This window comes from Bidens hawaiensis, unplaced genomic scaffold (genome assembly GCF_021521415.1).
Source record: "Bidens hawaiensis isolate Kalapana, Puna unplaced genomic scaffold, B.hawaiensis_p1.1 tig00002977_1, whole genome shotgun sequence".
NCBI classification, from domain to species: Eukaryota; Viridiplantae; Streptophyta; class Magnoliopsida; order Asterales; family Asteraceae; genus Bidens; species Bidens hawaiensis.
In genome coordinates this window covers 1,448,938-1,521,026 of record NW_027491160.1, presented here as the reverse complement: position 1 = coordinate 1,521,026, position 72,089 = coordinate 1,448,938, and the positions used below count along the sequence as shown (strand labels likewise).

The 72,089-nt window shown below is 39.5% G+C and overlaps 3 protein-coding genes across 3 annotated transcripts; 2 read left to right on the top strand and 1 right to left on the bottom strand.

The window, feature by feature from the left end:
• Nucleotides 1–15,582: 15,582 nt before the first annotated feature.
• Nucleotides 15,583–29,379, top strand: LOC143621822 (8-hydroxygeraniol dehydrogenase-like). Its single transcript, XM_077093131.1, has 8 exons — nucleotides 15,583–15,680; nucleotides 15,787–15,900; nucleotides 16,257–16,734; nucleotide 17,024; nucleotides 28,751–28,776; nucleotides 28,868–29,021; nucleotides 29,130–29,204; nucleotides 29,252–29,379. Exons 1-8 carry the CDS (start codon nucleotides 15,583–15,585, stop codon nucleotides 29,377–29,379), a joined length of 1,074 nt encoding a protein of 357 aa, XP_076949246.1.
• Nucleotides 29,380–35,854: 6,475 nt separating this feature from the next.
• Nucleotides 35,855–37,041, bottom strand: LOC143621895 (uncharacterized). Its single transcript, XM_077093182.1, has 3 exons — nucleotides 36,851–37,041; nucleotides 36,136–36,733; nucleotides 35,855–35,983 (listed from the first exon to the last, which is right to left on the bottom strand). The coding sequence occupies exons 1-3, from the start codon at nucleotides 37,039–37,041 to the stop codon at nucleotides 35,855–35,857; spliced, it is 918 nt and encodes a 305-aa protein (XP_076949297.1).
• Nucleotides 37,042–58,762: 21,721 nt separating this feature from the next.
• On the top strand, nucleotides 58,763–63,816 carry LOC143621821 (ATP sulfurylase 2-like). Its single transcript, XM_077093130.1, has 5 exons — nucleotides 58,763–59,321; nucleotides 59,952–60,357; nucleotides 61,107–61,367; nucleotides 62,447–62,533; nucleotides 63,453–63,816. Exons 1-5 carry the CDS (start codon nucleotides 58,792–58,794, stop codon nucleotides 63,582–63,584), a joined length of 1,416 nt encoding a protein of 471 aa, XP_076949245.1. The 5' UTR covers nucleotides 58,763–58,791; the 3' UTR covers nucleotides 63,585–63,816.
• The last annotated feature ends 8,273 nt before the right edge of the window (nucleotides 63,817–72,089 follow it).

Genomic DNA, 72,089 nt, shown 5'->3' with positions numbered 1-72,089 from the left:
TTTGGGTTCTTCGGGTCGGGTTAGTTCGGGTTCGGGTACGGGTTTTTTCGGGTCGGGTTTCGGGTAAAAGCGACAGCCCTACTATCATGACTAGAGGTGCACAAATCGGTTTAAAACTCAAAACCGGTTTGGGTTAAAACTGGTTCGGTTTGGTCAACAAAAATCAAAACCGGTTTATGATCGGTTTCGGTTCGGGTTGAAACCGGTTTCTTGCAATGTTACGATCGGTTTCGATTCAGGTGTTGATCGGTTTCGGTTCGGGTTTTGACCGGTTTCGGTTCGTTTAACCGGTTTGGAACTGGTTTTGGTGGAGAAAATTACAAACAGGTTCTGAACCTACGATTTCAATCGGTTCCAAACAGGTTTGTACATAATTGGTTTAAATATTTTATGCCTTTAGTGCATTTAATTAGGGATAAGCTTGGTAACGTACCGGTACCGACCAGTACCGGTACCGAAAATCCCGATCCCGAAAAATTACAAATTCTTGATACCGGTACCGGTACCGAAAATCTCGATCCCGAAAATAGTAAATTCTTGGTACTCGTAACGGTACCGAAATATTCGGTTCGGTGCTCGTACCGGTATTGAAGGTAAAAATTCAAGAAATACTGGTACCGCACCGATCCCGAACTCAAAACTTTGGTAGCGATTTGGTACCGACAGTACCAAATCGGTACTGACGATACCAAATCCGTACTGATTTCAACCGGTACCGATACCAATCGATACGAATACCAAATTTGCTCACCCCTAATTTAAATCAAGTCCGGGGACTTGGTCTGCCACATTCCAAACATCAAATACCCTTTCCCGCAGATGACCTTGTCAACTGTGGTAGACGGGTGTCACTCGCACATTACGAGGGAAAGCTCTTCCACGACATGCGGAGAAGCCTTCCGCTGGGTTTTTGTGTTAAAAATTGGTTTAACACATCTTTACTCCATTTCAAACGATTTTGAACATTTGTCAACTTATTTTATTGATAATAAGCATGTTCCCCAACTCTCAAAACTTCGTTTCTACCCAATTAATTGAGTCAATTGGTCAATTAAAATGATTAAGGATTTATGAACTCGTTTACACTCCTAACCAAATTCAAATTGCTTTGTAAGCTTCATAGCCATGCTTACCTATAAATAGGCCTTCAATCTCCTGCATATAACTTTGTCACACCACAATTCACGAAAATCTTCGTGTTTCTATTGCTAATTTGCATTATTTTCAAGTTTGACTTTCCAAAGTCAAACCGTAAAGTTCAAGACTTATTTTTTTATTTTCTTGTTCAACTTCCGGGTGTGTCAAGTTTATATTTTTCTGCGTGTTTGGGTCGTTTGGAACATGATGCTATGTTAAAATTCATTTAGCATTAGTATTAGTTCATGAAAAATGAACTTTACTCGCTTATGCTTTTATTCAGTTTCGACTTAATTATTTTCTTATCCAACTAAAAACTAATTCTTTCTTCTCTTCAGCTGAAAAATAATATTTTTACCAAGTCAGAAACGAATCCGACAGAAAAGTTGAGTTCAGGCCCGACCGAAAACGAACCACTCGCTTAAACTCATTTTTGGCCCTGTTTCGGATTTGTCTCGAAACAAGTGCACCTTCTTATTAATTATGAAATATTATAACCCAACTTTTTTAAATAACTAAAATTAGCCTACTATTAGATTTTAACGACGGAGAGGCTAAAAATACAAATATAGAGAGAAATATATATTTTTGCTCTCAAAGGTTTAAAACACTGAACCATGAACCGAATTGTTTAAGCCTTATGTTTTCATTTATTTTCTTGAATTATACACTGAACCTAAAAATACTTTATGATTTTTAGGATCCCGTGTTTAACCGAACCAAATCGATTCCCTCACTTAAAACACTTTGTGTCGTTTTTTACTCAGTTAAGCTTAACATGTTGGGTATGAGTTTAAACCCATGTGTATGTAGACTATTAATAAAAAAAACAAACAAAATTAATAAATATCTTTTTAAGTTAGTCTAAAGCTTAAGTTTAAAAAATAAATAATTATTGATTTTTTATTAAATTACAGTTTAAGAAAAACTTAAGTAACCCTATGGTTTTTGTATAGGTCTTAGTCATTGAACCGGTGAATCTCATTATAAAGCATGTCAATCAAATCAATGTATCGTTCTGACGACAACTATTCGACATTTGTCATTTGAAATGACAATTCTCAAGTTTAAATTAAATTATTACTTATTTTCTATTATTACTAATAATAAATAAAAGTTTTTAAAATATTCTTACACTTTTTATTATTTTGTAATAATATTAACCTATGATGGGTTTTCTGCTGATAGTGGTCTACGGTAATTAGGAAATGAAGATGAGAAGATGGGCAAGTGGTCTGTCAATGATCCAAAATAGTCGTTAAAGAACATTACAAATTAATATGATTCTTAATATTGATAATAAAAAAGGTTTGCAAAATATATATTATATTTGTATATTTTTAGTTAGGGGAAAGTGCATATGGGGGTGTTAGGCATCTAAGCTTAGATGCGAACCAATCAAAACTACATTGTTTTGATTAATTTGTCAAAAAAGAATTAGTTTTATTAAACTTGTTCCTATTTATGGATTCCGAGTTCCTTAAATATCTCCAATTTACCTTGAAGGAGCTTCGACACATTTCACAAAAAATATCTCCAATTTATCTCGTTATTGTGTTCATAAACTTTAGAAATTCTCATTTTACCAACCAAAACTTTAATTCGCTAAATAGCATTTTCCAAATGATGACTAATGGCTATCAAACAATAGATAATTGTAAAGACTTTCATTTAGAAATGAAATAGAACGTTTTAATATGCTATTTTTCATTCTTGGTCTGAACACATTTTAAATATAGACAATGTTTATGTTCTTTTTTTTTCATATTCAAAGAAAAGAAGTGAAAAATAATTCTAATCAAGACAACTAAAGGGGCTTTTTTTATAAATTAAAGAAATATTATTAATTCTTTGTAGTCTGGACAAGGGAACATTTTGGGTTTTACATTGCTTTCGTTCATTTGCTCAAGTCCTCTTATGGTGAAATTTGTGATACCCGGCAAAATAAAAGTACTGTTATATTCCATAAACGAGATTAAGACATGTTTAGACTGGGTTAAGTGAGAATTAAGACCCTTAAGTTAAATATAGTATTTTATGCTAAGAATGAAGGGAATATATATATATATATATATATATATATATATATATATATATATATATATATATTTTAAAACGCGCAAGGAGTCAGACGGAATAAAGAAATTTTGGTGATAAGTTAAGAGGACACGAACATTTTCGGTTAAGCGTGTAAATATTCAACCCAACATTCGATAAAATTTGCATGGTTGAATCCATTTGAATAATGTAGAGGATTGAAAAGCAAGAACTCCGGCGAAAACGTGACTCAATTCTAAGTTATAACGAAGCCTGAAAATGCAAATTAGTGTTTCAACAACGGTCATAATATCACTCGTATAGATGAGATAGTAAAATATATACTATTATTATATTCAAGAATTATTATTTGGATAAGATAAATCGAATAGACACCATAAGTTTGGATGGGTTGTTTTTGAGAAAAACAACTAAACTAGTTTTATTAATTTTGGAGTAACACTGAACCGACACCGACACCGACACCGGGAAACGATCGACAATAACTTATTAGCGGAAATAATAAGTTAACGAGACAAATTTAAGTCAGGACAGAATAAATATTTTGATGAGATGTATTTGGAAAATACAACGCCATTTGAAGTAGCGGGATTGTTAAAGCGAGAGACCGAAACGCGATCGTAAAACTCGTTTAAAACCGCACCTATATAAGGTGGGTCACCCCACTTTTCACTCATTATTTATCATAATCTACATTTTAGAGTGAGAGAGGGTAGAGAGAGGTTATAGGATTCCGGCAAGGTGGCCGGAGGCCAGCTGCAGTCCGGTGGTGGTGCGCGGTGGCTGGTGGTGGTCCGGCGAGGCGGTCAGGTGGCGGCCGAAGCCCCAAATCTACCCGGAACCATTTTTCAACATCCCAAACGCGATGGTAAAGTCTGATTGTCTTGATTTTGAGCTTAAGTTCATTAAAAACATCTTTTAAAAATCAGGACGGATTTCTTTCGGTTTGCATGTTCTCAAAGAGCGGCCTCGTACGCGAGATTCAACCGTCTGAACATAGTTATTTCTTTACCGAGGGTTCCTAACCCATATATAACCATTTTGAATCGGTAAAGATAAGATTTGAAGTTGTTTAAGTATGGTTTTGATAGCCATTTTCGCAACATTTTCCAGGTTCGGATTTGAAAACACAGCTATAAAGAAATGCATATTCCTGGAGATCTGGCCGTCGGATCGAGCTGAAATTTTCGGTGACCTTTCCTAACACCTAAATATTTGATTCCACCAAAGGGATCAATGATCAGATGTCTGGATGGTGAGTTATATGCTACGTAATTTACTGGTCAGATTTTAGAACGAAAATGGTTCTTTAAAATGGTTTGCATGAAGGTTTTGATGTGTCGTATGGACGATCCGAGACCGGAGAAATGTTTGAGAGGCAAAAACGAACGCGCTGGAATATCCGGGTCGCGTTGCATGTCGGATATGAGTAGATTTTTAGACGTGAACCGCACGCGAGTGGGTAAACTTTTATCTCTTAAAAGTTTGATAAAGTTAGATTTTGATAGATTGGTTTAAACAGTGTTACTGCGTATAGTTGGGACTGTTAAAATATGGTAGATGATTATTTTAACTATAGTAAGTTTACGAATGAGCGTTAAAAATATAGTATAAAAGTGAATAATTAACATAAAGTAATGACCACTTGTGCTAAAAATTGTACAATCGAGACTTGAACGATTTCGTGTGTGTGTGTGTATATATGCACGATATTTGGACTGAAATAGTTTATCTGGATAATGACCACCATTAATATAAATAAATATACTTTTAGAAAATATAAATTTTTATATAAAATATGAAAACAAAATTTTATTAAGTATATTAATATAACGCGTTTCGGTATAAATATTAATAACGGTTATATTATGTTTTGTAAAAATAATAGTATATAATATATTTGTCAGAATTCAAGCACGTGTCTCTATGACATATAATATGTTAATAAAAGAATATTATATTTTAAAATAAAAATATATATACGTTTTATTAAATAACGTCCAAGTTAAGTTTTGAAAACATATATTAGTTTTACAACGATTATTTGAAACTTAATTATAGGATATTTCGAAACGTTAGATTAAAATATGATTTTTTTAACAATAAAAGTTTGTAATTTAATTATTAGAATTATCATAAATAAGAAACGTGGGGATAAATAAATTTAGGATAATATTCTATTTGTATGTATGTTTATGTGTTAATATAATTGGTATTAAACATAGGAATCCGGTTATTATTTGGATGAATGCTAATAAGATCTAGACGTTGATTGGCATATTATCACACTTGAGTGTTATTTGAACCGAGGCAAAGGTGAGTTTTCTCGTAAATCCCCACGTTTTAATGATTTATAAATGTTTTTGGGGGAAAACTATGTAAACTAAGGGCTTTATATTTTACAAATTGTGTTAAATGGAATGAGTCATTATGAAAGGAAAAACCGTTAACCTAGAGAGAAATGGCCTAAAAATATTGGTAGATCTATCGGGGCGACGCCCCCCACTCTTCCAGTGGCTCTAGTTGAAAATGTGGGAATATTTTGATTTTGGCATGCATCAGGTTTATCATAGTGATAGTCATACATGTGTTGTACTCTTTGCTCGTTTACAACTAACACATTTTGTTTAAGAAATATATTGCAATGTTTGGAAAACGTTGGAAAATAAATTCCCATTGAAAAGAATGGTGAATGATGGAAACTTATCATTGATAAGAATGATGAACAAATGGATGTAAAGTTGAGAGTTGTTACATCCCGGTTTTTAATTGAGAAACTCACCAACATTCGTGTTGACAAAATTGTTTTAACATACTTTTTCAGGTAAATGAAGAAAATGGATGCTTTGTGAAGGATTTGGGAAAATGGTGTTGTGCGTTTGAATGAATGATAGTTGGACTTGTAATTTAAAATAGAACCGTGCATGTTTGACACATGTAAAACTCAGATATTTAATAAAGTCCAACTTATGATTCATTATATTTAAATATGATTGGCTGAAAAACGTCTGTCACCGCCTAAATTAGCATAATTAAGTCTTCCGCGGCTAAGTTAACGATTTGGGGTGTGACAAAATTGAAGATGATTTGGAGTACGAAATAGATTATCATTGCATTCAAAATTAAGTGAAAACCGGAAAAAGAACAATTGATTTAATATTTTTGGTAGATTTAATCAAAACGATGTAGTTTTGATTGGTTTAGCATCTAAGCTTAGATGCATAACAGCCTCATATTCACTTTACCCTTTTAGTTAATATGATTTATTACAAAAACAATAAAAATTTAAAAAGTATTCTTAACACTTACCATTTGAAATGGTAACAGTGAATAGTGTGGTAAAAAATGTGAAAGATATATCAGCAATCAAATCAGTCAGTCAAGGTCACTGTTTACTCATGCCATTTTAAATGACGGATGGCTGCCAACGGTTTTACAAGATTATAGAGCTAAGCTACGTTGGCTTTCGAGATTCGCAATAGAGGCCATCGGACTCGATCCACCATTACAAATGGCGGATCACAAGATAAATGTACAAGTTCCGTCATTTCAAATGTCGAAACACGTGATAACACTAAAGCTTACCAGACACAATCTGAAATCAAGCTCCATGGCCTAGAGATATCGCAAGCTGGGTGACGTACCCGCCACCCATCAAGGACCCTCGTCCCTGTCTGAACTGGTAGCCGACAAAATAGTTTGCAAACCCCCTAGCGAGGTTGCAGTGCCAGTGAGTCAGCAGACACCTAAAAAAAAACAGGTCGCGCAGGCTACAGTGCTCCACGCTCTGATTGCGACCCGCGATGGACATCGCAATCAGCCTGTGAAGGTACCCGTGTAATATAAGATAATATAATTTATTAACAACAATATAATATAATATAATATAATATAATATAATATAATATAATATAATATAATATAATATAATATAATATAATATAATATAATATAATATAATATAATATAATATAATATTACGTTATACTCAACAATAGAATACAATTTAAGAACGTACCTGTGCAGCGGGTCCCTAATAGCCGAGACCTTGGAACTGGTGTCCAAGGTCCTATCCCCGAAGTCGTGATCGCTGATGGCCCGCCACCATACCCGCAGGTCGTCCTCCGGCATCTGGTGGATGCTCTCCGTGTATATCGGGCTGCGTACCTCCTGCGCGGTGTATAAACCAGAGCAACCGCGAACTCCTCCATCGAGAGATGGACGTCATGCCCGAACATGCGGAAGTAAACCTCCGACTGTGTCGTATCAGCGCCTGACACCTTCATCTGCGTCTCTGACGTACCAGGCGCGCGGGGCCTGCAATAATATAATATAATATAATATAATATAATATAATATAATATAATATAATATAATATAATATAATATAATATAATATAATATAATATAATATAATATAATATAATATAATATAATATAATATAATATAATATAACAATGTGGAGTAAACTTACGTAACGCGTATCGTGCTGTAAACCTCCAGTGTCAGCTTCTGGTGGGCTGATAATGGCATACTGAAGCATCGGCTCCAGGGCGTATCCTGTCCAATGTACTTAGCCGCCCGCTGGTGCGCGTCACAAGACTCCAAAAACGACTAGGATATAATCGTGCTGGGTAACGGGTGCATCTGGCGTAGGCGAATGTATCGTGTGTGGGCGGGAGAACCCTCATCAAACTGCACATGAGGGTAGGTGAGCAACACGTCGTTGCCCTCGGGGGGTCCGCGGCCCCGCCCCTGGCCCTGGCCCAGGCCCCGGCCACGGACATAGCCCTGGCCCCGCCCCACCTGCTCGAGCTCGACCTCAATCTCGTCGTCCACAAACTATAATAATAACAAATAATAATAATAATTATTATTATTTGTTATTATTATAGCAATAACAACAATAATAATAATAATAAATACTAATAATAAATATTAATAATAATATTTATAATAATATTAATAATAATATTTATAATAAAACAGAAAATAAAAAAAATTATATCAGATGCCGCGTATAGGATATACGCCGCGTCTGATAGTCCCTGTAAACCGACGGCCGGACTCCGGCTATTTTACGACCGGACTCCGGCCGACGGTTTTATCCATCCAAACAACAGGATCATCATCATCACATCGTCAATAATACATCATCATCGTCATGTTAACATAATCATCATCATCATCAACATAATATTAAAAAATTACCTCCATGTCGTGTCGGTGTTGGGTGAAATCTCGTCGGCTTGTTTGGTATTCTGGTCGGTGTCCGTCTGATATAGGCTCGTGTGTGGATGCTCGGTTGATTTGGTGGGAGTTTGAAATTTGAAATGTGGTTGTTGAGCTGCCGGCGACTGATATAAGGGGCCAATACGTCGCGTATAGGCCTATTTTTTTATTTAATTTTCATTATTTATTAGCATTTATTATTTATTAGTTTTTAATATTAATAATAATTTGTTATTTAGTTATTATTATTTATTATAAAAATTAGTTTTTAATATTAATAATAATTTGTTATTTAGTTATTATTATTTATTATTTATTATTATTATTATTAATAATAATAGTTTTATTATTTTTATTTTTATTATTTATTTATTAATATTAATAGTAATTTATTATTTAATTATTGCTATTTATTATTATTAAAATTATTTATTATTTAATATTTATTATTATTATAGACTTTTTGTCCATTGATACAATGTCTTCTATAAGCTGTCTAGATCTACGTTAGAGGATTCCCTTCGCCAACCCTAGCGTATGTGAACCGTGTTTTCCATTCGAGCGTCGCCGGTACGGCGCTTCTTTCCCAATTAAGGTTTGGCGTAGGTATTGGGAAATCCCCTACCAGGTTGATATATATCAGTGATCACCTCCCCAGTTAGCGATGCCTATAACCTGTGGATCCGGAACCAAGTCAGGACCGATTCTCAATGGGAAGTAAGATTCGGTCTGATTGCCATCTAGGTTGACTAACACACACGCGTGTGTCTGAGTAGCCACGTGCCCGTGACTGGGTAAGCTGAACCAACGACTCGGCGGCGCCGGTTTGACCGTGTTGGAGTACAGAATGCTGGAATGAACCCAGCCGTACAATCTGTCATCCTCTTTGTTGAACATCGCCCTCCACCACCCTTCGTTCATTTCCAGCTCGTTCTGCATCGCCCGCCTAATATCCAGCCAAACTTTCTCATGTATCCCCAAACCCATTGCGATTGATCGAAAACCGTAGTTACCGTCTGGGCGTACGTTTTTTATGTCTACGACGAACGGCTGGGCCCAGCTAGGAATGACGCTCCTAAACGTTTCTTTCGCCGGTACTTGCGCTGGCGAAACCTTCAAAGGAAACCTGAGGTGAGCTCCTGTAGGTTTCGATGTCTTAGGTCGTCCACGAGGAGTTTTAAACCGCGACGCTGACTGGGACAACGAGCGAGTCAGCGAGGATGGGGTGGGGGTTTCTTGGTTGGGCCCCTGTGACGAGGATGGGTTGTAGGAGCTGTGTCTGGGGAGATCTGGAGCGGGGGTGTATGCGCTATGCCTAGGGGGATCTGGTTTTTTGGGACTCCCCTGAGGATCCTCTCTTTTTTCTGGCTCCTTCTGTTTAGATCTCCTTGAAATAGCAAACAAGAGCTTGGCAAAAGAACTTTTCTTTTGATTATGGTCATCTATGGACGATAGCGTATTTGTGATGTCCCGTAGACCTGCTGCGTAGTCTGGCTCTTCGTTCGGCGGATAGGCTGGATCAAAATTAAGCCTCCTCAAGAACGGGTCAACATCCTCTATTGGGATACACGTGTCGTTAACTATGTATCCCTTAATCCGACAAGCACATGGCAGCTCTGAAGACGAATACAAATGTTGGTCGTATGAAGCGCTGCCGTCACGCATCTTGTGTATCAACCCTTACTCGTTCACAAGTAGACCCAGAGCGTGAATCGACACCCTGTTTATTAGATTCTTCAACCAGACGTGCTGTCGATGTTCTTCCATGACCTTCGAATGGGAGGCTTCAAAAGATTTACCGATTTCTTTCATCTGCGAGTTGACCATTTTAAGGATTTGCCTGGCAATTGTGTCGAGTGATTTGTTGCTTCCATTGAGGTACCTTTTCAGATTTTCGTGCTAGCTCTCAACTCGGTTCGTTGTAGTTTCGGAGTTCGTCGATCCAGTAGGCTACAAACTAGTGTTTGTATGGATCCAGCCAGCTCTTGCGAATGTATTGCCAGACCTTTGAAAAATAAAAGGAAACGTTCTTAAGACGTATGTTTAGGCTATTAAAAACTGTCAGGTGATACGAAGGACTCACCGGCTTTATCGTCCCGTATCAAATGACGCTCCATGTTGAGGCGACGGTGGTCGTACTCCTGCACCTTCGACGACTGATACTGGACCTTCCACCAGTACGCAAAGTCCGTCCCCATTTCCATATAGGCCCTTAAATTTTCTCCTTATATTCTCGGATATGTGCCACCTGCATAAATTTTTGGTGGCATTAGGGAAGACCGCGTCGCATGCGTTCATGAGGGCCTGGTCCGCGTCAATCAGGATCACGCGTGGCTCCATGCAGTCGTCGAGCATTTGTTTAAGTTTCTTAAGAGCCCAACTGAAGTTCCTCTACCGTTCCCTGATCACAAATGCGGCGGCGATACAAAACGACTGTGATGTCGAGGTCACACCGATAAACTGAACCAACAGCTAGTCGTACATGTTGGTGTTGTACGTCGTGTCAATCATCAGCACCTCGGGGAACGCACGCCACATGTTATGCGACTTACTATGACAGAAGAAAATTTCCTCCATCCTGTCGTCGGTATCACTCTCCCTGGTATAGAACGTGAAACTGTTGCCTGCGAGAAAGTTTTCCAGCGCCTGCATTGGATTAAATAAAACTTTGGTAAATATTACAAGCACGACAAGTACACATTAAAACTACAAGTGTTTTGAACTACCTTCATAGGGGTGTCACCTAGTAGCCCATCCCTCCTAATCTTGGTGGTGTGGTTGTATATATCTTTTATTACAGGTTGCACACCGGGAAACTTTTCGCGGAGAGCTGCTCCGATTTCTTGCGGCTTCACGCCGGCCTTATGTAAACTCTCAACCATATCCAGCTGGTCAGTGTTCATTTTTCTAAAAGACGCACACCCCTCCTCGAATTCAACGGGATCGTGGTTATGAGTCTCGTTTACCACTTTAATCCTCCAACATGTACCCCTCGAGTAGTACCTGCCCAGGATCTTAAACGGACAACATTTTTTGATGCTGCCGGTACGTCTCACCGTCACCTTTATTTTGGGTTTGCCTCCACGATTGCATGCAAGGTCCACGGCGTTTTTCCTTGACCGCTGGACCACAACAACAAACCCATGCTCCCGTCCTCTAATTTTTACCCACTTCTCCAGCTCCTCGCGACTCTCAAAAATCTGAAACATTTTACGATAATTCTTAAGCCGTTTATTGAATAATATACAAACAAACAATATTAACTTAAACAAAACACATGGTGTCTTACAGCATCTGTTTTATACGAAACCTTCACCTCGCGTATATAGTCGTCATCGTACCCATATTCGTTATTTGGGTTTGGCCCGGCTTGATCATTTCGCCCGTGGTGCAATGAAGACTCGGTTCCATAAAACGGATCATTTGCTACCGGTGGCTGGTACGATGACGTTGGCTGACCTCCATAATCCGACCAGGCGACAGATGATGGGTACGACAGCTGACTACTGTAATCCGACACGAAGTACTCCTACCATACATAAATTAGAAATTCAAACAACAGTGCTAGTGATAATAATAAATAACAATAATACCTATAAAAAATAAAATATAATATTTTAATAATAAATAAGAATATTAAAATAATAATAACATAAACATATATTTACAATAAGACTATATAACAAAACCTGGTTCAAGTTTGGCAATCCCGGCGAGCCAGTGTTACCATAAAACTGTTCGGGCTGACAGTAAGGTTGTTGGGGCTGGGTATCATACCCGACATACTCCTAACAAAACGTAATGCAGCATGTGTTAGTAAAAAAAAACTACCAAATTCATACTAAATAAATATATAACGAAACCTGGTTCAAGTCGGGTAACCACGACGTGCCAAGCTGATCGTTAGCGGCGTAACCCGGCTCCTCCTCTGGAAATAAATGGTTAAACCAAGACATTCTGGGTATATATAGTACAAATGTTGTGTTGCTTTTTTGTTGAACGTTGAGAGATACAACGTCTCCATTTATAATAAAGAAAGGTAAGGAGGGAAGGGAGGGGAGTCGGGCTCCAATAATTCAGTAAAAGCAATACGCCGCGTATAGGCCTATACGCGGTGTATAAGGTATGAGTTGACAACCTTGCCCAGCTTTTGTAGCGCATGTTGGAATCAAACTAATACGCCGCATATAGGCCTATACGCGGCGTATAGAGGAGCTTTTCTAGAAAACCAACCAGCTTGTCTTGTTATGTTTTTTGGTTTTTTTTTCTTTTCTTTTTTTTTGTTATTTATTGTTATTTATAATTATTATTATTAATATTATTTTATTTATGAATAATATATTATTATTCACAATTCGGCAAAGCGTGTTCGGTAAGCAGGGCTTCTATGGGAAAATTGACATTGCAGAATGACCCTTCAATTTATTGGCTGATATCGTTATAGACATCTTGAATCAGTTACGGTGATTACCTTGGGAAAAACTGGCAGTGCCAAACGAACCGTTTCTTGGATGCTCTCGGTATCGGCATCTCAAATCCGCCTCTTCGATATCTTCAAACTCCAACGGTCTTGACCTTCGGCCAACACCGGCAACCATAGTTGTGTTCACTCAAACACATATCAGTCGTCACTAAGCTTAAGCTGAGGCTTGTTATTAGTTTTATTTTTAATTGTGGGTATTCTAAGTTGGTCATTTTGCGTATATTAAAGAATTATCGGCGTATATATATATACACGTATACATATATGGTAGATGTGCCTTATAAGAATTCATTGCGCCTACATAACCAGCAGCAGATCGAGACGCTAGTTTGATGAGTTTGAATCTCTCGGATCTGCAGTATCCGGTAACGGTAGCGAGAACGTGAGCCCATACTTTGGACAGAAAAGTGGAAATTCGGTCATTGCTCCAGCTCAACGAGCACCAGACTTAGATATTAGCCCGAACTTACCTGAACCGATTGACACGTATACTGACGTGGATTTAGGGTTGGTGCTGACGCTGATATTATCACGTTTGCATAATACACAATGAAAGCACAAACTCAAACAACAATCTATACAATAGCAGTTCTCTTAAAGGACCAGTCAAACAAGAAGAAGAGAAAAATAACAAAGACAATTGCTATTGTATGGATTGTTGTTTGAGTTTGTGCTTTCATTTTGTATTATGCAAACCTGTCAACCAATGCTGTAAACAACCGTGTTAATATCCGCGTCAACACCGAATCCTAAATCCACATCTGCATACGCGTCAACCGGTTCAGCTAAATCCGAACTAATATCTCAATCTGGTGCTCGTTATGTTGGAGCAACGATCGAATTTCCACCTATCTCTCCAAAGTAGAGGTTCCCGTTCTCGCTGCCGTTAGCGGATACCGCGGATCCGAGAGATTCAAACTCATCAAACTAGTATCTCGATTTGCTGCTGGTTATGTCGGCGCAATGAATTTTTATACCGCACATCTACTATATATATATATGTATATATATATATATATAAGCTGATAATTCTCTTAATATACGTAAGATGATCAACTTAGAATACCCCCAACTAAAAATAAAACTAATAACAAGCCTAAAATTAAGCTTAGTGATGACTCATATGTGTTTGAGTGAACACAACCACGGATGTCGGGGGTGACCGACGGTCAAGACCATTGGAGTTCCAAGAAATCGAAACGCCAGATTTGAGAAGTCGATGACGAAAGCGGCCAAGAAATTGAAAGTTCGTTTGGAAATGCCAGTTTTCCCAGGTAAGCCACTGTAACTGATTCAAGATGTCCATAACGGAACCAGCCAATAAATTATAAGTTCATCTCGCACAGTCAATTTTCTCAAATAAATCCTGCTACTGAACGTCCGTTATCGAATTTCGAATAATAATATGTTATTGATAAGTAAATAATATTAATATTAATAATATTCATAAATAACATTAAAAATAACAAAAGAAAAGAAAAGAAATAAAAAAAGGAAAAACAAAACCATAATAAGACAACACTGGTGGGCTTTTCTAGAAAAACTCACTAACATAATACATTATAACATAATATAATATAACATAATATAATATAATAATATTATTATATTATATTATATTATACAATACGCTATACAAACGTACCTTCGAAAGTTTTGCGTCGCCGCCTAACCCCGGCATCTGACTCTCTGACGTACATCATGTACCTAATAATAATAATATTTTAGTACTAATAATAATAGAAAAATTAATGCTTTAATACTAATAATTATATGTTTAGAATAAAAATAATAATAATATAATAATTAATATTTTAATAGTATTTTACTATAATTATTTTAATAATAATAATAAAAATATGATAATTTATATTCAAATAGTATTTAAATATTATTATTTTAATAATATTAATACTATTTTAATAAATACAATAATAGTATTTTATTTTACTAACAATAATATTTTCATAACAACAATATCTTAATAATAATATTAATATTTTAGTAGTAATAATATAATAAAAAATTTAGCGCTAACGGTAACAATACGGGAAATCTATTTTAAGTTTAGGAGGCCCGACGAACTAGGGTTACCATCAAACGGTCGGTGCCTAGACAAATTTCTAAAGCAAACCGTTCACCAAATCTCTGTCCTAACATCTACAACTATGCCCTAACATGTAAAAAATAAAGATAAAACGAAACCTGGTTTAACTCCGACTGATCGTTAGCGCTGTTCGGCGCTCCTCGTCCGACTGCGGAAACATACATGGTTTAACTCCGACTGACCGATACCCGTTCGGCATCTCCTCGTCCGACTCCGGAAACATATATGGTTGTTGGTGTTGGTTGAATGAAGAGGGTGAGGGTTAAGAAAAAAAATAAAGGAAAGAAATGGTGGAGAGGGAGGGGAGGGAGCCGGGCTCCAATAATATAGAAAAGACAATACGCCGCGTATAGCTCGTACGATCCGACATCCCTATGACAGAGCCAGGCTAGGACGTCAAATCGTACCCTAATACGCCGCGTATAGATCTATACGCGGCGTATAGGATGATGGTGGGGCGGTGTCCCTAACAGGACCCTTTATATATACCTCCACAAACACTTTCTCCTGAAATAATAATAATAATAATAATAATAATAATAATAATAATAATAATATTCATCAATGGCGAACTCACCTGAATCCGAGGATCCAGTCAAGGCCTATGGTTATGCAGCTCGAGACTCTTCCGGAGTTCTTACTCCTCTCACCTTCTCCCGAAGGTACACGTTTGTTAAATCATATTCATATATACGTACAACTTGAAACAATTTTTTTGCTTTTGAATATATTTTTAATAATATATAGGAACTTGTTGTTAATGTGCAGGTCTACAGCTGATAAAGACGTGAGGTTTAAAGTTTTGTATTGCGGGATTTGTCATTCCGATCTCCATTTTGCCAAGAACGAATGGGGCATGTCTACTTATCCCATTCTGCCCGGGTATATATATATATATATGTAATTATTTGCCAAGAATATTGCAATATATAACAGCTTTGATACCATGTTATGTTGGAAATAGGCCCTTGATCGAGTACGCAAGCATAAGATTGAGCAAACTCCTTCGACTCTTTTTATTGTTAATCAACGAAAGCACATAAATTACAATACCCATAACCATCTATTTACACTAAAACTACAACTTACAAAACAAGAAAACTTATTCTAGAAAACTAAATAACCCGTAATATTCTTATAGTGCTAAAATACGCATATTAAAACACTTTCACTTAGCCCCTTCAACTTTCTCGATAACTCAACTTCCAATGTGCTATTATTAATTATGTTACCCGCAGGCACGAAATCGTGGGTGTGGTGACAGAAGTAGGCAGCAAAGTAGAGAAATTCAAAGTTGGGGACGTTGTGGGGGTCGGATGCCTGGTGGGATCATGCGGGTCTTGTCAAAACTGTACTAACGATCTTGAAAGCTACTGTCCAAAGCAGATTCTAACTTACGGTTTCCCGTACCATGATGGCATACGGTGGCTACTCGACCACATGGTGGCCGATGAGCATTTCGTGTTGCGTTGGCCAGAGAACTTGCCCCTTGATTCCGGTGCGCCATTGTTATGTGCCGGCATCACGACTTACAGGCCACTCAGACACTTTGGGTTAGACAAGTCGGGTGTGATGGTGGGCGTTGTTGGTCTTGGTGGGCTCGGTCATGTTGCGGTTAAGTTTGCCAAGGCTTTGGGAGCCGAGGTTACCGTGTTCAGCACCACGCCGGCAAAGAAGCAAGAAGCACTTGAAGGGCTTAAAGCCGACCATTTCATAGTTGAAGAAACGTGGATCGGCTCACTAGTAGACGATCAACTTTTCTCGGGTATGAGTATGCTATATCACCGATGGTTCTCCGGAGTATGAATTCTTCCACCTACAAAATGAGCAGCACCGTGAACTTACCCCTCAGAAAGGGACAGAATGGTCCTCTTTGGGGTAACCCTCCGGTGTGAGAATAAGAGATTGTTAGAGAATAATAATAATCTGAAAGTGAGTAAGGATTTAGAGTGTATTTTCTTGCTTACCTTCCCTTGTGGAGGTGGTGTGGTATTTATAGTGTTAGGGTTTCCAATGATTGGGCTCAGATCCCATTAGGGCCTTTTTGGCCTCCTCCTATTGCTTCGCGCCACGTGTCCTTAGGACACCTGGTGCTTTTTCATTGATTATTCTCTGACCAAGGTATTTCACCTGACCCATGTGCAATCACGTGGTAGCACATGAGTTTTGCTGAGTTGTCCACCTTTCATTGGCAGCTGTCAACATCAGCATATTCTTTATTCCTTAAAGGATACCTTCTGGAAGGTTGTCTGATGAGCACAATCAGGGTTGTCCTTATCCTGATTTGGATAAGGACGAGGTTGATTATGTGCATGTGTGATGCGCCTATCTTGAGGATGCGCGAGGTCTTCTCTTTATTCTCACGCGCAGATGTTTCATGCGTGAGCATATGTGATATGCGCCACGCGTAGATGTGATATGCGTGAGCATATATGATGCGTGAGCATATGTGATATGCGCCACGCGCAGATGTGATATGCGTGAGCATATATGGTGCGTGAGCATGTGATACGCGTGAGCATATGTGATGCGTGAGCATATGTGATATGCGTGAGCATATGTGATATGCATGAGCATATGTGATATGCGCCATGCGCATAGGTTTTGGCTTTGTGCCTTCATGACATCTTGATTTCAAGCCTCTTGTCTATATCTTGTGGGTTGACCCACCCCGCTCGATGTTAAGGCGGGTGCATACCTCTTCAAGCCCCCCCAGTCTAATGTGTGTCTTGTCTCGCGCGAGCGAGGTAAGATAGATATTAGACTTAATAGTTTGCTCTTTTAATAGGGTTTGTCTTTTCTTTTTTATTTCTCATCGTTGCGCGAAATTCTATCCTTTTGGTTGAAATGAATCGTCCATGTACGTGGTTGGTTGGTGCTGACATGCATCAGAGATGGAGACATGTGTCAGACTTTTCGTGTGCTCGAGGTGCTACAGTTGCCTTTCATGTCTCCTCACACAGTGTCAGGAACACGTGTCGCGCTCATGTTGGCCTGCACCTGCGAGTGGGGGCGCGTGAACTCTAATCAGTACCTGTTTCTTTCTCTCTCCTGGGCCTATAAAAGCAAGCCTTTTGAGTTGTTATTCTTCATCTTCATTGTTATTTCAGAGCTTTTTCTTTCCTTCCATTTTCATTCCGATTAAGAGCCTGTCTTTTGCTTCCAGATTTCCGTTCTTGAAGTAACCGCTGTTTGATTCACAGTTGTATGTCTGATAACCCAGACACCACAATCTCTCCCAGCAAACGCCGTGTAAAATCATTAGTCATGTCCACTTTGAAGAAGACCGGCAAGGGAAAACGGGCTGCTGAGGCCTCGTCGGAGGAGGTGGGGAAAAGCAAAACGGTGAAGAGATGGGATGAGATTCCCTGCAAACTGAAACAGTCTGATTTCGACAACCTCGTCACCTCTCAGGGTTTTCTCCCTGAGTACGGCTGTATGCTCCCGGCGGCCGGGCAAACGGCGGCAGATCCGCCCACCGGCTATATCTCCTGGTACTGTCATTTTTTCACTCACTGTAACCTTCGTCTCCCGATGACAAGGTTTATGGGTGCGCTGCTTCAGTTTCATGGGATTCACATATCCCAAGTCCATCCTTGTGGACTAGTGCGCATGACCCATTTTGAGTTCATGTGCAAAGCTCAGCGCGAGGAGCCCACCCCTCGGCGCTTTCAATAATTTTACAAGCCAAAAATCCAAGATTCTTGGTTTTCATTCATACCTCGCAGTCAGAAGGTTAAGTGTTGCACTGTTTCCTTCAAAAGCCTTCATGACTGGTCTGAGAAATTTTTTTATATTAAGGCTGGTGTGATTCCCATCCGCATGACCATGCGCGCGATCACTTCTGCGCCCGCGGATGAAAATGTTCTTAAAAACCCAACTGGCGCATGGGTTAATAAGTTGACTGCTGAACCATCCCCCGCCAAGAATATTTTCGAGGAGGCGCTGGTGGGGGTTGGTATGAGCAAGAGGTGGACCGACAGCGCGACTGAGCCTATCATTCAGGTTGATGGCTTAGGTGAGTTATTAGCTCATTATTTCTGCGCGAATATAATTCGTTTTACTGATATCATTTGTCTTGTATTATGCAGTCAGCAAGGAATACGTCCACGCCGCCTATGATGAGCATATGGAGGGTGGCTCTGTCGCGCTTGGCACTGGGGAAGTTGCTTTCCCCGATCGCTTCGAAGATATGTTCATCCCTGTTGATTTGGGATTTTGCTTTGACAGCGATGCGCCTGGTAAGCCTTTGCACTTATGCTTATGCCTTTAGAATACCAAATCTGGTTAACATTTCTGTTGCACGTATTGTAGATGCGCTCGAGAACTATGAGCTGGAGCTCGCGGAAGAAGAGGTGGAGGAAGAAGCTGAGGCGCCACAACTCAAGCGCAAAGCTAAAGGCAAAACTGGCGCAGGGGCCAGTAAAAAACAGAAGAAAAATGATGCCCCTGTTGCTCAGGATCCTCCTACTCAGGCAAAGGGACTTGAGAAAACCAAGGGGTTTACCTTCAAGTTTTCCTCGTCTTCCTTGCCTCGAGGTGTGGGCAGTCCTCCTGTCCACACGAGGTATGGTGCCGCCACCTCATCTCTTCGCGCGGCGGACAAGGGAAGCGGCGCAGCGCCTGCTGTTTCCTCTCATCCAACAGGTATACTTTGTTTATATTTTGTGGTTTTTTGAGCGTGATTCCGATAGAGTTATTAATGAATCTTTGCTCGCTCAAATGTTTGTAGAGCCGGCGACTCTGGTGGCTCAACCTCAGGCGCAGCAAGTTACCGAGGCTGCGCCGAAGGTTGCTTTGAAGTCCCCTTTTTTACCCTCGAAAAGGGGGAAAATGGACTTCATGGCGATGCTCAATTCACGGACGGCGGTGCGCCAAGGTATATATTGCGCTTTGATTTTCTGACTTTTTTCTTTAGATCAAGTCATGAATCATTTCTCTTTGGTTTTTTCATAGGAATTATAGCTGGCACACAAGCTGCTGGTGGCACTGCTGGCGCCGGCGCCGGCGCCGTTAGTTCTGCTCCTGCTCCTACAAGCACTGAATCTCCTCTCATTGGGATTACTAAGGAGCAAGAGACTATTTTACGCGCTGATCTAGCGGCGTCGAGACCTCCCTCACCTCCTCCTGCGCGCAGCCCTCCTCGCGAGACTGGTTTTGATTTTTCCAAGTCGCAGGAGAAAAGACCTGTTACAGAGGATGATGAGGAGGTCAATTTTGAAGACTCCGATGGCGGCAGCGCAAGCCCTGTAGCGCCACGAGATTTCGTGGCGCAGCCTTCTCGTGGGGCTGGCGCTGACTTTTCTGCTTGCTCTCCGCAGGTATAAGTTCGTTTTGCTCCGCTGTGCGGACTTCCATATTAGTGTTTAGATGACTAAAACGTTGCTTTCGCGTTGCTTTGTGTTTGCAGGATGCCGATCACATATACCGCCCGAGATGGAATATTACTGAGGATAGCTCATTTCAATCCATGGGCGTGTGTGAAGACTTCTGGGCTCACTCTGTGCCTCCGGCTGAAAGGAGGTTTCAGAAGGACCGCGCCCGCGTGGACTTGCTCAACGACCATCTTTTTGCTGGGTCTGCGTTCTTTGCTGCCTCCCAAGAGCTTCGCTATGATTATATAAAAGTGCGTGATGCTCTTGTGGAGGCCAAGCAAGAGGCTAAGGTTTCTGCTTTGAATCTTTCTGATGCTCGAGAGAGAGCTGAGAAACTCCAAGCAGAACTCAGCGAGAACCGAGCAAGTGCCAACGCTGCCTTCGTGAAGCGCGGGCATGAACTGCAGGCTGCGCGGGAGAAGCTGCAGGCGGCAGAGGCGGATGCGGCCAGGTACGCGCGGCGAGCGCGTGATTTGGAGTTAGAGGCAGAGGCGCGTGATCAAACTCTTGTGCAGGCTATCACTGACAAATCTTTATTAGAGAGTGAGGTTGCGCGCCTGAAGAAAGAGCTCGAAGCTGCGCGGGCAGAAAAGGATGAAGCCCTGGCGGCAGCAGCGTCTAACAGCGAAGAGCTCGATGCTGCGCGAGCGGAAAGGAACGAGGCCTTGGCGGCAGCAGCGTCCGACAGAGAAGAGCTAAAACAGACCAAGGAAACTGTTGAGTTGTTAAACTCTCAGATTCCTGCTCTTGAGACGTCTGTTTCTTCCCTCGCGCAGGATCGCCAATGGCTAGTTTAACAGGGTGTGACTCGTTGCGCTTACGCGATGAAATACTCAGACGAGTTTCAGACCCTTGTGATGGATTACAACGCTGCGTCGCGCTTGGTGGGTCAAGCTGAAGGGTTTAAGGATGGCTATGAATATAGCATGCTGAAGAAGAACCCATCCGACTACCCTTATCAGCTCGACGTTGTCTGCGCTGACATGGCCGAGGTGGGGGAGAAGTATTTGAATACTCCGATTCCCATCCTTGAGCAGGTATTTTAACCTTAATGAGTTTACCTTGACTTATTTTCCTAGTCTTTTGTACTCATACTTTTCCTTGTGACTTGCAGATAGCCGCGCTTGCTGACCAGCCCGATCTCGGCGCGCTGAAGAAATTACTTGACGAGTGTGAAGGGGCTGGTGGCAGCGATGATGGCGCGGGCAATGCTGCCTCTGCTAGCGGCTCTGGCGTGGACAAAGGACCCGCTCCTGACACTATCGTGATAGAAGACGACTCCATTCAAGACGAACAGCTTGACTATGGTAAGTTTGGAGATGACGAGGAGCGGGCTGCGCCAGATGCTGAGGGAGGTAATGATGAGGGCGATGAAGAGGCTGATGTTGATATAGAAACTTGAGAAGCCCTTCATGTTTTTTTTTATTTGTAGTTTGTATCTCATCATTTTGTAAATTTGTAAACTTCTATGTTTTGGAATGAAATTTTGTTTTTCCCTTATTCGCATCTTGCGCATTCCCAATTCATCTCTTTATATTGCATGTGTTTGCTTGTTGAATATAAGATATGCTTGAACATTGAAACTTGAACAAGGTTGTAAGGAAATTATTTTACTTAATCCTTGTCATATTTCAAGTTATTTTGCAATATTCTGGATATGCTGACACGTGCCTTGGCACTTCATTATTCCTCTTTTGCGCGACGTTATTGCGCATTTATTATAGGGAATTATGAATGAGTTTTTTAGCCTTTACGTGTCAGTATGTGCTACTCTGATATCCATTACAACCCCATGCGCGACCTCGACCTGAGACCTTAACAACTATGTTTTGTCATGTGCTTTGCCTTAGCTGTGCTTAGGTATTTTATGGTTTAGCTGCGCAACATGTAGGATGGATGTTGTGAGTGATTTGAGCTAAGGCTCGTATTAATGGGCTAAGGCCCTGAGCTAAGGCTCATATTATTGGGCTAAGGCCCTGACGTTTTAGAGTTAAAACTCGTTAACGCGTTTGAGCTTGAGGCTCGCGCATGTATGTTTTACTCCGTTTTATTTTTTGTTTTGATGTCAATACAATGTTGTCATATTGCTCAAAATTAATAAAGGGAAGTGTGAAACATGTATGCAAAAGGTAATAGAACACACATTAAGAGAAAATAGCGCGTATTGTTATTCATAATGGCTTAAAAAGCCTTGATTACAAACTTGACAATTTTTACATGAAACATTTTCTAAGCTGTGCTGCGTTCCATGCACGCGGGATCTTCTTTCCATTCAAATCTTTTAAAGCGTATGCGCCTTTTCCCAATTCTTCCGAGACTTGATAAGGTCCCTCCCAGTTGGGGGACATTTTTCCCGGAGGTATTGCGCGGCTAGCTTCATTGTTCCGAAGGATAAAATCGCTCTTCTTGAAGTGGCATTCTTTCACGCGCTGATTGTAATATTTTTCTAGTTTTTTCTTGTATTTGGCTTCACTGATGATAGCTGCCTCTCTGCGCCCTTCAAGTAAGTTGAGATCCAACCTCCTTTCGCGCTCGTTATCCATCTTACTCATCATGAGCACTCTATGGGATGGGCATCCAATTTCTGCTTGAATCATAGCCTCCGTTCCATAGGTTAGGCTGAACGGGGATTCGCCATTGCTGGTTTTGCTTAATGTCCTGTGCGCCCACAGGACATTAGGTAGCTCCTCGACCCATGAATGGGATTCTCCCTCCAACCGTTTTTTCAGCCCATTCAGCAAGCTTTGGTTCGCGCGCTCCACTTGGCCATTCCCTTGAGGGTGGTATACTGAAGTGAAGACTTGGTTGATGCGCAATTCTTTGAGCCAACTGGATATCTTCCTGTCAGTGAATTGTTTGCCATTGTCGCTCACAATTTCCATTGGCAGGCCAAAACGGCATATGATGTGGCTCCAGATAAATTGCTTCATTGCCTCGGCTGTGATTTTTGCTAGTGGCTTGGCTTCAACCCATTTTGTGAAATAGTCTACTGCCACTACAAAAAACTTTACTCGCCCTTGTGCTTGTGGTAAGGGACCCACAATATCGATTGCCCATTTGTGGAAAGGCCATGCGGAGGTCACTGGAATCAAGTTGTTCTTTGGTCGCATGGTGTTTGGCGCATAGCTCTGACACGCTTTGCATTTTTGGATTTCTTTTAATGCGTCCAAGTACATGCCTGGCCAATAGTAACCAGCGCTCATTGCCTTGGCAACCACCATGCGCGGGCCAGCATGTATTCCACAGATTCCTTCGTGTATCTCTCTGATCACATAGCTTGCTTCCTCGGCATCCAGGCATTTCATGAGCGGTCCAAGATAAGAGCGTCGATATAACGTACCATCAAGCAGTTCGTAGTTCTGCGACTTGTGTCTTATCTTCCTCGCCTGTGCGCGATCGTCCGGTACCTTTCCCTCCTTCAAGAATTCCATTAATGGAGTTATCCATGATGAAGGTGTTGTATGAATTACAAGGACAGACTTCGCTCCCACCGATGGGTTGCTCATTACTTCCACCCTGACATCTTTGCCAAAGTGATCGAAGCTGGTTGATGCCATCTTGCTCAGCACGTCGGCGGACTTGTTTTCACTGCGCGGAATATGTATGATTTTGAAGAAGTCAAATTGCTCGGTGAGCTTCTTTGCCTGCTCTAAATACAGAGGCATAGTGTTCTCCTTGGCATCATAAAGGCCATTGACCTGTGCTGCTACCAAGTATGAATCGACATGAGCCTCTAGCTTTTTAACTCCGAACTTGTGCGCGATGCGCAGACCAGCCAGCAGGGCTTCATACTCAGCTTCATTGTTGGTGCTCTTGAAATACAACCTGATTGCATAAGTATACTCATGACTTTCTGGATCCACCAGTTTGAGGCCTGCGCCGGACCCTTCGTTGTTTGAAGCTCCATCAGTGAATAATCTCCAAACATTTTCTTCATTATTGGCTTGCGGAGGGTCTACCTCGCGCTGAGCCTCTTCAATTTTTCCTTCAGGGATTTCTGCGATGAAATCAGCTAAGACTTGTCCCTTGATTGCTGAACGAGGCTTATAGGCGATCGTGTGCTCTCCTAATTCCAGCGCCCATTTTGTCAGCCTTCCTGAGAGCGCGGGACGTCGCAAGACTTGCTGGATGTTGTAATCAGTCAGGACTTCAATGGGATGACCATTGAAATATCTATGAAGCTTGCGCGACGCGTGTGTTAGTGATAAAACTAACTTTTCTATGATGGTGTAGCGCGTCTCAGGATCTGTCAGCACCCGACTTACATAATAGATTGGTGTTTGGACTCCCTTGCGATCCACCAACAACACTGCGCCAATGGCGCGCTCTCCTGCTGACAGGTACAACGTTAGAGTTTCGCCAGGTAGTGGAGCTGTGAGCGCAGGCAGATTTATCAGACATTCTTTTATCTCACTGAAAGCTTGCTCGGCCTCGGGCGTCCACTTGAATTGGCTTTTCTTTAAGCAATTTCTCAATGTGTTGACGAATGGGGTAGATTTGCTTGCGTGGTTCGCTAGGAACTTGTTAATTGATACCAATCTACCATTCAACTTTTGAACTTCCTTCATGGTGGATGGTGAGGGCATGTCAAGGATAGTCTCCACCTTCTCTGGGTTTACCTTGAAACCATCCTTGGTGACCATTACACCGAGAAATTTCCCTTCTTCTACGCCGAATGTGCATTTGCTCGGGTTGAGTTTCATGTTTACTTCCTTTAGGCGCCAAAGGGTTTCTTCGATTTCTTTGAGCATTTGTATTTCCTTCCTGCTATTAATCACCAAATCATCCACGTAGACTTCTAAGTTTCTTCCAATTTGCTCATTGAAAACCGCATCCATGAGTCTTTGGTAAGTGGCTCCTGCATTCTTCAAACCAAAGGGCATTTTTGTATAACAGAAAACACCCTTGTCGGTTCTGAAGGCAGTCTTGTCCTCATCTTGTGGTGCCATTTGAATTTGGTGATAACCCTTATAGGCGTCCAAGAAACATTTGAGCTTAAATGGCGCCACAGAGTCCACCTTCGCGTCAATGTTTGGGAGGGGGTAACAATCTTTTGGACATGCTTTGTTGAGGTCCTTGAAGTCAATGCACAACCTCCATGACCCGTTGCTCTTCTTTACCATCACAGGATTGGCTACCCATGTTTGGTATCGTATTGGGCGGATGATATTTGCGCGCAGTAGATCTTCTACCTGCTCATTCATGGCCTTTGCCTTCTCATCCCCCATGACTCTCTTCTTTTGAGCAATTGGCTCTACAGACTTGAACGTGTTGAGAGAATGTTGCGCCAGGTCTCGCGGAACCCCAGTCATATCAGAATGTTGCCACGCGAAGACCGACATATACGTTGTGAGCAATCTTTTCATTCTCAACCTTGTGTCGTCTGATATCGTAGCTCCAATTGTGATTGTTTGCTCTGGGAATTTTGGGTTGAGAATCCATTCCTCCGGCGCGTTGTTTGCCATTGGAAGTCTCATTCTTCCCTCTCGCGGTATACTTGTCACTGCGCACAAATGATCTCGGTATACAAATGTTACACCTGTTGGTGTTGGGAACCCCAACGCGCCGTGCGCTGGTGACGGTATGGCGTTGAATTGGGCAATCGTTCCTCTACCCAAGATCATATTATGGCATGAAGTGGTGGGCAAGACCAAGAAGTTGACAATTTCAGCTCGCTTGTGTTTCTCATCCCCCATAGTTAGTTCGAATTGTATCTGACCTAGGGGTGAATAATTTCATTTGAGACACCCGAGATTGGTGCATTCACAATTTCGAGCCTTGCTTGGTCTGTTGGATCCAACTTCCTGAAACATTGCTCATACATGATGTCTGATTCACTGCCGGTGTCCACCAGGACTTTTGACACCTCATAATGAGCAATGTGTGTAGTGATGACTAGAGGACTGCTGATAGACGGGCCTCCTCTGATTCTTGGGAAGATTACTTGTTGTTCGCGCCAATCTCCTTGGACTTGCGCGCTTCTCTTTCTCGATCTTTGCCCTTGCCTTCCTCCCTCGGCTACACAGATTCTTTTGAATTTTTTACTGGCTGGGGCTCCATCTGGCTGTTCATTCTCTGGTCTTGGGTTTTTCACCAGGTGAGCCAACTTGCCTGATTTCACATCTCTTTCAATCGCATCCTTCAAATGGTGGCATGCATCGGTGTTGTGCCCTGTGGACTTGTGAAATTCACAATACTTGCCACTGTTTGGTGGTCCCTTATGGAGTAATGGCTTGGGGTTTTTAAACTGGATATTCTCTGTGCTTAACACTTGTGAAGGCATTTTAGTGAGGGGAGTCCATATTCTTGGTAGAGGTCTGTTGGGCTCTCTGCCGCCTTCCCTCTTGTCACTTTCTCCGCGATTACGAATGTCTTTTTGGGGCTGGGGTGAACTTGGTTGCGCCTGCTTTTCTGCGGGAGAAAGACTAGTTTGTTGCAACCTGGACCATACAGAGTTTTGTTTGCTCCTTCTTTCATTGTTGCGTGGTGCTTCTGTTTGATGCCCTCTATCTCTTGCTCTATCTTAGGCAATTTGTTTTTCATTTCGCGCGAAGACTCGCGATGCTTCCATTAGCTTAGCCCAGGTGGTTGGCATGCCATCTCTGCTCACGAGAGCTCTGCGGAGTTGATCACTGCGCGCACCTTGTATAAAGGCCACGCGCAAGAGTTGCTCAGTGATACCTCCAATTGCAAGAGATTCCTGATTGAAACGGGTTATGTAGTCTTCAATGGTTTCATCATTCCTGCGCACGCAGTGCATGATGTCATCGGGGTCGCGCGTGTGTCTGCGCTGCTGTACAAAGTGAGCCTGGAACTTCTCCAATAGCTCTTCGAACCCATCGATTTGTCCAGTCGGCAAGCTTTCGAACCAGACACGCGCTGCGCCCGTAAGGCAGCGAGCAAACATGTGACACCATGTTGGCATCGTCCAGCTTTCTAGGTTTCCAGTGTTGTAAAAACCTTGCAAGAAATCGTCTGGATCTGTTGTGCCATCGTACTTGCCCAAACCACTTGGCATCGTGGTTTTGTGTTGAATGGGAGCCTTCGCGATGCGCTCAGTGAATTTTGAATGCTTCACCAAGATGGCTGGCCTATATGGTGTGGTTACGTCCACTTGCCCTCTCGCTGGTGGGTTGTACGGTGTGTATAGATCCATATCGGCTTTGGCTCCAGGCGCTATGTTCATGTGCGCGCGGAGCTGTGAGCCTCCTGCATGAGTATCTCGCGTCTTCCTCATGCTGTGCACTTCTTCATCACTAAAATCAGCATGTTCGGTGTGAACAGAGTGACCATCTTCCTCGGGTATGACCATGTTCGGTCCCACGGATGGCGCCAATGAAGAAACGTGGATCGGGTCACTAGTAGACGATCAACTTTCCTCGGGTATGAGTATGCTATATCACCGATGGTTCTCCGGAGTATGAATTCTTCCACCTACAAAATGAGCAGCACCGTGAACTTACCCCTCAGAAAGGGACAGAAGGGTCCTCTTTGGGGTAACTCTCCGGTGTGAGAATAAGAGATTGTAGGAGAATAATAATAATCTGAAAGTGAGTAAGGATTTAGAGTGTATTTTCTTGCTTACCTCCCCTTGTGGAGGTGGTGTGGTATTTATAGTGTTAGGGTTTCCAATGATTGGGCTCAGATCCCATTAGGGCCTTTTTGGCCTCCTCCTATTGCTTCGCGCCACGTGTCCTTAGGACACCTGGTGCTTTTTCATTGATTATTCTCTGACCAAGGTATTTCACCTGACCCATGTGCAATCACGTGGTAGCACATGGGTTTTGCTGAGTTGTCCACCTTTCATTGGCAGCTGTCAACATCAGCATATTCTTTATTCCTTAAAGGATACCTTCTGGAAGGTTGTCTGATGAGCACAATCAGGGTTGTCCTTATCCTGATTTGGATAAGGACGAGGTTGATTATGTGCATGTGTGATATGCGCCTATCTTGAGGATGCGCGAGGTCTTCTCTTTATTCTCACGCGCAGATGTTTCATGCGTGAGCGTATGTGATATGCGCTACGCGCAGATGCGCCACGCGCAGAAGTGATACGCGTGAGCATATATGATGCGTGAGCATATGTGATATGCGCCACGCGCAGATGCGCCACGCGCAGATGTGATATGTGTGAGCATATATGGTGCGTGAGCATGTGATACGCGTAAGCATATGTGATGCGTGAGCATATGTGATATGCGTGAGCATATGTGATGCGTGAGCATATGTGATATGCGCCATGCGCATAGGTTTTGGCTTTGTGCCTTCATGACATCTTGATTTCAAGCCTTTTGTCTATATCTTGTGGGTTGACCCGCCCCGCTCGATGTTAAGGCGGGTGCATACCTCTTCAATAGTCACCAAAGACCCTGAAGAGATGCGGGTAGGATAATTAATTATTTAATTTCATATTTGAATTTTGGCGTTAAAGATTGATTATTTCTTTTGGTCTATATATATATTGTTGTAACCAGTCTGTAGCAAGTTCATTGGATGGAATAATCGACACTGTCTCTGCGACTCACCCGATTGAACCATTGCTAACTGTGCTGAAACAAGACGGGAAGCATGTTTCTCTGGGTGTACCAGAGAAGCCACTTGAGCTATCTACGTATTCTTTAATCATGGGTAATTAGTTTGTTTATTTTCATTTTATTTATATATGCATATACATATTTTTCTTGAGGTGGTTGCGTTTTTTTAACTAGATTAATGGGATTAGTATATATATTATAGGGAGGAAGATCGTTAGTGGTAGTGCGACTGGTGGGTTAAAAGAGACACAAGAAATGCTTGAATTTGCAGCAAAACATGGTGTTAATGCAGATATTGAGCTATGCTTGAATTTGCAGCAAAACATGGTGTTAATGCAGATATTGAGCTAATTCCAATAGATTATGTGAACACCGCCATGGACCGAGTCTTGAAATCTGATGTTAGATACCGCTTTGTCATTGATGTGGCCAACTCCCTCAAAGCTCCATAGTTTGATATTGTACGTGCTAACCGGTTTTTAAGAACAAATTGAGTGAGTTAGTGTGGGTTGGCTTTGGAGAATTAACAGTTGTTGGCCATATAATATCCTTTTCAATAAAATGTCTCATTTTCTTAATTTAACCCATATTTTGTAACCTTTTTATACACAAACTAAGTCATTCAATCGTTTTAAGTCCATAAAAGACACAAATTGAAATAATTATCATATAAAATCAAAACATGAAACATTAAGTAGAAACGTAAAAGAAGCGTAGTGTTGTTCGTCAAAGGATGGGGTCTGAAAGAGTTAAAAAGTTGTTTATTCACTTTTACAATACATCCATATATACACAAGAGATGCCAAATTAATAGGAGTAATTTACTACTTTACTAAAATATAGAAACTAACTAAATGAACTAGTCAACAACATTTGAATTTTAAACATTATCTTTTAGCTCCTGTTACCCCCTTCAAGCGAATAGGTAGCGGTCCGACGCGAAGTTTGGTGCGGAAGCGTTCAAAGAGCGGTCGCGGTAAACTTTTGGTGAATATGTCAGCTACTTGAAGCGTGGTAGGTACAAATTTGGTATGCAAACGACCGGAGGAGACCAATTCTCTAATAAAATGATAGTCAATGTCGATGTGCTTAGCACGTTTATGTGACACCGGATTTTGACTTAGAAATAAAGCACTCTTATTGTCGCACAAGAGAGTTGGTCGATCAGGCGGTAAAGCATGCAACTCACGTAGTAAGTGAGTTAACCAAATGATTTCGGCAGCGGTGTTGGCCATGGCTCTATACTCCGATTCATAACTCGATCGAGCAACTGTTGGTTGTTTCTTGGCACTCCTAGAGACTAAGTTCCCCCTAGATAAATTGAGTACCCATAAGTGGATCGTCTCGTCTCAATGCAACGTGCTCAATCGGCATCTGAGTAACTGACTAACGTTGTTTTTATCGGCCGATCAAACGTCAAGCCATATGAGAGAGTTCCTTTGACATAGCGGATAATTCTTTTGACAAGTTGGAAGTGTGAGGTTGTAGGGTTTTGAAGAAACTGACTGGCTTGGTTAACTGCATACGAGAGATCTGGTCGAGTAATCGTGAGGTATTGAAGGGCACCAACTAGTGAGCGATAAAAAGTGGGATCATGAAATGACGTACCCGAAGAGATGAATGTGTCAGTTGTGGTAAGAGGTGTGGAAACAGGTTTAGCATCAAGAAGACCCGCTCGCGAAAGAATGTCATATGCATACTTGGCTTGACTTAGAAAAAGCCCGGATGAGTTGGAAATTACTTCTAGGCCAAGAAAATAATTCAAGGTACCCAAGTCCTTGATTTTAAATTCTTTGTGTAACCTGGCCGTGAAGTTAGTGATAATTGTTGGGTTGTTACCGGTAATAATTATATCATCTGCGTAGACAAATAGGTAGATTAATACGGTGCTGGTTTTATAAACAAAAAGAGACGGATCGGCGCGACTGCATTGAAACCCGAGAGAAATGAGAAAGGCACTTAATCGTTGAAACCAAGCTCGCGGAGCTTGTTTGAGACCATATAAAGCACGCTTGAGACGTCACACATGATTCGAAAAATTTGAGTTCACAAAACCCGGAGGTTGTTCCATATAGACGGTTTCGGTTAGATGCCCGTTTAGGAAGGCATTATTGACATCGAGTTGGCGAAGGGGCCAATTATAGATTGTGGCAAGACTGAGAACCACACGAATTGTGGATGCCTTCACAACCGGACTGAAAGTGTGTGAAAAATCAAGACCAGGAACCTGTGTAAAACCTTAAGCAACTAAGCGGGCTTTGTAACGATCAAGAGAACCATCGGCTTTATACTTAATTCGATATATCCACTTTAACCCAACAACATTTGAGTTTATTGGACGTTTAACAAGCTCCCATGTGTCATTAGTATGGAGGGCTGTTAACTCATCCTTCATGGCGGCGACCCATTTTGTGTGTTTGAATGCGGTTTTAACACCTTTGAGAATATGAGTTGTGAGAAGAGCATGGTGTAAAGAATTATGGGATAACCATGCTAAGTCAGCAAAATGTTTGGTTTTATAAATGCCAGACTTTGATCGGGTACGCATATTAAGAGTGGCAGTAGGTTGGGATTGAGTGACACTAGGTTGGGATTGAGAAGTATTTGGATGAGATTGTGAGATGGGTGGTGGGACAGTTTGAGGTTGGCTCATATTGGTAGCCGGTTCAATTGTGGTGGTGTTGTGTGGTGGGGTCGGATGGGTTGGGTGTAGGTTGGAAGTTGAATGTGTTGGGCTTGGTGAAATATGTCACACCCCGACTAGCACAACGCGGAAGCGTAAAACGGGAATGTAACAGACACCTATGATATCAACACATTGTTTATAAAGAAACATTACAAACTAATTTACAATATAATACATTTCTTCGTTCTATCATTGTTTTACAGTCAAGGCGATACAGACAAAACTAGTTCGTTAACTATACATTCTTACTACTATCGCCCTTGCTTCTATTCATGTAGCATCAACCACACACTTCAGGTAAGTAACAGATCATCAAATTACTCCGATTTAGGTACACCTGAAAAGCAGTTTAAAACGGGTCAACTACTAGAGTTGGTGAGTTTCACGAGTTTCAAGAAATCAGTAATGAGTATTCACAAGTCAACACTTGTAATCATGAAATAAGTATGTATGTATATAAATGATGTATGTGATGTAATTATGCTAAGTTATAGTGAAGCCTGGACTGTTCGTGCTGCGTGCCTCCATTTCCCACGCTCAATCAACCACTGTGGCCCCTTTCCGCCCACAACATGCCCCGGTAGCTATGTCTAACACTACATAGCTGGTTCGTAAAAATTATGGTCATGTGCAAACGGTTTTGGTGTCTCGGCAAACCGTGCCGGCTCCGTTTAGGTTTGTCAAACCAATAGTACTATTCACAAGCCATCGGCTCGAAGTTAATCACTGTGATCGTGGGGATTTTCGTGTGTTAGCACTTAGATAATTCACATCTGTACATGTTTCAGGTATGTATATATAATCAAACATACTTTTCACCCCAAAAGTTCGTAAAACAGTTTAAAAGTGGGGTCATGAAACTCACGGTTTAGTAGATATTCAGTACTGTATCAACTCGCGGTTTGTTCAGTCCGCTATCAGTAGTTCCTATAACCAATATTATAATAATATTAATATTTTAACATTATTATAATCTCAATACTAAACTGGGCTGTATAACTAATCTGGGTGTAGCTGGAATGCCCAGAAAGTGGCAATAGGCTTAGGTTGTGATGTTGTTCAATGTCTAATACTTAGAACTGAACTTGGCTCAGATTCCCGTTTTCCCAGCTGGGCCAAGTTGTTCGTTTACGCGTTCAGAAAACAGTTATGGGAAAATAAGCTTGGGTAAATGTATTGGTTAATAAAATGATTAAGTTATAAAGAAAGATCACATACTGGGGTCCCGGATTAGCCACGGGGCCCGTTTCCGTTTATACAGTTTGATTTGAGAAGAAACGCGCACAATCCACCCAGATTGTCCAGGTTTCTCATAGAAAAGTTCATTTTTACTTAATTAGTCCAAAAATATGATTTTTGATCACTCTTGGTGTTTTGATATTCCGCAGATTCACTAGTCGCGAACTTGCCGGTTTTTATAAAAACTGAATTTGTTTAATATTCATATTAGCATAATTAATTAACTGTTAATCACTAAATTATGAAAATTTAACCACTTATCAATTAAAATATGTAGATTTATATAAAAATATTTCTAGAATTTATTTACTGATTTATTAATTTATAAAAATTCATTTTATCAGCTATATTTCGTCTGAAAATCGTCCGTTTACCCCAAACAATTTCCAAAAATTCACCAAAAATTCCTGAATACTCAAATCATGTCTCAAAACAACCTGTATCAATTCCAGAATGTAAAAAGCTCGTGAAATATTCTTTTCGGCTCAAATTCGGCTGTAAAAATTCACACGAACGCAAATAAACAAAACACCTTTAAACTTCTACAAATGATCCCAAAATTCATATGTGATCAAAATACATCAAATCTAAGATCCCAGAAAAATTTCATAATTTTTAAAGTATTTTAAGTATTTTTCCCAAATAAACATTCCAATTCGGTAATAAATTCGCCAAATATTCTCGGATGGTCGAAGAATTACCAAATTTGAACAGGGGCTTATTGACATGGTCCCTGATGTCCCTGAAAAATTTCAAGTCCTAAAAATATACACATCACAACCTTAACCTAAATAGCCCGTAAGCGAGTGTTTCGGCATTAGCTTAGTGGGTTTGGCTCGTTTCCGACCTTTTAATCAAGTTTTCAGGTTCTTGTACTTCTAAGCAAGATAGGTACAAGTCCTATATCACAAACCAAGCAATATTTCATCAACATAACAGCACTTAAGTTAGGGTTTCAGCTAGTGTACAAAAACGAACTTTTGAACCGTAAAAACGTCGTTTCAACCTTTTAATCCATGTTTATGGCCAAAAAAACTATCAAAACAGGTTCCTTACCATGTGTATGATCAAAACATGTTTATGGACCATTTTTAGGATTTTTACACGGTTAGGAATGATTTTTAGTAACCAAGACATGTTTTTATGGTATTAAACAAGTTTAAACAAGTGTAAAAGTAGCTTATTTAAGTTGTTTACCTTAGGGTTTCTTGAGTTTTTGGCTGGAGAAGAAGTTTATGTCCAGAATTTTCAAGAAATAATGTTGAAAATATCTTGTATCTAGTTTAAATGTGAAGGAATAAAAGGGGGGGGCTGCTGCTGCGATCGGACCATCATGGGCCCACTTTGGGCCCATTTTGGCCCAAGTTTCTGATTTCTCATGCCCAAACACGAAAAGACCGGTCCAAATTTAGTTCGGGTTTGGTTTTTGGCGCGAAAAACTTATCGGGTGCGTTAAACAGCGCGAAAACGAGTGTTTTTCGGCTAGTTTTGTGTAAAATTATAAAAACATACTATACATTTGTAAAAATCAAAAATATTTTCACGGATCGCTTAAAACATTTCAAATAAGTGTTTGGTAAGTATTTTTCGGCTTAACGGATGATACAATGCTTGGTTTGTAACTATCTTTTGCGTTTAAATCTATAGCGGGTAGTTAAACGAGCATATTTTCGTTTAACTTGTTTGCTATCAAACTAAGGCCATATTTCTAATGTTTTAGCTTGTATTAAACGTATATCACTTATATATGGCCCCCCGAGATATCTGGGTCATAACCCGACCCATTCGGTTAATCGTTCGTTTGTTACGCAAGAAGCGTTTATTTGCTTAATCGGTAAATACGTACTGAGGTGTACCTTGTTTTGGCTCAAATGTCACAAAATATTTGGGCCATGAGGGTTGTTAAAGATGGTAGAAGATGGTGTGTGGACTGGTAATGTTAGTGGATTAAGAGAGAGTTGTGGAATTGGATGTTGGGTAGGACATGTGCAAAGGGTGCAAGGGGAAATGTGATTGTGAGTGCATGGAATATTATTTATGGGAGGAGTTTGAGGTGTCTTTGTAGAATCAACAGGAGGAATTAGATCCTCAAAGTTTGAAAAAAGGAGTTTAGCTTCATCTATAATGGCCACAACTCCCGAAAAAGGAAAATTGTCTTAATCAAATTTTGCGTGCCGTGTCATGTATATTCGAGATGTAGATGGGTCGAGGCATTGATAGCCTTTGTATTTTGGGCTATAACCAATGAAAATACATGGAGCACTTCGAGGGAGACGTTTATTTTTTATGTAGTCACGTAAATATGGGAAAACGCGACATCCAAAAACATGGAAGGTAGAGTAGGAAGGAGGGTGATGAAAAAGAAGTTCGAATGGTGATTTGTTGTTGAGTAGAGGTGTGGGAAGCCGGTTGATGATAAAGGTGGCCGAGGTGAAAGCATCAAGCCATAATTTTTCCGGTGCTTGTGCATTAAATAACATAGCGAGGCTCGTTTTGGTTATGTGACGGTGTTTACGTTCAGCCCGTCCATTTTGTTGAGGTGTGTGTGGGCATGATAGCCTATGAATAACATCTCGTTGTTGAAATAGGCTTTGAACCCGATTATTGGTAAATTCGGTTCCACCATCACTTTGAAATATTTTGACATTGCATGTGAACTGGTTTTGAACAAAGGTTAAAAGGGTGACAAGTATATTATAAAAATCGGACTTTCTCTTTAACGGGTAAAACCAAGTGAAGCGGGAAAAATCATCCACGAATATGGCATAACATAAGTATCCATCCATAGATGGGATTGGTGCGGGACCCCAAAAATCACAATGAATTAAATCCAACATATGTTCAGATCGTTTATTATTTTCAATAAAAGGTAAACGATGTGCCTTAGAGAGTTCACACGAAGAGCATAAACCCGGTTTGGGTAATAAAGATGTAACAAAAACTTGTCCAAGTTTATTCAAAGTAGAAATAACATCAAACGAGACATGGCCTAAACGGCGATGTCATTTATCAAAAGAAGCACGATGATGCGGGGCGGCAAGAGCAGCTACAAGAGACTTGTGACCGTGAGACAGAACGTAAAAACCATTCTCACAAGTGCCTTTAGCGAGGACCTCCGCTGTTTTTCGATCCTGAATGTGAAAAAATGTATTAGAAAATAGAACATCAACCGGTGAATCATTTGTTAATCTACTAACAGATAGTAGATTTTTAGTAATATTAGGCACCACAAGCAATTATTTAAAGGAATGTTATTAATTGTAGTGCTGCCGATTTGGGTAACCGGTAACGATTGACCGTTACCGAAAGTGACATAATTATTACCTGTGTTGGTGTGAGATTCATCAAGACCATCAGTAGAGCGGAGCATATGGGCAGTGGCACCGGAATCAGCGGTCCAATCCGGATTGACATTGCATTGAGCATGGAAGGCTTGAGCGAGATTTGCATCTAGGGGTGTGACCCGTTGAGCATACGAGGCAAGATTTGGGCAAGAGCTTGCATAGTGACCATCTTTTCTGCACAACTGGCAGTAAGGTGGTCGCCTATTAGTGGTGGATCGGCCACGTCTGTATGAGGAGCCACGAAACCGACCGGATGACGAGCCACAAGAGGATTTGGGATGCTGAGAGAATCGGTTGGACTGGGCTGAGAAAGCAGCCGGGGGTGGTGACTGAGTATTTAGAGTCTGTAGGAAAAGTTCATGATTTTCGGCTTGGTCTAGAAGATCGCGAAAGGGAGGAGCGAGACAAACCATCCGTTGAGCGGTAGAGAACATTTCAAACGAAGAATCAAGGCCACAAAGAAAAGAGTAACGCTTGTCCTCATCAGAAACGAAGTGTCCAATGGTAGCGAGTTGATCAGTTATGGATTTGAACTTCCTGCCAAATTCGGCAAACAGAGGAAGTACCCTTCTGTGATTGACGAAGCGAGTCTAAGAGGGTATGCATACGCTCAATAGACTTGTGACTGTAGGCACGTTCAAGAGCATGCCACACCTGATGAGCAGTGGTATGTCCGATGACTTCGGACATTGCTTCTTCAGTGAGAGTGGATTGAAGAAGTAGAATAACCCGTTGATCCTCTTCTTCCAGGTAACGAAGGCTGGGTTCGGATGTGATTTACCATCAGCGATGGTGTATTCAGACGGAGCAGAAGTCGAACCATCAATATGATGAAGAAGATTCATGTAAGAGAGGATCGGGTACACTTGATTTTTCCATGGGAGAAAGTTATTAGAGGAAAGCTTGATTGTTATTAGGTGGAGAAGAGTATGTACAGGGGTGGTTATGGAGTCAGTGGAGGAGTTTGTTGGTCCGGCCATTTGACAGTGAAGGAAAAAATTTCTGCAATAGTGAAAAAAGAAATGGCTAGGGTTTAAGGACTCTGGCTGATACCATGAAAGAGTCAAAAAGTTGTTTATTCACTTTTACAATACATCTATATATACACAAGAGATGCCAAATTAATAGGAGTAATTTACTCATTTACTAAAATATAGAAACTAACTAAATGAACTAGTCAACAACATTTGAATTTTAAACTTTATTTTTTAGCTCCTGTCAGGATCAATTACCCATTTGATCGCGTGTTAATGATCACGGCGTAGAGAATGAGAAGGCCAACTATTTGCGTTCAGAGTGTAACCCGAAATGTATTTGACGACATTAGGGTTATTACTTTACTCTCTTATTTGTTTTTGTTATTTATTAAAGAGAAGAGTGATAAAGACAATAATACCTTCACATGTTTTTGAATATGTGAATACTTAACCTAAGATACTAATAAAGTTAGTGGTAAAGGATGAAAACTAAATGAGAAAGGAAATGTAAAAGGATGTGTAGAGTATATTTTAAACGTTATGGATGTAAGCTAAAAATAGTCACAATTGTAAAGAATGAATTCTTTAATTTTGTCTTCCTTTAATCATGTCGCGACTTTATTATATGTGTTTCATGAGACAGCTTTTGTGAAATAAAAATATTGTAAATACCTTTTCGATTTTTCTCCAATTACTTGCAATCATTAACTTGTAATTCCACCAATGTAAAAGACTGTTAATTATCTAATATAAGTAAGATAGACAGTCGGCGACACAAGACATTATTTTATTTTTTTTATTTTTTATTTTTTGCCTTTTAAAAAATGTACCATAACTCCGGGGCTGACAATGCTCGGGTTTTACCGACTCACCGCGTATCATCTAGTACCGACAACGCTTGGGTTTTACAATGCCCGGGTTTTGTCGAACTTTATTTTAGTTTCGATAACGTAACAATCAATACCGTGATTTTTTTTATTGGTTAAATGTTTTTCTTTTAGTTTTTTTTTCTAGATTCGTAACAAAAGTTATGTTTTTTGTTTTACCGAATTTGTGTCAGCGCACCACCAAAACTCCGGGACTGACAATGCTCGGGTTTTACCGACTCAACGCGCAACGTCCAGTACCGACAACGCTTAGGTTTTAAAACGCCCGGGTTTTGCTGAACTTTATTTTAGTTTCGATACCGTAACAAATGTGAACAAAATCGACAAAATGATAGACAGTCGGCGCCACAAGACTAACATTTGATTATTATTATTTTTTTCCTTTCAAAAAATGTACCACAACTCTGGGGCTGACAATTCTTGGGTTTTACCGTCTCACCGCGCAGCGTCCAGTACCGACAACTCTTGGGTTTTAGAACGCCCGGGTTTTGCCGAACTTTATTTTAGTTTCGATACCGTAACAATCGATACCGTGATTTTTTTATTGGTTAAATGTTTTTTTTTAGTTTTTTTTATAGATTCGTAACAAAAGTTATGTTTTTTTTTACCGAATTTGTGTCGGCGCACCACCACAACTCCGAGACAAACAATGCTCTGGTTTTACCGACTCACCGCGCAACGTCTAGTACCGACAACGCTTGGGTTTTACAACGCCCGGGTTTTGCCGAACTTTATTTTAGTTTCGATACCGTAACAATCGATACCGTAACAAATGTGAACAAAATCGACAAAATTCGCGTTGACCCACCGCCGAAAAGCTCGGATTTTTACCAGCGCCCCAGTTTTACCGACTCATCCGCCCGAATACGAGTCGAGTTGACGTTTCAACGATCAGGTTTTACCAACGTCCGAGTTTACCGACCAAATAAACATTGTTTTTAAATATGCTAACAAAAAAAAATTATAATTTGTTATACGAGTGTCGTAGAGTCACTACCTCAGCGTCTGGGACCGACCGACGTCACCCCATTGGTTCACCTTAATTTTTATTTTTAAATTTTTTTTCGTTTTGTTTTAGTTTCAGTACCATAACGAACGTAACTAATACCGACTAAATTCGCGTTGACTCGCTGCTTTCGTCCGGTACCAACCGACGCCACCCCATTGGCCTACCTCAATTTTTATTCTTATTTTTTTTTGTTTCCATTTTGTTTTAGTTCCAGTATCATAACGAACGTAGCTACTATTAACTAAATTCGCGATGATTTGCCACTGCAACACCCGGGTTTTACTGACCGATTTACCGCGCAACGCGCGGGTAAATCACTAGTTGAAAGTAAATAACAACAAATTTACCCATTCAAATCTCATTCATTACATAGCCATAGAAGATTGGTGAAAATATCTTCGGCTTAAGGTTTTCTTTTAAATCCAAACTGTAACATTCATAAAAATTTGGTCCAATTTTGACAAATTAATAAAGATAAAGGACCAAAAATATTTATGATATAAGTAACGGGAAAAATAAGACAAAGAAATGGAAGTATCTTATGTTAAGAAAATAAAGAAGCAAACTCCATCCCACATGGAAATAAGGAAAGAAATGAAAGCACTTTATAAGGAAGAAAATTCACATAGTTATGTTCTTATGTGGCTAACCACTGTCAGTGGTCCTAGCAGAGGGTGCGATGCGCATGGGCGATGGGCACTTTGATGGCGCACTTCGCACGCTCGCATCGCCGCTTGAGAGCCGCATTAGTATTTTTGAACAATGGAAGTGAGACCAAGACGTAACGAGCTACCAAAGTCCAGGGACTAAAAATAGAAAATCTGAAATCTTATTCCTTCGCGCGACGCGAAGAATTTGGGTAACTACTTCGCGCGACGCGAAGTAGCGATGAAGTAATTGATGTGCGTCGGATAACCCTCACAACTAAGCTTTAAATTTAAAATGAAAATCCTAACCACACACAACCGGCAAGTGTACCGGTCGTAAGTAGAATAGACCTAGGAAGTCCGAGTATCGAACACGAGGACACGTATAAATGCTAATGATCACTGACCCTAGACAAGACCTATACAAGAATAATATTTAAATGATTTTGGTTTTTAATAACTTAACTGGACTAACTGGATTGACTAACAAAAGTTACCAAAAATAGAAAACTTAATGGAGAACTAACTGTGTTGACTTTGGATGGAGAAGAACGTCTACCTAGGTTTGAATCAAATTGTAGGCCTAACAAGTAAATGGATTGAATGATATCAAGACACCGGTTCCTAAAAATGACACGACTAAGGATCGCTCGGGCTTACTGGATTACCTCTCGGTCTCACTCAACAAGTCTTAACTACTCAAAATCGGCTAAAACAACCAAACCGGAAAACAATTGTTAACGTGTTCTAATGTTGACTTACCTCTCGGTCTCACCAACACTCGACCCTAATGGTAATGAATACTACACAACCATGGATAGAGGAACAATTTAACTTAAAACCAAAATAGATCAACTAGTCGCTCAAAACACCTAAACCGGACAAGAAACGAACTCGCTCTCGCGCAATCCTTATTCTAGCAAGCAAAGGTAATGAGACGACCCTAGTTCTTATCACCCCTCGGTCTCTAAGAAGGTGCCTAACCACTGTACTTTAACCAATAAATCATGCAACAAAACCCTATGGTTGTACCTACCGCAAACAAACCTAAACACGAAGTCTAGAATCAAACAAGCACCGATCAATCAATACAAAACTAATTAACCAACGCAAGGGGTTTAGGCAATGAATTAAAATTTTCCAGCCATCAAACACAACCTATTTCATGTCTAAACCAAACTTTACAATAACAATTCAAGTCTATCAATCAAACAATCCAATAAACTCATCAAACACTAACAATAATCATCATTCCTAGGTAGAACCGACAAGTTTAGCCTACAATCATTTTTGGCCAGCCATGAATACTCAATAAAAACATCATATAACTCATCTCAATAATCAATTCAATCATTCAATGATCAACAATAATCATAAACAAGTCAATCCTTAAAGCAATTGCAAAACAATTCAACAAATGATCAAGAAAATGAAGTTGATGAACAATGAAATAAACGAAAGGATATGTGATGTTCGGGGCTGCTCTTGGCTTAAATAACTAATGGGAAATCGTTCCCGAGGCTTGTTCTTGTCTCCTTCTTCTTCCTTAGCCGTTACAACTCCAAGAACCCTAGCCGAAAAAAGTTTTTTCTCTCCTTGCTTCCTGCTGCTGATTGCGATCGGACTAGTAGTGGGCTACTAGGGTTTTATTTTTTTTATATATTATAATACTAAGGCTTTGGGCTTGTCCAACTTGTAAATGGGCCGGGCTTTGAGCTTTGTCTTGAAATCGTATGCGTAAAAGGCCCGTAAGCTCCTCGAAAAGTCCGGTTTCTTCCTTCTTTTAACCCAACCTACAAGATAATTAAAACTATGTAAAACCTAGATAAAATAAGTTAAATTACATTAAATATAATATAAAAAGATAGATAAAATATGCGGAAAATAAGTGTGTTTTACAACACATCAGTAATCGTACCGTTGAGCCACACGTGGCAACACGTTATAGGACACGTGTCACCACGTGATGACACGTGGCAAGCCTACTTGTCAAATCACCAGACCTATTGGTCTACTTCGCGCGAAGCGAAGGATATTTCGTGCAACGCTAAGGACAAACGAAACGTGAGGCGGTTTACTAACCGTTCGCGGGACGCGAAGATCAACTTCTCGCGACGTGGAGAAACTCTTTTTCTGCCTATAAATAGGCAGCCATGGGATGAAGTCTCATCCATCTACCACATCCCAAATCATTCATATATTCTCGATATTCGTGCCACGAATCCAACATACCGACACTCCGATGATTTTTGTTTCAAAGTACGTGCTAGAACCCTACCAAGTTATTCTCTCGATTTTTCACTGACAAGTAGAAGTGTTGCCCGAGTGAAGCCTAGGCATTTCCTATAAGCAAGTCGTACAAGGTAGGGGTTCTGCCCGATTATTATATTATAAATGGCTTAGACCCTAGTCGGAGGTATTGCCCATACCTTGATTATATAATAAGTGGAAAATATAGATTTTATAAGATGAGGTTATAGATGAAATATTATTTCTTTATTTTATATAAAGATTTTATAAAATGTTTCTTATAAAAGAAGAAACTCAATATATACGTTTCTTTATCATGAAGAATCGTGGTGTATAAATCTAATCTAATCTCTCTAATAAAGGAATCCACAATTGGCCGGGTGTCACCTTCTCAGTTACCCAAACTTCCTTTTTCCCGCCATAACTTATTTCAGGGTTTATTAACTTCCACGGGTCATGCATATTACAAAATTCATTATCACCTGCACACCTTTTTCATAATTACACCCGATTCTTTTTCTAACATCTGTAATTCCTAATAGTCGCCACTGATTCTTAATAGCCGGTATGAAATTGTTGTTGTGATATGGTGACAACATGGTGAATCAATGGTTTAAGGTATTCGATTTAAGGGTTAAATCTGGCTACCATGGTCGATCGATGAACGGCGATTTAGGGTTTTTTTTATTTTAATTCCAATTCGATTTCATACAAGCATCAAACTGTCGTCTCCTCATCATTTTCATAAGGTATTTGATTTGCCTTTACAGTTCATCTATTTCGATTTCATTTTCCCAATTGCTTCAAACATGTTTCTGAACGTTTATTCAATAATTGTAGATCATGATGTGGGAGATGAATGCTTAATTGGCAGCATAGAAGAAGCTTGCCAATTGTGTTCTTCGGTTTAACTGACAGATTCACTACCCAGCCTGCCTTTGTCGCCTCAGGTATGTTTATTGTCTTTATAATCTTAATTGATTTCGTTTTTTGTTAGCTAATTGGAATAGGACGAACGTTCATTTTGGATATCAGAGGGTATTTATGGCTATAGCATGTATTTGCGATTACTATTGACCAATATACAAAAATTGGGTTTATGTTGGTGTTGCTGATGTGGTTAATAAGGGACATTCAAAAATTGTGTTTGCACCATTTATGTAATCATGGAGGAAGTTGTTGTGACATGGCTTCTCATTTGCACTAACTCATAAAGTGCATACATTATCCTCTTGTGGTCAATATATGAAATTACTTTAACAAGTCCTTTGCCGCCTTAGGAAGGTTAATATTTAGGTTTAAATGCATTAAAGATAACTTGCGCTTAAATAATTATTTAGGTTTAAACACGTTAACTAATGACCTATGTTTATATTTGTTTAGTCATGCTTTTCTAATGAAAATTATTTTTAGGTCCTTTATTGATTAAGTTGCAAATGATCTGAAACATGATTTTCTTATGTATGAGATCGTTAATCCTTTACTTCGTGCATAGGCCCTTTATTCGCATATTGGACATAAAAATTGATGAGAGTCAACTGAGACCACACTGGAAAGAAGGAACCTGTTACTTTGGTTTAGGTTTTGGTGATGTTTTTATAGTTTTGTAAGTTACCGAGATGGAATGGCATGTTATTGTGATATCATGTCATGTTTCATGAATCTTGGTTTTTTGAGTACTCAAGTGTTTACAGGTATTCAGACTTATCAGATAACCTTGCATAAAGATGTTGATGCTATGCTCGATTTCATGAACTTGGTTTCTATGATTATTGTGATTATTTCATATGAGTATTGAGATTATTTCTCTCCAGATAAACAATGTGTGTAGAGGCTTGGGGTGGTTGATGACTCAAACTTTTAAGACCTTCACCTTTTTAATTAATTAATTAATTTGAAATGAGTATGCTGACTTTTCAAGTCAAAATCATGTTTGTAGAATCTTTTCATTGACTTGAAAGTTATTACATGTAAGATTTGGTTGACCCGTACCTCATCGGCCCGTTCAAGATTTGGTCTCTTTTGGTGGCCTTTCATTTCCTTTGGGTCTTTTAATTCAACAAAGTATATGTTACAACATATAAGCATACACTTGGTCATATGGGAACATCAAATTCAATAACTTAAAACGTAACAAGAGAGTCAAGTGCAGTTTTGAGGCAAAAAGTGAACAGTTATGAAGATGCAAATAGATTGCAAGATGAAATACAATTCATCAAGGCACACATGGTGTTTTAAAGATAATGTTTCCGGCTAAGAGTACTTTCCCAGTGCAAAATGTCTCAAACTTTCTCAAGCATGTGATGCCTAAAATTTATTGTTTTCATGTGTTTATAATAAATTATACACGGAATGAAATGATATGGTTGGTAATTTTATATTTCACATTTGAATCTTTCTTCGATTTCGTGCTCTAAGTTATATGTTAACCTTTTTTTCTTTTGCAGCCATATATGAGAAGTTTACAAGTGGATTTTCAAATGTTGTTAAAGACCTTAAAGATGGCAATGGTTTTAGTGAAGGTGTGGTTCAGTAATCAGTTTATACATGTTACTAGAAAAGGTCAAATTGACCGATATGTATTTTAGAAAGATAGTTTCTCATCGTGTGCAAATTATAAACTTCTTAAGCAATTAGTACATGTATTAAATCAAATTTAGTATTAGGTAAAGATTCTCATCTTATATTTTAACTTAAGAGGCTATGATGATGAGCTTCAATATGTGATACTTCCTTATTGAATATAACTAGATGTGGGAAAATAGACGGTTTGAGAAACGAGTCTGTTTGAATTTAAGCACTTTGTTCAAATGATTTCATCTTTAGTTTTGATAATAATAGTGTGTCAACTATGATTACACAATTATATTATTTCAATAAATCAAATTTTCTTTTTAGTGCTAGCTGTGTATCACATGGAATGCAGACTATAGATGTCCTTTTTACGTGCAAGCGTAAAAGAATAAGAGAAGCTGTTACATTTACAAAGAAATCTAAACCCGGTATTTTATTAAGATAATTTGTTTTAACCCTGTTGAACATTACTTTTGTTTTGTACTCTTTAGAGTACTGAATCTGCAATTCGGTTATGTAAATATGCCCATACTATATCACAATTGGTAACCTTTAATGCTTTATTTTCATTATGTTTGACAACAAAACGTCAATTTTTATTCTTTGTATTGTGATGGTATTAAGAATACTAACGTTTACTGCAGGAATATATTGGTGTTGGCAAATTTGAGGGCTTTAAAATTTTGTTGTTGGTTCAGATGGTACTAATTTTGTTCAAGTAAGTCGATTTTAGAATGTGTTGTGTGTGTGTGTATGCGTGTGTGTATCTAGACTATAATTTGGTTATGCATCAAGAATACTACAATGGTGATCTTCAACATTGTGAAACAAGTCATGACAAAAGGGTGACTGTGGCTACATAACTCCACTCGATGAGCCATTGATACATGTTTTCTATAGTATGTATTAGTTGCATTAATGCCATTGCAATAACAAATGTAACAATTTGTATATCTATATCCCTAAAATATTTATTTGACTTTATTTTTTTCTAGGATTTATGTGGAAGGCCACACTTAAGTTATTAGCTGCAAACTTCCATTGCAATCTCAATTATGTTGGCATTAAATGCTTGTTTTTTATAACAGATTAATAAAGATGTTTTTAGACCAAATAATGATTGTAATAATGGTCGATGTTCAAAACCATAAGAAATATTATTGTGAGAAACTTGATACCAATTTGAGTTCGATCCCAAATAATTGTAAGTTTCTTTGTTTGTAATCCATTTTTTATCATCTAATATTTTACTATTTTACTGAGACACCATATTCCTATTTATTTAATAGATGATTGTAATTAGAACTTTTCATTGTGCTTCACTTTTATATGTAATAAATTTCAGTATTTAGTAATACATAATGTACAATTTACATTGTACTATACTTTTCATTGTGTTTCACTTTCACATTTATAAGCCATTTCAATAATACATAATTTGTAATTTGCATTTTTTTTAATTATTCAACCCGTGTCGTACACGGGTAGCTAACCTAGTGATGAATAAAGGAAGGACTAGAAGTCCTTATGTTTTATAAAGAAATGAATGTCAAGGTAAAGGTTATGCAAATAGACTTAATGTCTGAAGAGATCGTCGATCTAGTATTGATAAAACGTTATTCTCGTACTATAGGTCCGAAGTAACAAGAAAGTACAAATCAGTAAGAAACACTGATCAAGAACAAAGGTGAATACGCTTAACTCTTTTATGTGTCAAATAAATTGTTTGCATAGGATTATGTGTCCCTAAAACTTTATAAACAAAGGTAATCGCTGGCCCTCAGGCTATCGTATACGTTTGTCTGGATCCTTACATATGTGGGTAGATGGTGGGCACACCGCACCACACTTGCTAATGCCTCCGTCACGTTGGGCCGGGCCTAAGTAATGTCCGAGAGGGGATTATCTTGTGTATATTGGTAGTTCTAAGTCCTCGATGTTGCGGTATCGCTGAGTGGTTTCGAGTAGAACTGGATGTTTATAATAGTAATTCAGACATTCAGAACTTGGTTATTTCCTAAGCCACGATGGGCCGGGTCATAAGATACCCGAGGGGATAACTAAGTATCAAAATGTTTTGTGTCAACGTGTTCACCAGTATATGTTGCTGACGTATTTTATAAACTGTTTTACAGATAATGAAGAATATATGATTGGAGATGGTGACTAGCCATTAGACGATCTGATGGCTCAGATGGAGTTTTTGTTAATAAAATATTGTAAATTATGGTTTTATGCTTTCAACACTTTTGTACCAACCAACCGGGTGTTTAATTCCCAACTTTTGAATATAATAATATTTTAATCAAGTCTTCCGCTTTACCACCTTAAACTTTAATATATTTACAAAAAGATACCAACTTATGATCACACGCCTAGGCCTTAAATTGGAATGTGACACAAACTCTATTCACAATGGTGCTTTTAAAAGTTATTTTTGTACCAATCTAAATCAATGAACTAAATTTTAAATTCTAAAAAAAGTATTATCTAATATATATAAATAAGAAGTTTGGTGTCGCTAAGCCGCCATTGAGCCACTTGGCGGCACCAAACTTGTCTATAGATTTTTTTTCCGTTTTATTATCGTAACAAATATAACGGAAGTCAACCGAACGCCAATTATATTTTTTTGTTTGTTTTAATTCCGACCGTTATTAGTCCACTCGATACCTCAGTTTCTATTACGTTAGTTATGGAAACCGACCGTATTCGTATAAACTCACCATCTTAACGCTTGGGACCAACAACGTTCGGGTTTTATCAATGCCTCAGTTTACCAACCGACGCCACCCCATTGGTCCACTCAGTTTTTATATCTTATCATCTTCTTAGCTCCGGTACGGCGGTACCTTAACAAATGTAGTCGAAACCAACCGAATTGGTGTCCCTGCAAATGGCACTTGGCGGCACCTTATTAGTCCATGAATTTTGTTATTATTTCTTATTTGTTTTATTTAATTGAGTTACCATAACTAATGTAATGGAAACCAAGGAACCGTCATTTTTTTAGTTTTGACACCATAACGAACCTATGGAAACCGACTGAATTTGTCTAGACGCACCACCTCAATGTCCGTGACCGACAACACTCGGATTATAACAACACACAAATTTACCAATCGACGTCCCCTCTGGCGTCCACCATTGGGGCGCAACTGCCCTATTGGGCCACTTGGTGGCATCATATTAGTCCGTGAATTTTGTTTTTTTCATTTAGTTCAGATGACATAACGAACATAATGGTTACTGACCAAATTAAAGTCTTTTTTTATTATTATTTTGGGTACCAAAATGAACTTGATGGAAACCGACCGAATTCGCATAGACTCGCCACCTCAATGCATGTGACCGACAACGTAAACCGAGCCGTATCCGTAACAAAAAAAATATATCTGAATTGTAGATTCGGTTTTCGGATTGGATATTAACCAAATTGCCACTCTGTTTTCGGATCTCAAAAATTTTGAATTCGGGTTATTCATATAAAACCAAGTAAATCGGTCTAGGTAATGCGTTTTTTTTATATATAACTCTATTAAGTTTTATATTTACAATATTTACAAGTTCAAGTCTACTCCTCTATTTATTTGTTCTTGTTTATTTTTTGTAGAGATGAGGGCTTCGACCGAGTGAAGTGAAAAATTGGAAGTTTCATTGTTTTGTTCTTATTTGAAATTTGCATTTTGTGTTTTAAGACTATTGTTGTGCACTGTGTTTGATAATTGTTTTTTTGGTAATTAGCCGCACATGATATATTATACATATTCAGGTTTCTTTGGTTGAATTCGTTTTTTTTTTTGGAATTTTAACCGAAACCAAATTGAATTTGGATGAATTCGGATCGGTTCGGTTTTCAGATCTAGAAAAAAAATCTTAAATCCAAGCAGACCGATCCAAACAACCCGAATAACTGATAACCGATTCTCTACTATCAACTTGGTCTAGACCCTTTCAACTATCGATTGAACCTCTTGCCAAAGGGCTAAAGGCCATCTCTAGGTATTCCCCGCATCACACCATGTGATGACATGATGTAAAAGAAATCCATACCCTACTATACCACTTTTAGAATATCCATAAGTTTTGTAGTCAAAGTACCACCCTCATTTTCGTGTGGCAGCCTTTTTTTTTTTTTTTGAGTGGGTGTGTGTCATAAAATTACGGATAAGATATTAGTACAGTGTTATCAATAATTCACACACCAATTATACGATTGTATAGAGGCTACACGATCATATGAAACCCACCTGAAGAAACACTAAGTGAACCCACAGGCGGATTACGGATAATCTGGGGGTTAAGTAATGTTTCCCACGAGAATGAGGTCTAGCAGAGAAGGTTGTTCTTCAGGGGACCTGAAAACAGACACCGTAAGCTCGTCACTGAGAAGGGGGGGGTTCCTCCTTGTGACCACCCTCCGGCGTGAGAATCAGACTAGATTGCTCTAAATATAAGTGTATATTGAGAGATTGCTAGATAAGATTGAGATATCAGATGATGTCCTTACCATTCCAAGGTGTTGGAGTATTTATAGCCGAAGGTAGGTTTCCAAGCAGGTACAGCCGGCTGAATAGTATTCCTGTTCTACCAACAGTGGACTACGCACAGGCCATGCTGGTTGGTGGATAGGTTACGGCCAACAGTAATAAGGTCGGCTGTATACTGTTCCTTTACTGCCGGCTACGCACTGTTCCACCAACTGTAGGCTGCGCACGTCCCATTGTAAGGGTTGGTGAGTAGGCAGCGGCTAATAGTGACAAACAGTACTAGAGGGTGCTCCTCCTCGTATTGTTGTCGGTGAGCTGTCACCCTGTGATTAGTTCATGGGCTGCTCTGGTCAAACTGTCTGTTCCGCCCATACCTTATTAGGTATAGTACGAAAGACCTTCCAGAAGCATACGGACTGGCTCATTTAGGCGGGAGTGTTCCCGCCTTGCTCATTCCTTCATGTGACAACTGAAGTAACGAATGCCTTGTGCGTGTAGCCTTGCTGTTAGTGCGGGTAGCCTTCCCTGATGGCTTGTATCCGCAGCTGCGGGAACAGGCGGGGTACTTCACCATTGGGAGGCTTTCCCTGCGGGTACAGCTGGCGTACTGCGCGTAAGGTTCTTTGAGCATGGTGGGTCCTGCTGGAGCAGTTGGTCATTGCGCAGACGTCCCTGTTTAAGGTGAGTCTTGCGGGTTCAACTGGGCTCTGCTGGGACCTACCTCTTCAAGTCCCCCCAGTCCAATGTTCTTCTCATGAATTATTAATAAGTGAGGTGAACTTTTGGACTTAGCAAGGGGTTTTGAAAAGGGTAGTTTTTCGGTTTTCCGTGGTGATTCATCCCGCGGTTTTCCTGATGTCACGCAGAAATTCCCGACTTTTCTGCTTGATCTTTGGGTGTGAAGCGAGTAGGTTTGTAACCTCCTCGCACGTCAGGAGCGTTGAGTCCTACTTGTGTGGATTCTCCATGGGGTCTTGGTGGTTTTCGACATAGTGATCAATCATGCTAAAACCACCAATTCCATCTTGGAGTTTCAAACAATATAGTTCTCGACGTTCCCGTCGTGCGGGAATGTTATTCACGTTTCCGCAAGCATGGCCCAGAAGATCCTTCTTGGTTTGAATTCCCTGCAGAGTGCTAACTACGCGAAGGGTTTTGCCTTGACACTGTACCCGCACTCGTCTTACGGTTACTTTACTTCCAAGGTATTCCTGGCGTCAATTCCCTGCGTGTGCTAGGTATGTGAAGGGTTTTGCCTGAACACTGTACCCGCATCCGTCTGATGGTTACTTGGTTGCCAGGTTATTCTTGGCTTCAATTCCCTGCGGGTGCTAGGCATGTGAAGGGTTTTGCCTTAACACTGTACCCGCATCCGTCTTACGGTTACTTGATTGCCAAGGTAAGGGGTATTTTCCCGCTCACTTTTGAATCTTTTTGAATTTTGAATTTTCAAATTCGAAGAGTTGGTGAAAGGATAAGAACAGTCCAAACCTCTGAAACGTCGTGCGACGGTTTCTTCTGACTGTGTCAGGACGTGCAGGAAGTTATGGTGACAAAAAAGTACATGGTCATTCCAGTTGCTTTTTCAGGCGCGTGGGCTCGATTTTTCGGGCGCGTGGCCGCGAAATTAATGGTATGCGTTCTGTCAACAGCTGTTGCCAGCTTGCTTTTTGCCACGTGTCATAGTTTCATTGCACCTTCGTTTTCTCTCTCTTCCGCATTAATTTCATCGCATTAATTGCGATTAGTATATAAAGGGGGAGAGGGTTCTTTGTAATCCACACTTTCACTCTTCTCTTCATCTTCTTTGCGATTTCCGGCGAATACTCACCTTTTCAGGCAAGCATTTTCCCGAAATCGTTTTCTTCTTCTTTCCTTCACAAGATGTCGTCTCGTGATGCTGAATCCACAGCCGATGACAAGAGTACTGCTGGCGAGTGCCAGTGTGCTCTGCCTGGCGATCTGTACCGGTATGTCGTCAGGAAGTTCATGCTCGAGTCTCTCGAGCCTGAGTTTCCTGAACCCCATCATACTGTGTACGATGCCCCCGGAGGCAAGATCGGGGTTTATGCAGCATTCTTTGTTTATGGGAATCTTAGATTCCCATTGACAAAGTTTGTTTACCGTGTCCTTGAGAGGCACGGTGTTCATTTGACCGAGTTACACCCCATGGCGATCGCCAAGATTCGCCACTTCGAGTGGGTGTGCCGGATTTTGGGCGTTGAGCCCTATGTTGACCGCCTGATGACCTTCTACACTTGGAGGTGCATCCAGGGGTGGTATACCCTGACAACCCGAATCAAGGGTTTAAAGATCTGCGCGACCGAGCACAGTCTTCGCTCGTGGAAGCGGGAGTTCTTCTTCATATCCGCCCGCGCCATCCCCATTGCCATGAAATTCAAGAACGGGCAGGCACTTCCCAGCCTTCACGCCTCCAGCTACCAGGAGGCGGAATGGTTTGCGAAGATATCTCGGGTCCAATCTCCGATTTACCGGTTTGCGGAGTCCGGGATGGTGATGCTGGGGATGAGCCGGGTGTGGAAGGAGGCTGATGCGCGCAAGATTCCGATCGTCCTCGAATACGGTTCGAACTCTGTTCCTTACGGTATGCCTTTTTCCCTTTTGTTGATTTTGAATTTCTTCTAACTTTTTTCCTGTTTTATTTCAGAGGGGAACGACCTGCAGTCGCTCCTGAACCCGCGGGAGGCTGACGGTCCCGCACGGATGGGTACTCGCGCTCTAGATGAGAACGAGTTGCCCATCCTAGAACAAACGGCGGATCGGTTCGTGGAGGTCTATCCGCTAGGCCATGAGATCCTTAGCGCCCGTCGGCCAGGTAAGGCGCTCTTCGACCCTCGACCCCTCAATGTTGAAACCTCTGCTGGAATTCCTCTAATCGTATGTTCTGATGAGGAATCCGCAGATGGTCCTCCGTTGGTGCGGAAGAAGAAGGCTGCCGGCGGGAAGGGGAAAGAGAAGGCCTCCACTGCCGATCCAGCGCCTCGGTCTGATTCGGAGACCGAGAGCGAAGAGGTGGCGGGGAATCCCGGTGGTGATAAGACCACTGCTCCGGAGGTTGCAACTGTCACCTCCGGAGAGCCAAAGAAGACGACGGTGACCGGCGCAAAGAGGCCGGCTCCATCGGGTCCGTCCCCGCCTCTCCGTACCTTTAGGCTCAAGAAAACCCGTAAGTACCACTTTCCTTTAGCTTTTATCTTCATAGCTTAATCCTTAGTCTTTTAACACTTTTCTTCTTTACGCAGGCGTGGATGTTGGCGCATTCCAGGGTGAAGGGCCGAGTAGTACCTCTCCGCCAATGACGGTAGGCTTGGTCAGCCTACCTGAGGCGTCGACCCAGGCGCCTGCGCCTGCTTCCGCTGGGTCAGTTGCTCACTCCTTTGAGCCGACTGTTCCAGCCGAGATGACGTCACCGCCGGCTGTGAGTGCGATTTTTACAGCATCATTCACCGAGCCGGCGGTTACTATTGCTGCGGATTCCGCGGCAGCGACCGCGCCGGCGACCACGGCAGCTGCTACCATGCCCCCGCCATCGGCAACGACGGCCGGTCCATCAGGTACGCATGGGGCTTCCCGCCAATCTTTGCCACCTTCCCATCTGCCTGACCTCTTGGATGGATTTCCTTTGGGTTCAGGTGATGGGTTCGGCGGCTATCGGCCTGTTATTGACCCTACAGGTGCGTAGGGTTCTTCTGGCCCATTTTATACATATATATATTTTATCATCTTTTCCTAACTGCTTTGTGTTTTTTGCAGTGTCGGATTCCAATGAAGTGTATGTTCCCCGATGGAACATTCGCCGAGGAACAACCCTTCGCACCCCTGTGGAGTGCGTGGAATGGGCTCGTCACGCTGCTCCCAGTGGTGCGTTGGGGGAAGCCATGGCTAGCTACCAGGAGGGTAGACTAACCAATGAGCTTCGGGTTCTCCTGGCCCGGATGCAGCCGCGCGTCGAGCTTCTTTGTCGTGAAAACGACAAGTTAAAAGCAGCTCGCCTCAAGGAAGTAGCTCAGGCGCGGGCTGTCCGGGAGGAGAACCAAAAACTTGCCGCAGTGGCTGCGGAGAAGGAGAAGGCCTTCAAGGCCCTCGAGGTTGAAGTTCAGGCTCGACTCGAGGCCCGTTCCAAGGCTGCCCAAGCTGTTAATGAACAGCTTCGGCTGGCTAAGGAAACTGCAAGGAACGCAACCGAGAGGGCCACCAAGGCTGAAGCTGTTGCTGAGCCTCTGCGCGTGGAGAATGAAGAACTTAAAGCCAAATTAGAGGCTCTCCAGCAGGCTCATGATGCCTTGGCGATGGAAGACGCCAAAAAGCTCCAGGAGATCTTGGACCAGAGGGGGGTGCTTGACCATACTGAGCGGAAGCTAAAGGGCGTCGAAGAGGCCGCGGCTAAAGAAGTGTTGCTTGCCAACCTTAACAAGAGTGAAGCCGAACGCGCCCGTAACGAAGCTAAAGCTGCCCTTCAAGAAGCTCTGGCTGCCAAGGAATGGCTTCTTCGAGAAGCGTTGTCTCAGGTAAACTTTCATGTCTTTACGCTCTTCTTTGTAAATAGGGTGTTGACACTTGTATATTTTCTTATGTAGGTTGTGCATCGGGTCTTCTCAGAGACATCTTACGACGATGCTATGAGCGCAGCCCTCAACGCTTCTCACGAGGATGGGGAACGGGCCGGCTTCCTGCTTGGTCTAGGGTTCGTTGAGAAAGGCGTCCCGCCTTCCAACTTCCCTTTGTATAATGTGGATACTGAAGCTGCTTATGACCAAGCAGTGAACCAGTATGCCGCCTTCCCGCATCCGGTGGTGGAGAAGGTGAATGAAGTTGCTGCTGCTGATGATGGGCTAGCTATCCTTAAGGCTTTCCTTGAACTGCCACGCTCAACTGACGGCGCTGGTCCAAGTGGAAGTGGCCCTGAAGCCTGATCCTGAAGATCCATTCCCGCTGCTAGGATAGATTTAGTTTGTACAGATTTACTTTCTTGTAGGCGGGTAGTTACCCGGCCATTCTTGTAACGAATATTTATGAAATGTAAATCTTTGTGCGGCTAAGACCGCTTCTTTCATTGGATTCCTTGCTTTATAAACGTTATATGACTTGCATACTTTAGTTTAAATTAGCAATTTTCCAGGTGTTTTAGAATAAGTTAACCTTTGAACGTGGTAGATAGGTGTGAAGTTTTGCTTCCTCTTCCGTGATTGTGCGGGTAGAACCGTCACTTGCACGTAGTAGGATGGCTAAACTTTACCATCTGACCTGCGTGTAGGTTTTCCTCATCTTTTGAGGATAAGTTAACCTTTGAACGTGGTAGATAATAGGTGTGAAGTTTTGCTTCCTCTTTCGTGATTGTGCGGGTATGACCGTCACTTGCACTTAGTAGGATGGCTAAACTTTACCCATATCTGACCTGCGTGTAGGTTTTCCTCATCCTTTTTTAGGATAACCTTTGAACGTGGTAGATGATAGGTTGAAGTTTTGCTTCCTTGTTCGTGATTGTGCGGGTAAGACCGTCACTTGCACTTACAAGGATGGCTAAACTTTACTTACATCTGACCTGCGTGTAGGTTTTCCTTATTTTTAGCGTTGTGTTTATGCGGGTTTTGCCGCCTTCCACACGTAACGACTTACTTCTTCCCCATTTATGCGGTGAATACCGGCATCAGTGTTGGAAGTTCATAAGTATAAAGGTAAAGTTAACACATTATGAAAGGAGAATCATTTCCATTAGAAGTGGCTCTAGGCTTTTACAAGTTTTGGAATTGATCTACATATAACATTTGCGTAATTGAGCTCCATTCCATGTTCTTGGGATGGGAGTGCCATCGAGCCTTTCGAGCCGGTATGCGCCCTTTCCCAGGACTTCTTTGATAATGTATGGCCCTTCCCAGACCGGGGCCAGCTTCCCCGGGCGTTCTTGGTTCGAAGCCTCGTTGTTACGCAGTATGTAGTCTCCTATATTGAAGTTGCAGAGTTTTACCCGCGTGTTGTAGTACTTTTGCATTTGTCGCTTGTAGTTCTCTTCACGCACTGCGGCTAAGTCTCTGCGTTCCTCGGTTAGCATAAGATCCAACCGTCTTTCCGCATCATTGTCTTCTGGCTGAATCAAGACCCTTAGTGAGGGTAAACCAATTTCGACCGGGACCATGGCTTCAGTGCCATAAGTGAGACTGAACGGGGTTTCTCCCGTACTGGCCTTCTTCAGCGTTCTGTTTGCCCAAAGGACGTGCGGAAGCTCGTCCACCCAGCCGGATCTGTGTTCCAATAGTCTTTTCTTTATGCCTTCGACAATGCTCTTATTTGCTCTTTCCACCTCACAATTACCTTGCGGGTGTGCCACTGAGGTAAAGGTGTGAGTGATTTGAAGTTCTTTCAGCCACTGTTGTAGCTTCTTGTCAGCAAAGTTGGTGCCGTTATCGCTCACCAAATTCTGTGGAAGTCCAAAACGACAAATAATAAATTCCCAAATAAATTTTTTGATATGTTTCGCGGTTGTTTGGGCTAAAGGTTTTGCTTCTATCCACTTGGTGAAGTAGTCGATGGCTACCACTAGGAACTGAACATTTCCTGCTGCTGTAGGAAATGGGCCTGTCACATCGATGGCCCACTTCTGAAATGGCCATGAAGAAGTGACTGGAACAAGTTCATTCTTCGGGCGGTGCGTGTTGGGTGCGTAAAGCTGGCAAGACCTGCATTTTCTGATGTATGCCAGTGCATCCGTATGCATCCCCGGCCAAAAGTATCCCGCGTTGTTTAGCTTGGCAACAACAGCGCGGGGACCTGCGTGTACTCCACAGATGCCTTCGTGTACTTCCCTTAGGAGGTAGTCAGCATCTTGGTTGTCCACGCATCTTAAGAGTGGGCCAAGAAAGTTACGTCTGTAAAGGATGTCATCGATGAGTTGATAATTCATTGCTTTACAGCGTAGTTTTCTTGCCTGTGTTTTGGACTCCGGTAGTGTACCTGTTGCAAGGTATTTTATTATTGGTGTCATCCACGTTTCCATGCCTGTTTGGATGACACAAATTTCCTTGTGCGGGACCGATGGTGTCTCGAGGAGTTCAATGCGGATATCCTTTCCTTGTGCGGGACCGATGGTGTCTCGAGGTGTGTGTCATAAAATTACGGATAAGATATTAGTACAGTGTTATCAATAATTCACACACCAATTATATGATTGTATAGAGGCTACACGATCATATGAAACCCACCATACAACATCAATTCACATCGTACACTGATAAAATAGTCCGTACGAATTTTACGGAAAAGTTATATGATAGTATAAGGTCTATACGATCGTATGCAAAAAACACTAGTATAACCACTATAAGCTCGTTTGAAAATTAGAATCATAAACTAGATTCTCACAACACACTTACCCACGGTTTTCGCAATGACACGATACAATATTCCGGATGCATTATAATATTCAGTGTATTATTTATTTGTCACGATACAAGATTCCGCCAATAAACTTATACGACTCGTATAGGTGGTATATATGAGTCTGAAAGGTGGTCTTGCTGTAAGTATAGCTACATCCTAGTGAAAGCACAAAAATTTCTCTACCTATCATCTATAGAGTCGTATATGACTCATATGACTCGTATAGGTGGTGTCTATGAGTTTGTATAGTTGCACCCTATTATCAACATCCAAATTTCTCACTATAAATTATTACATCTGTTAACTTTCTTTTGCACTACACTTCATTCACTTTAATTTGTTCCATTCTTAACTCACTTTCATTCCAATTGTATTATATGGCGTCACCTAACAATGGATTTAACTACTCGGACTATATTTATCTAGAATCATGGTGGATAAGATGCATAAACCAAGGCGATGAGGAATATGGCCACTTAGTATAAAAAAGGACCTGTACACTAATAGACAACGACACTTTACCCTGAAGATCTATCATTATGGTCATTTTACAGCTTTACCGAGAAGGATATACGCTGCCGACGCCGTAAATTATGTAGACTTCCTACAAATTCAAAACTTCCAGGTCTATGATATGCACCAAATTAGGAATGTGCATGGGTCGGTTTGGGGTGGTTTTGAGCCAAACCCATAACCATAATCGATATTTCGGTTAATGGATAACCGTAACCGTAACCGACCCGTTATGGCGGTTTTGGTTAATCGGTTTTGAAGGTTATAATGAATCGGTTAACCGTAACCAAAACAATGTAATGTGCCTAAAAGTTTGTTACCAATTATTACAAAAAACGACATGACATAATCTAACAAAGTATCTAATCCACAATATTAATACTAAATATTCAAAAAAAGAATGAAACTATATAATCCAACAATGAAATTCAACTTAATTTGATAACAAACGTTGAACCAAAAACATCAAAATGATATAATCCAACAACATGTTTGGTGGAAGTTAATCCCAAATATATTGTTGGTTAAATTAGTGGGTCGGTTCGGTTATAGCCGTTTTGGAATTATCTTTAACCAAAATCGACCCGTATTTGGCGGTTTTTATAAATTCATTAAACCGAACCACTGGTTACGTCATTTATTGGTTAAAGTCGGTTCGGTTGTGTCGGTTATGGTTTGGTTTAACAGTTATGGCGGTTAAGTTGCTCACTCCTAGACCAAATAATGCCAAACTTTGGGTATCAAAACACCAATAATATGTGGTTCTACTTTAAAGCATCGACAGGTGATCTGGATACAAGACTAGTTCCTTTGAGTACTGTGGATGAACTGCACATTTAACGTCATACATTGGTGTTGACACTTGACAGTGTCCATGAGCTTAGCTTGTGTGTCGTGCGAGAAGAATTGGCAGTGGCTACCGAAACAAATCGAATGACGCTTACAGAAGGCCGGCGTCTCGAACGCTCCCGTTTTTCAAAGATTGTTCAATTAGAATACATTAAAACAATGCATTGTAATATATGATAAATTAATTATATGAAGTAATGTTTGTCTATGATCAATAATTATGTTTAATTATATTAGTGTTGTTTTTGCATTGTATTATAAGCTTTTTTAAAAAGTTGGAAATAATTTGAAAATTTAAAATTCTAGTTTTTTTTTACAATCTTATAAAGATAGTTAAAATTTAGCCTTACAAAAAAATAAAAACGAGACTGAAGTAAGAAGAACTAAAAAAAGTTATAAGATTAAAAACCCGGTTAGCCATAAAATAAAGAAAAAAGTAAAAAAAAAACAAATAAATAAAAAGGTCATACGATCGTATGGGTCCTATACTATCGTATAAAATCTAATCTCACTAGCCCTGAAAAATTTTGAATCTCATACAATAATATAATGTCTGTACGATTCTATAAAGCCAAAGGGTGTTTGAGACTTTGAATAACTCGATGATGTGTGAATAACAATGTCTAAAATTAATCCAAATCCGAAAAACGTTAAAATTTAATATTTATTTATATATTTTGACCATGTGTATAATATAAAGCCTGAATCTATGAAAGATTCGTTACATTATTTAATACTAATAAAAAGAACTTCAAACGAAACCACTAGTTTGGTAATGTAGAGTTGTAGACCATTCAAGATTGTCAGCAAGAATGTCACATTTTATGGCCAGGGGAAAAAGAGGAGATGCTTCTTCTGCCTTTGCCTCAATTTTATTCAAATCAAAATCAAATTTGTGGACATCTTTCTCCCAACATCCTTCTTAAATTCCCAATTCTAAATCCTCATGATTCCATCCACCACATTATTCACCAAAACCCTAACCCTAAATCCCCAATATCAAAATGTCTCTCACAATTAAGCTCCAAATCGCCCATTTCTCTTCACATTTCAACTCAACATCCAAAACCCACAAAAACCCTTCAATTTTACCAACACCCATTTACCATTCCAACCAATTAACCCCAAAATCTCTCTTTTTTCGTACCAAAAAGATGACGTCACATGCGATCAAGAGTTCTTTGATCGACCCAGATGGTGGGGTGCTTGTTGATCTTATTGTTCCCGAGAATAAAAGGGTGTTGAAGGCTGTTGAAGCTGAGGGTATGGTGAAAGTGAGGCTGACAAAGAGTGATTTGGAATGGGTGCATGTGATTAGTGAAGGGTGGGCCAGCCCTTTGAAGGGGTTTATGAGAGAAGATGAGTATTTGCAGAGTTTGCATTTTAATTCTTTGAGGAGGAGTAATGGGAGTGTTGTGAATATGTCGTTGCCGATTGTGCTGGCGATTGATGATGAGACGAAGGAGAAGATTGGCGGTGATAGTGATGTGGCGTTGGTCCGGCCGGATGGTAATGCGGTTGCCATTTTGAGAAGGTTTGCATTTTTCTTGTTATTAGTTGTGATTAAAGTTATATGGTTCTGATTATTTATATAGATACATGTATGTGCATTGGTTGTGGTTTCAAATTGATTATTGAGCTTTGAAGTTGAAATAATTAGTTTTTGACGGCTTGGTAAATTGATTATGGTTTCAAGGATTGTTTTTTATTACAATTTGATATCAATGTTTTTGTTTTTATGTTCTTGGTGTTAAGCTCGGTGATGAATATTGATTTGATTGTCAATTTGTCATCTTTTTTTATGCTATTAAGCTCAAGATATGCAAATTTGTTAATTTATCATCTTTTTTCTTGATATTACTCAAAATATGTTCTTGATATTTTGCTCAAGATATGCAAGTTTGTCTAATTATCATTTTTTTTCTTGATATTAAGTTCACTTTATGTCTTAATATTAAGCTCAAGATTTGGAAGTTTGGTATTTTATCATCTTTTTCTTGATATTAAGCTCAATTTATGTTTGACATTAAGCTCAAGATATGCAAGTTTGTAAATTTTTCATTTTTTTCTCATATCTAATAACATTTCCACTTGAGTTGTTCTTAATATTGAAATTGAACTGCATAATCACATCATGAGTTGCATTTCTTTGTTTTTTTGTCAGCATTGAGATATACAAGCATAACAAAGAAGAAAGAATTGCTAGAACGTGGGGAACCACGGCTCCCGGACTACCTTATGTTGAAGAAGTAATAACTCCATCTGGCAATTGGCTCATTGGTGGAGATCTAGAAGTTTTATCTCCAATCAAATACAATGACGGTCTTGACAATTATAGGCTTTCTCCAAAACAACTTCGTGAAGAGTTTGATCGCCGTCAGGCCGATGCTGTTTTTGCTTTTCAGTTAAGAAATCCTGTTCATAATGGTCACGCATTGCTGATGAATGACACACGTAAGAGACTTTTGGATATGGGTTACAAGAATCCAATTCTTTTGCTTCATCCATTAGGCGGTTACACAAAAGCTGATGATGTGCCATTGGATGTACGCATGGAACAACATAGCAAGGTACTTATACGCTTTTTAATAAGAAGTATAAATTGCACATTTTTCAGGAATCGCTCTTAAACTAAGAAAATAACAAGAAACGTCTTTTATGTTTTAAAAAGTTTGCACGTTTCATCCTTTCCACTAACGGTCGGAATTGTTTGACAAAAAGTCGAGACAATGGTGTCATGATTTTAATGATTTAAGGTCAATGATTATTATTTAAATTAAATATGCTGATGGTCCCTGTGGGATGGCCATATTGCAACTTTAGTCCTCAATTTTCAAAAATTACAACTTTAAGCAAACTGTTCGTGCAAACACAGTGCCACTGCTCTATGAAATGGATGGACATTTAGTTCTGCTTATTTCACATCATTTTAGGGAGCAATGGTGTTTCATTTGTGCAAACAGATGGTCTAAAGTTGTAATTTTTGAAACTTGGGGACTAAAGTTGCAGTATGGTCAAACCACAGGGACCATACATGTAACAATTTCTTATGATTTTGAAAATTTATGGTAAATTTTTAAGTTTTGAGAAGCAGTAAAGTGATTATGTTGATACACATGAAATTTCCTAAAATACCCTTCATGTACGAAAACCAACTATTAAGGTAAATCTGAAATTACCTAATTAAATTGAACTTTAATTAAGTGATTATTAATTTATTCCATCACAATAATAACTTTGTGAAGACTACAATCGTTTTTCTTTATGAGCCTGTTTTTCCAATTTTGCCGTATTAGTAAGCATGCTTATTATTTCTCAGGTTTTAGAAAATGGAGTACTTGACCCCAAGACTACCATCGTGTCTATATTTCCATCACCGATGCATTACGCTGGTCCCACTGAAGTACAGTGGCATGCGAAGGCAAGAATAAACGCTGGTGCTAATTTCTACATTGTGGGTCGTGATCCAGCTGGCATGGGTCATCCTACTGACAAACGTGACTTGTATGATCCTGATCATGGTAAAAAGGTGTTAAGCATGGCCCCGGGATTGGAGAAGTTGAATATCTTGCCGTTCAGGGTATGCCTCCAACTCTCCATATATTTTGACCCTTTTGAAATGTTTTCATCTAAGCTGTTGTTTTTACACATTTGACCCGCATATTAAAGATGCAATGTAGCTTGAATCACCCGTTCACAAGTAATTGAATTGATATTGCCAATTAGAGGGTGCGATTTCAACCTGGTAGAGGTGTGGATGAAATCAAAATAACCGGCCCGCAACCATAACCAAAATAACTGAACCGGGCTAACTGAACCCAACCGAAAACTGACTGTTTGGTTATATGTTTTCTCAAAAACAAATTTCCGGTTTGGTTGTAAAAGCTGGTTTTGCATGGATTAAATTGTTTTGTTTGAATGCTTGTAATAGAATTTATGAAATTATAGTTTATATTTTCGAAGTTAATATATGTGTGTGAACCCTCGGGTGGGCAAAAGTGAAATTGCACTAATTTTGACGTTATTTTACTAACCTCGTGAAAATAATGTTAAAAGTGGCGGAAGGTTAATCAGGCATCATGTGGTGGCGTTGATAGCCGAAAGACAAGGGTACATGCACCAATTGACCAGTGTGCCGATGGTTGAGTGTTATGTGCCTTATGTCAAAGGCTTGATGCAAAACTACTATCGAGCCGGGGGCCTCACCGGAAGCAGCCTCTCTATTCCTACGGGGTAGAGGTAAGACTGTCTACATTTTACCCTCCTCAGACCCGACCATGGCTTTGCTATTGGTGGGATATACTGAGTATGATGATGATGATGATGATGATGATGATGATGATGATGATGATGATGATGTTGATTTTCGAAGTTAATAGATTGTGTAGCCCAAAAGTTTTAGTTCAAAATATATTGATTAGTCATTAATGGACAAAAAAATTTAGGCCCAAGGATTCCGGCCTGATTTATTATTTTGGGTCATTTTTTTCGGCCCAAAATTTCAAGCCTAAATGGGAAAACCGAAAGTGAACCCATAATGAAAACCGGAAGCTAAAACGAAAGGTTTTCAAAAGCCTAATGTGTAGGTTAAACTGTATGATAATTTTGGTTCTTTATTGTTATGATGAAATCGTCCTAATGTGGTAGTTATTGTTGCAGGTGGCGGCATATGACACAGTAGCTAAAGAGATGGCTTTCTTCGACCCTTCACGTGCTAAAGATTTTCTTTTCATATCTGGTACCAAGGTATGTTAGCCAAGATTTTACACCCCCCCCCCCCCCCCCTTCCCAAACCACACACACACCACCACCACCCACACTCACAAAACCCATGCATGCCCCTTTTTTCTATTTTGTGACTAAGTAGTGGTCAAACTCAAGGATGTCAATTTGGGAATTTTTTATTTTTATGCATTTTTTGTTTAACGCTCAAACAAATATTAGACAAACCTTAAGATTTGAAACTAGTTAGAAACCTACATACTCCATGGGTGTGTGCATTAAACAGAAAATACCGATCCGAAACGCCGAAATAACCAAATTAAACTCAAAATCGAGGGTTTGGTTTTATGTTATTTCAAAAACCGAATTTACGATTTGGTTTCAGTTTTGAATGTACCAAAAAAACTGAACTGAATTTTGTTATTTCTTTTATGAGTTATAGTTTTTATTTCTGAATGTTAAGTAATTTATAAAAAAGTTAATACATGGTGTTAGCCCAAACTTTTAGCCAAAATGTTTAAAAATTAGTTAATCATGGATTAGCAAATAAGTTTAGGCACAAAGTTTCAGTTTTTCAGACCCAAACACATTATTTTGGGCCTTTTTTTCTTCAACTGAAATGGCAAAGCTGAATTGAGCCCATTGTGAAAACTGAAATATAAAAATGACGGTTTTCGAAAATCTACAAACTGAATCTTCAGTATATTGTTTGGTTTGAGCTTTAAACTGACCAACATTGACCCATGCACACTTCTAAATTTTAATCCATGCTGCATACCCTGATAAAATAGCATAACAAAACAAAAAGAAAGATAAAAAAAATAATTTTGAAAATTTTAAAATATTGTTCTTTGTCAAATAAAACTTATTAAACACTTCTCGATCAAGCACTCATTCTACAACACATTTTAAGTTTTGATTTCTTTTTATTTTTTTATTTCAGATGAGAACCTTTGCAAGAGCAGGGGAGAGCCCTCCGAATAGTTTTATGTGTCCGGGAGGATGGGACGTTTTGGTCAAATACTATGCAAGCTTGCAAGCTGAAGAAACTGCAACTGCGGTGGTATCGGCTTAGTAACCTTGATTTATAACAGACTCCAAGACGATTCGATTCTTGCTATCACGTATGCTAATAATATATGCCGTGTTAGCATCTCTGACAACAACACCCGGAGAGTGAATTTGAGTCGTGCTTGCTTTCATCTTTTGGTTTTTATTTACTGAGTTGCATGATAAGTGTTTTGTAGGGCCTTAATTTAGGTTGTCTTGATTCATTTTTAGAGTGGCTGTTGGAATATTGGCGACTGTTTTTGCATATACCAATTTTATTTATTAAGTTTGAAGTTTCTTCTTCTGTAGACAGTTTAAAGTTTTTATATTTAAGACAAAACTGTTAAAACTAATTAACACCAAAAACTAAAGAAGCAGCTTAAAATTTTACCAACAATTTCATATGATACAAACAAATCTTCATTGAAGCGTAAGTAATCGATGATATGTACATTTATCATTTGCTTCACCCCTTGCTTTGATAGAGATGCCAGAGCTCGAGTGCGTCAGTATGTGTTAATATTGTAAATAAAAAGATATAAGGTGTTTCAGGCTTTACTCCTTGGAACTGACGCACAAATTAGTATTTTTTCTGAGGTCGAGGATCCAATTGTCGATGTAGGTATGCAATTCAGAATTTGATGAAAGCGAGATTTTAGTTTATAAATATGTGGAGATTTGATGAAATAATCATCCATATATTTCACTAAGTAAGATAAGCATACATGATTCCGTCGTGCCAACATCTTGTCTCACAATTATGCGATATATTTGATTATATATATGACTCTTTGTACATATATCATGAGATGCTTGATTATCTGAGCCGATCAAACATTTAGTTCACGTTTTTTTGTTTGCTCATTCCTTATACATGTGACGTTCTCTTTATAACATATACTTGCTAGCAAATTGGTTCTTCATATATAGGAGATTCGCGTTACAAAACAAATTTTAAACAAGAAATTGAGAACCACATAATATAATTGTACGTAGTTCAGTGAAGGACCTGGGATGCTTATCAAGTTTGGTCAAAACGAGACAAATAATGAAAATCATAAACTAATGCATCTAAGACATGGGTCAAGAGCAAGCAGACTTAAACAATGCACAACAAGAAATAATTCGATTTGCTACTCTTTTAGGTTTGGGCGACGGCTGCTAGAAGCCTCGAGCGGGCATTGGTTTCAAGCGAATCACTACTGAATTTTGCGACTAAAGGAGATATGTGATCAATTAACTATATATTGGAGCATTCATCAAAAACTTTCGTGAGACATCATATTGTTATGGAGTAAAACCATTGCAAGGTATGAGACTTGTCGTATATCGATAGTATCAGTTGTATGGGCAATTAGTGAGGTCTATAAGTCAAATGGGTTCCCTCACCCATCAGGCTAGTCTTTTAAGCTAGTTAACAGTTATCACAGATAAGAATGTTCAATTTGACAACTAATTAGTAGATTGACAAAGGTGAACATTTACCTAAAGTGAGTTAAGAAATTGTGGCCAAAATTGAGGCCCTGTATTTTGACGTTATTTTACTAATCACGTGAAAATAACGTTAAAAGTGGCGGAAGGTTAATCAGGCATCATGTGGTGGCGTTGATAGCCGAAAGACAAGGGCACATGCACCAATCAGCCGGTGTCCCGATGATTGAGTATTATGTGTCTTATGTCCAAGGCTTGATTCAAAACTACTATCGAGCCGGGGGTCTCACCGGAAGCAGCCTCTCTATCCCTATGGGATAGAGGTAAGGCTGTCTACATCTTACCCTCCTCAGACCCTACCAAAGCATTGCTATTGGTGGGATATACTGAGTACGATGATGATGATGATGATGATGATTAGTGTGCCAGTCTAATCAAGAGTTATGTCATTTTCATAGCCTTTAACATCATCTTTTTTTTTTCTAAAGCATTTCTTCTTATCTTCTAGTTATAAATGTAAGAAGTGCCTGTTGATTTCACTAACTTATCTAGAAAGGAACCTTTCAATTCAATGGCTAATTTACAAAAGTCCAATCAAATATCAATTAACCAGTACAACAAACTCCGATAGCATGTTAAACGATAATAATATATCACAATAGAGACCTGAAAGCAACCCCAAGTGCGACAAATAAATATTGCTCTAATCGATGAGACAACCCACATGCACGAAGTCAATGGCGGCTGGTAATGCCACTACAACAAGGGAGGTACGATTGATCTCGAAGGATAGTTTAGAGGAGGATCATAAATTAAGGGGCTAAAGAGATAATTTTGTTTAAACTTATTTGCTAAGTTTAAGTTTAGTCTTTATTATGTTTGTCTTCTTTTGTGTTTGAATTAGTTTCAAATTAGTCTTGTTTTTAAGTTTCTTGTAGGGTTAGTTGTTAGGCTATTTAAACCCCTTGTGATCTTTGTTTTTAATTATCAAATAATAAACAGAAAAGTGTCGATCAAGCTGATCAAAACTCAAGCATGTTTACGGTTCGTGTGCTCTCGATTTCTCATGATCAATCATATCATTAACCTAATGGAACATAAATCATAAATACTACACCTTGAGTGATGAATAATATGTTGATTAAGAGTTGCTACTTGCTAGACTTTAAATTAACTAAGAGCTCTAGTTAATAAATATTACTTAAAACATCTAACATGAATTGGCTACAATTATGGATTAGAAATATCATGATTAGCAACTATTGATATGATGATAAATATATATGTTTCTCTTGTATATTTTATATAGTATTTTATTAGTTTTTAATTAGTTTTCGGTTAGAATTTGTATACTACTAACCTTTTAATGTTTGGTAGGTTTCGGGCGTTAAAAATGATTGAAAAGAAGAAGAAAAGAGAAGGAAATGAGCTAAAACGAAGAACCGGTCCAACCGGCATGAGAACCGAAGGGTTTCTCCTCCCCACGCCGCGCAGCCACCCAAGGGGGGGCTGGCGCGCAGCACATCGCCCTTGTTTCCCCCCACGCTACGCGGCCAGAACCCCTATCTCTCGTCACGTGACGCGACGAGGCTTATTTTTTAGAATATTCCGGGTTTTGGGCCTTTAATCACTATATAAACGCCATTAACCTTAACCTGGGGGAGATCATATGTTAATAAGTTGTTGTGGACGAAATTTGAGCTCAAGATTGAAGGTTTTTGAAGCATTGGAAGGCTCAGAATCATACGGTGAAGCGCCTATCATTCAAGACCGAAAATTATGGGTTTTATCGCCTTTAATCTATCGTTCTTTATTGTTTTCCACCATGAATTCCAACGTTCTTATTTTATTTGATTTGATAATGCTTGGCTAAAACTTTTAAGACTGCCTAGGCTTTGTGATGAACCATCGTGATGTTTGATTTTATTTGGATTGTTGCTTTTTCGTTATGGTTTTATGAATCAGTAAAAGTTTGATTTCGTTTATTCGATGTATATGCGTGCTTGGCTTTGTTTGGTGAGTTATATTGTTCCACATAGTCTTTGGTGGTTGTCTGTCATATATTATGATTCTGTTAGGTCATTTACTATGTGCTTTGACTAGTTTGTGATTGATTTATAATAAGATCAAAGAAAGAATATCATTAATCAAATAAATAAAAGTATGCTGCTAAGCTAAAAAGCTGTAAGGTGATAGGTTATGTGATATGTCTTGGTCGATTAAGATTGCTAGATTTAGTTCATCGTAAGGAGTCCGTCTAGGTTTGATTTTTCAGTTTTGTCTATTAATGTCGAATAAATTTATTAAACATCATTTGATTTTCGCATTGTAAGGTAGGATTTCGTATGAAAGTACTCGTTCATAATTAATTAGATAACTGTAAGGAAGTTTAACATTAAAACCGGTGTTCTTGAGAATTTAATAGAAAATTTAGGTGACTTCTTGAGAAGAGTAAGGGGTCCTGTTCAGGTTTTCTTTTAAATAACTATTTATGATCTTGGTTCCATAACAAAGCATTTTCCGATTAGTTGATAACTGAACTTTGGGGATTCTAGCTTAGGTGGTTTTTTATCGTCATCTGATTTGAAATCTACTTAATGTCTTTTGTTTATTTAATTTGTTTTTCTAAATTAGTTTAAAATTAGTTTCCATTAACCCCCTCCCCCCTAAACTAATAATAATAATTATATAGTCGTGTCTATCAGTCGAATCTAATTAATTAATTTACGTAATTCAAAGAGTCTTGTGGATTGGATATCCAGACTTACTTAGCTATATTAGAGTCGACCGATACACTTATTGATTGGTAATTAAGTCGAGTTTTAAAAAATTTAGAGTATTATAATTTAGTTAATAATTATTAGAATACTTTTAACGCAAAATGAAAGTGGGGCTACAAATTTGTTTCAATAGTTAATAAGGGGCTTAGAAGGGGGCCAGGTAGAATTTTAGAAATAGGGGTACATTGTCAAACTTGAGTGGGGCCTTTTAATTTCATCCATTGGGAGAGAAAGAGAGACGGTTGCGTAATCTTCTTGTACGCCGCATTTTAAAGTAGACATATATATATGTCTACTTTATTTTGTACATGTTAGGACATAGTTGTACATGTTAGGACGGAGATTTGGTGACTGGTTTAGTTTTGTTATGTGACGATTTGAAATTTGTTTAGGCACCGACTGTTATACTACACCATGCCTTCCATATAGACACCACGGTAACCCTAGTTCATCGGGCCTCACAAACTTAAAGTAGGTTTCTCGTACTGTTAAAATATGAATATTAATATTATTATTATTAAATTATTATTGTTGTTAAAATGTTACTGTTAATAAAATACATTTTGTTATTGTGTTTATTAAAATATTATTATTATTATTATTATTATTATTAAAATAATATTATTCTAAACATATAATTATTAGTATTAAAATATTATTATTATTAGGTACATGATGTAATCCAGAGATTCAGATGCGGATGTCAGGTGCTGGCACAAGACGTTCGGAGGTACGTTCTTAGATTGCATTGTATGTTTTTAATATAATATAGTAACAAAATATTATATTATATTATATTATATTATATTATATTATATTATATTATATTATGCTGGTTATGTTAGTGGGTTTTTCTAGAAAAGCCCATCAGTTTTGTCTTATTATGGTTTTTTTTCCTTTTTTTTTCTTTCTTTTCTTTTCTTTTGTTATTATTAATGTTATTTATGATTATTATTATTATTATTATTAATATTATTTAATTATCAAAAATATATTATTATTCGAAATTCGACAAAGGGTGTTCAGTTGCATGGCTTATTTGGGAAAATTGACAGTGTGAAACGGACTTTCAATTTATTGGCTGGTTTCGTAATGGGCATCTTGAATCAGTTACAGTGCCTTAGTTGGGAAAACTAGCATTTCCAAACGAACTTTCAATTTCTTGGCTGCTTTCGTTATCGACATCTCAAATCTGGTTTTTCGATTTCTTCAAACTCCAACTGTCTTGACCGTTGGTCACCACCGGCAACTGTAGTTGTGTTCACTTAAACACATATCAGTTGTCACTAAGTGTAGGCTTAGGCTTATTATTATTTTTATGTTTAGTTGGAGGTATTCTAAGTTGATCAGCTTGCGTATATTAAAGAATTATCGGCTTATATGCATACATAAATACATATATACAGTAGATGTGCGGTATAAGAATTCATTGCTCTGACATAACTAGCACCAGATCGAGATATTAGTTTGATGAGTTTGAATCTCTCGGATCCGCGGTATCCGCTAACGGCAGCGATAATGGGAGCCCATACTTTGGAGAGAGGAGTGGAATTCGATCATTGCTCCAACATAACGAGCACCGGATTGAGATATTAGTTCTGACTTACCTGAACCGGTTGGCACGTATGTTGACGTGGATTTAGGTTCGGTGTTGACGATGATATTAACATGTTTGCTTAAAGCTTTCGTTATCGCCGGCATAATACACGATGAAAGCACAAACTCAAACAACAATCCATACAATAGCAATTTTCTTCATTATTTTCTCTACTTTAACTCAATAGAGTACAAAACATGAAGAAGAGAAATTATTATGAAGAGAATTGCTGTTGTATGGATTGTTGCTTGAGTTTGTGCTTCTATTGTGTATTATGCCGGCGATAACGAAAGCTTTAAGCAAACGTGTTAATATCAGCGTCAACACCGAGCCTAAATCCACGTTAGCATACTGATATAAGGCTAAATATATATAAATCCCTTGTATATTTAATATAATATTTTATTAGTTTTCGTTCGGTTTTTATTAGAATTTGTATATTACTAATTTATTTGAATATTTTAGGTTCCGGGTTTCAACCATGTCAAAAAGAGGGCGAAAACAAGCAAAATGGAAGAAGGCCCGTCGCGCGGCACTTTGAGCTCAGTTTTCTAGAATATTCTACAAATATTAAGTTTATGGGCTTAGATTTACAGAGTCTTCTACTAATTTTAAGTTTATGGGCCTTAAAAGTCTATATAAACACCCATAAACTTAACCCTAATCATAACCTGAAAGCCATAAACAAAATTTGGAGCTCAAGAGGTGATCTTTTGGAGGTTTTGAAGGCTTGGAATCATACGGTGGCGTGCTTATCATCCAAGAACGAAGACCACGGGTTTTATCGCCTTTAATCTTTCGTTTATTTTGTTTTCCACCATGAATTCCTTTATTATTGTTTTGTTTTATTTTATGATGTTAGGCTAAAAATTATAGACTGCCTAGGCTTATGATGAACCTATTTTGACGTTGTGTTTTGATTTGGGATTTATTTATCGTTATGATTTTTATGATTTAGTAAAAGGTTTAATCATATTAAATTGATGCATATGGATATTTAGGATTGTTTGATTAATTATTATTATTCCATAGTTGCCTAGATTATTGTTTGTCATTATGATAGGTTGCTATTAGGTCATCTAGACTATTTTATGATTGATATGCATTAAGATCATAGGAATAATAATTATTAATTAATTAAACCTAAGTGTGCTGCTAACCTAAATCTGTAAGGTGCTAGGTTATTGATAGATCTTTATTATTTGATCTTGCTAGATTTAGTTCTTCGTAAGGAGTCCGTCTAGGTTTGATTATTTAATTATTGTCTATTGAATCAATTCGATATATTAAACTGCCTTTGATTTCCGCGCTGTAAGGTAGGATTTCGTATAAAGGACTAAATTGTAAACAATTGGGTGACCGTAAGCGAACTTGATTTTTAATACTGGTGTGCGTTAAAACTTGTTAGAAATCCATAGGCTTTCTCTTGAGAAGGGTCAGGGGTCCCATTTGGTTTTTCTTTTAAGTGTCTATTTGACGATCCCAGTCCATAACTAAATATTTTCCCGAGTCAATTCATTACCAAAATTTAGGGGAGTCTAGCCTATGTAGTTTTCTCATCATCATCATCTTATTTTCATAACAAACTTTGTTTTCGTTTAATTTATTTGTTTTCTTAAATAGTTTTAATTATAGTATTAATTTAGTATTTTAAATAAAAACCCCCTTAAACAAATATAAATAATAAGTCGTGTTTTGTAGTCGAGTCTAATTAGCTAGTAAACGTAATTTAAAGAGTCTCGTGGGTTCGATATCCGGACTTACTTAGCTGTACTAGAGTCGACTGGTTCACTTGCCGGTTAGTAGTTTAGTTAAGTTTAAGAGTCTAGAATTTATTACTTAGTGTCTAGATTAGCGTGTTTTTATATAACTACTTTTAGCACATCACATACGTGTCAACCTGTTCAGGTAAATCCGAACTAATATTTTAATCTGGTGCTCGTTATGTTGGAGCAATGACCGAATTTCCACTTCTCTGTCCAAAGTATGGGCTCCCGTTATTGCTGCCGTTAGCGGATAGCGCGGATTCGAGAGATTCAAACTCATCAAACTAATATCTTGATCTGGTGCTGGTTATGTCGGAGCAACGAATTCTTATACCGCACATCTACTGTATATATGTATGTATACATATATGTGACATTTGTCAATTTCGGTTTATTTATACTTGTATTCTTTATGTAAACCCGACCCGTTTTGTATCCCGAACCTTTCGATATTATCAAAGTGATGAATTTTATGTTATATATTAGTTTTATAGTTGTCGGATCTAAAAAAACACCCTTTTCGGTTCTTAAAATGCCCCGAAAACGCTCAAAACGAACTCTAGGAACTAAAACTACCAAAATGAAGACTTGAAAGACCCATTTGTAGTTTGTGCTTTCTTGGGTCTATAACAAACCCATTTTCATGAAACACCATTTATGAAAGACCCATTCAACTTACCCTATATATACACACCCATCTTCTTCATTTGTGCTTGCTCATTTCCTCATTTCTCTCTCAAATTCTTGAATTCTAAGGTTGTTCTTCATAGTTTGACTCTCAAGGTCAAACTAAGCTAATCTTTCATTTTAACTAACTTCTCGATACTTAAAGCTTGATGTTACAACAAATATATAATATACACTCCTTGTTTACCTTCGGTCTTTCATTTCTCCGGTCTCGGCCGGTTGAAATGTCAGGCTAGTAAGGCAAGGTTACATGGAGGACTTTGTAGTCC

Bases quoted from the DNA above. Each gene is read 5' to 3' on its own strand.
- LOC143621822 (XM_077093131.1), top strand. From the start codon at position 15,583: ATGGCGAACTCACCTGAATCCGAGGATCCAGTCAAGGCCTATGGTTAT. The intron at 15,681-15,786 runs GTACACGTTTGT...GTTAATGTGCAG, and splicing joins CCTCTCACCTTCTCCCGAAG to GTCTACAGCTGATAAAGACG. The intron at 15,901-16,256 runs GTATATATATAT...TGTTACCCGCAG, and splicing joins ACTTATCCCATTCTGCCCGG to GCACGAAATCGTGGGTGTGG.
- LOC143621895 (XM_077093182.1), bottom strand. From the start codon at position 37,041: ATGAATCTTCTTCATCATATTGATGGTTCGACTTCTGCTCCGTCTGAA. The intron at 36,734-36,850 runs GTGTGGCATGCT...CGAATTTGGCAG, and splicing joins GACATACCACTGCTCATCAG to GAAGTTCAAATCCATAACTG. The intron at 35,984-36,135 runs GTTACCCAAATC...TTTCACATTCAG, and splicing joins GTAACGGTCAATCGTTACCG to GATCGAAAAACAGCGGAGGT.
- LOC143621821 (XM_077093130.1), top strand. From the start codon at position 58,792: ATGTCTCTCACAATTAAGCTCCAAATCGCCCATTTCTCTTCACATTTC. The intron at 59,322-59,951 runs GTTTGCATTTTT...TTTTTTTGTCAG, and splicing joins GCGGTTGCCATTTTGAGAAG to CATTGAGATATACAAGCATA. The intron at 60,358-61,106 runs GTACTTATACGC...ATTATTTCTCAG, and splicing joins GCATGGAACAACATAGCAAG to GTTTTAGAAAATGGAGTACT.